The 60,065-nt window shown below is 40.9% G+C and overlaps 2 protein-coding genes, 1 long non-coding RNA gene and 1 pseudogene across 3 annotated transcripts; all 4 read left to right on the plus strand.

Moving 5' to 3' along the window:
• The first annotated feature begins 4,749 nt into the window (after positions 1-4,749).
• Positions 4,750-13,982, plus strand: LOC128491860 (uncharacterized). Its single transcript, XM_053464219.1, has 9 exons — positions 4,750-4,794; positions 5,480-5,541; positions 6,031-6,079; positions 7,666-7,828; positions 9,735-9,905; positions 11,645-11,760; positions 11,985-12,264; positions 13,010-13,156; positions 13,827-13,982. The coding sequence occupies exons 2-9, from the start codon at positions 5,519-5,521 to the stop codon at positions 13,955-13,957; spliced, it is 1,080 nt and encodes a 359-aa protein (XP_053320194.1). The 5' UTR covers positions 4,750-4,794; positions 5,480-5,518; the 3' UTR covers positions 13,958-13,982.
• Positions 13,983-17,477: 3,495 nt separating this feature from the next.
• On the plus strand, positions 17,478-19,213 carry LOC128491477 (acrosin-like). The gene is made up of 5 exons (XM_053463799.1): positions 17,478-17,547; positions 17,872-18,070; positions 18,175-18,440; positions 18,683-18,828; positions 18,950-19,213. Exons 1-5 carry the CDS (start codon positions 17,478-17,480, stop codon positions 19,211-19,213), a joined length of 945 nt encoding a protein of 314 aa, XP_053319774.1.
• Positions 19,214-41,409: 22,196 nt separating this feature from the next.
• Positions 41,410-43,189, plus strand: LOC128492303 (uncharacterized). The gene is made up of 3 exons (XR_008354078.1): positions 41,410-41,517; positions 42,263-42,409; positions 43,035-43,189. It is a non-coding gene; the product is annotated as an uncharacterized LOC128492303 (long non-coding RNA).
• Positions 43,190-45,017: 1,828 nt separating this feature from the next.
• On the plus strand, positions 45,018-48,317 carry LOC128491478 (acrosin-like; annotated as a pseudogene).
• The last annotated feature ends 11,748 nt before the right edge of the window (positions 48,318-60,065 follow it).

The following is a 60,065-nucleotide window of genomic DNA, read 5'->3' on the forward strand; positions in this document are numbered from 1 at the left end:
TGAATTGCCGGCTGAGCTTTTCCAACTCAATAAAATAGGTTGACTAATGCCTATGGTTTTCATGGACTTGAAGAACACCAGTCTAGTTGCCTTGAGCGAGGTTGTCTCGGACATTTCCCGAGCTGGTGGTTGAGTTCACCTTATTTAATAGATGGGTTGCTCAAGTTAAGATCACTTGAGTCAACTTACTTGACCAGAAGCGGCACATCTTTTTAAGGCATCACTTTACCTTTAAAAACCACTTTATACCCCACAACTTTTTGAATATGGTTCACAAGATATTGGTGTCGGGGAAAGATGAAGTGATGGGAAATCTTAAAAATAAGACCTTTTGTTGATGGGCTACTTTTATATTTCAGAATGCACTTCAATCCATTTTTATATGTTTAGTAGAGGTTCATGTGTTTTTTGTACATACGTTTTTAGTGCCATATATTTTGGTGTAGGGGATTAGAGTTTGTTAGATTGTTCTACTATATTTTATGTGTCATCGGCTTTCCTCTGTATTATATTTATTTTATACGTCCTTAGGTCATTGCGTGCTTCTGAATTGGGGAAAAACATTATTGTGTGGTGTGTTTCTTAGAATGCGAGGGAGTGCGTGCCGGCCACCAGCTAGAATGGAAAAACACCAATAAAAAGTTTTGTGGTTTAATTACGAAATATAATTTGTCAGCAAACAATCTGCACATATCACTGGTGGTAAATTTCACTCCAAATCCCAAGCGTGATAGAGATCAAAATAAAAGGGGAACTTTTTGTGTAATTCCATCCTATTTGAAGTCAGAGGCATGCACGCACTGAGTAATACATTACAATATTCCCAAATATTGCTTTGAAACCTCTGCTGGTTTAGAGCGATTGAAGGTTTTACTTGTAAATAATGATGATTCCATCATCTCTTAACCTACCATGATGGGTTAAAACCTCATCCTTAAACACAAAGGAACCTCCACAGTGAAGTAATGGGTATTTTTTTAAATTGTTTAAGTAAATTGTAAAGGTGCTTTATGCGAGCTTCACTTTCTTGATAGATAGGCAGGATACCCGGTGCTCTCTCTCTTCTGAGGCTCAGAGATGAGTAGCACATCTTTATGCCATGATGCTTCGTCAACCTTCAGGCAGCCTGAGAATCATGGGATATGTTTGCCCCTATTTGTACCAGCTCCTCTCCACAATGTGTGAAGAGAAGCACAGGCAGATACGCATGACTGTGGGATAACATGCTGTCTTATCCAGTATATACCGTATAAAGATCATTTCATAGTGGTGGGGCAACTGAACGCTGGGTAACTCACGTGACCCGTGTCTACATGTGTCCGCATATTGACTTGTGGCTCAATGTCTGGCAAGTCTTTGAATGCACGTAAGCTGCATATAATGTGAGCTATAATGTCAATATAATTTACCAAATAATCAAATCTAGTCGTGCCAAATAAATCATTATGTTTCTTCTCCTTCCATTTTAGTTTCATCCAAAAGTCTTTGGGGAAAACTATATTAATTTTATTGGAACCGCAAAGCTTAAATTGTGTCTCTGATTAAGAGGACAGGCACTTTGTGGGCTTATGATAAACTCCCATATCTGGAGATTCAGGTTTCAGATATAAACAGCAGTTTCTCTAGAATAATAGAAAGCATTAAACTTAGGAATGTAACTCAGCCTGATATTTCAGTGATAAAATCAGACTTATTTTCTCTTACAAAGACTGGTTGAGCACATATATGAAATCATTGTTAGCTTCAGTTCTAAATTTCCACCTGTTAATACAGGCCGATATCCCTTCCTGTCTATTACTTAGTCCTGAGCACGGGCTCTCTGTTACTACATGACCCTTCTCTGTTTTATTATCTTTGTATGAATACAGACAGGCCATTTGACACGCTGGACACATGCCTAGCCATACTTACCCAGATGCAGGAGCGCACAGCTAGTGACTGGATATACACAACCACACAACACGTGAGAATAAAAAGTGCCAAAGCCGCCTCATGGTTGCCAGTCTGGCCAGTGGCGTAACTACAGGATCACAAACTGCGACTTGTTCCTGTCTCCTTGTGTCGGTTCAGACTTGTTCAGAAAGGGCCCTTCCGACCTGGATTGCTCCATTCTGGGCCGGAAGGACCCTTTCTAAAACAAGTCTGAACTGGCACTGGGAGACAAGAAAGCAGCAAGGTCACATTATGTCACCCCCCTGACTGAAACCTGCAGGAGAGGTCATGGGACATTTATGTTTGTATGTATGTGAGCATGAATGTCTATGTATAACTGTGTGCAAGGATATCTATGTATATGTATATGTGAGCATGAATGTCCGTGTATGAGCATGGATGTGTAAGTGGTGTGAGAAGGAGTGTGTTAGTGGGTATGAGTAAGTATATGTATAAGCACAGATAAGCTGTGTGGGGGCTAGGATGGCACTGATAAACTGCTTGGGGCAAAGGTGGTACTTACAAGCTGTTTGGGGGCAAAGGTGGCACATGTTGCTTGGTGAAGTTGGGGGCCCTGGGGCAATTTTCACACTGGAGCCCTGTAGTTTTTAGTTACGCCCCCGAGTCCAGCCCTGAATACAGACATGAAGAAACACAGCGTTTTTTTTTCTTCAGAACTCCATACCAGTAAGCGATTTATCATTTGTTTCAATCTCCGTTCCCGTTCATCCCAAATGTGTTTGATGGGATTGAGGTCAGCTTCTTCCACACTGATCTCATCCAACCATGTCTTTATGAGCTGGGGCACAGTCATGCTGGGATAGAGAAGGGTCTTCCCCAAACTGTTCCCATAAAGATGGAAGCATAGCATTGTCCAAGATGTCTTGGTTTATCCCCTTTAGCATATCAAGGCATTTTGTACAGTGCTCTGCTCCAACTTTGTGGGAACAGTTTCTTGAGTGCACAAAGCAAGGTCCACAAAGACATGGTTGAACAGTGTGAATAACAAACCAAAGAGAACTTAAATTCTACTCCAGCTTGGAGACAGACCAGTTACCAATAACATAAACCAAGTTGGTTCAAACAAAAATATATTTTTTTATATAAAATACCCTTTTCTAGGGGCCAGGAGCTAACTGCCTCCTCTCATCCATGTCAGACACCAAATGCAATCAGAGGCTGTGTTTTAAGCCATTGCAGTGCATGTCCATTACAGTCACCCGACTGGGAATAAAGAGCCCTCTCCAATGTGCTACTCTCTAATTCTGCCCAATACATATATTAACACTTTACATGTATACTATGTATCCTTGACTCTAGTTCTGTGGATCTGAATGAATATTCTTCATTTTGCAAAGTTGCTGATTATTGTTGATTGGCTGCCTTGGGGGAAGGACAAGGGCGAAAACTTCAGGACAGGAAAGTAATTAAATAACATGGATCTCAGCTTCCATGAGGTTATCTTTTAGAATGTGTCTTCTAAATAATTACACCTAATGCTAAGCATAAATCATAAGGGAGTTTAAATAAATGCACTTAGTATAGGTAAGGACTGTAACAGCAACAGCTCATCTTTAACCAGTACAGTCCAAATTAAACGCAGCCCGCTGTACATGAAAACTCCAACCAGATTTCTAGGTAGGTCTATTAAAAAAATCTAATTAAATAATACAAGCTTTCAGATCACCTTATTGCACTTATTTGTTACTACATTTCATCATCAGTAACAAGACGTGTAAGCTTTTGGCGCGAAGGCCAATGCACAATGATCTCTGAGATATGACATCCTACGTAAGATTTCTGTTCCGCATTGCTGCCCATCTCAAAGGCCAGAAGGAAGTTATTCCACGCTGTGTTTTGTTTATAACATAGTTATGAATGAGAGTAACACCATCTCACATCTCGCCATCCCATGCAGGAGTATACTCGCTTACAAGTTGGGACCCCATACCTGATTTACGAGCAGCACTACCTCTTCTAGTTGATGCCCTTCTAAGCTGAGGAGCATGGGCTGATCTTGGGGCCTATCTTATTTCTCATGTCAAATTGCGCAGTCTCTCCAAAATTACCCTGTTGCTCACTTTTGCTTCATGAGCATCTGTCCTTAAAGGTGCTGTTCCACCTAGGGTGCCTCATAAAATATCACCTGATAAGTGCTGCATCATGTAAAGAGAAGTTGAAGAAAAGGATCCGCCATTTTGTTTTTCTCCTCAACGCTCCTTGTCACTTAAAAACAGCATTAAAATGTTTGTTGAGATTCTCTTTCTTTCTTCCAACCCATCCTCTGTGTATTACATTGCAGCAGTCTGACTTCCTACAAACACCTCGGCCCCTTTCAACTAGAAGATCTTCACACAAACACCCCTCCAAGATGTCAGAAAATGGCAGACAGCGAGAGCAGAGCAGTGCCGAGGGAACAAATTAAAACGCCAAGCTGAGTGTTTCTGAAAAAAGAAACTTCAGAAAAATGGTAGATTGTTTTAAAACGGTAATACGATCAGCGCCTTTAAATGATGTACTTTGATTTAAAAATGATAGCTGTTAAATCCTACAAGACAGCTACATGTATCCATATCTTAAGAATGTCACTAATACTACCACAGGGGTGGCAATATGACATGACTCAAACATCCTCTTTCCGCTGAGCACGGAAAGAGGTGGGATATTACCGTAATAGAGCCCGGATACCTTTGCAACTTTTACCTGAAGCATGTAGTGATGTAATTGCACTTATTGAAGAAAAGATGACGACTGAGTACCGCCCTACACGGAACCCAGAGCATATTTATAAGAAGAAGCCTGACACCTGACACTAGCACAAAGCACCCCGAGCTACCAGGAGACAAATCGTGGCTTACAAAGGTAAAGTAAGAGGATCCATGTAGTGGTGTAAGTGTAGCAGCTTAACTACTGTTGACAGATTTATTTTTTTCTGGAACAATGAAAGAATGTGAAACACCAGCGATGTGAGCCGAATTAGATGTTTTTGAGAGAACAGGAGTGGTACAGAGACAGACTTACTAAATTATGGGTCTTCAATCTTTCATTTAATAACTGCTGCTAAGAGGTACTGCAAAGCATTGAAAAAAATTAAATGGCATGTAAGAGATTAAGGATATATTTTCATTTATTTATGCTGAGTAACGAAAACCAAGTGAGCAACGGAGAGTGTGGGGGTCGCTAGGTCTGGTTTCCAAATGTAGAACAAATTCAATGTCTTAACTATTTTGACCCAGTCTAGCTTTAGTTGAACGTCATTTTCCATCCATCCACTGCCTTTTCTTGAATTTTTTTTTTTTAAGTATAAGAATCAGCATAATCAAGTGATCAAGGTACGGTAGCTATGTTCTTCCCTGTGTCTACACCGACAATGTGAAATGGATGTAATTTGACAAATTATTTTTTTATGAGGAAAATAGTAATTTTTGTTAATATGATAAATGCGTCTTCTGCCTCGGTGCTTATGGTTTGTTTTGTATCCGTACAAAGAATATACGTTGTTTTTTTATCTAGGACCACCACTCACTCTCTTGTTTTCCCTTCACAGAAATTGGTGTCAGTATATCAGCCTGCTAACACCGCAGTAATGGGTCTCCCACCAGCAGCATGGTGAGTATCACACAAGACGCTGTTAAAAATCAACTTCATGGTAGGAAGAGGCTCATCTTTAGGTTCTCTATTCAGAAATTACCGAACATAGGCTGATAATGTGTCATAATTACCCCTGCTCAATTCAGCACATATTGGAAACATTGTTTGCTGGCAACTCCTGGGTCTCACTAGTTGCCTAAGATGAGCCCTCACTCACTTAACGGGAAGGCGACTTGGAGGAAACCGCTTCTGGGACAGTGCTTTGAGTGGACTTTTGCATGAGGTGGTGGATTCTAAGGGAATGGTCTAAACATCATCATTCCCACTAAAATGTATGTCTACCCGTTTTTGGCCACAGCCTGCCTGTTTTCAGGCATATGCCACCAGTTTGTGCATTACTCTTGGTAATGTTAGTCTATATTACGGTATTTCATGATTGGCTGGTAGAAGACTTTTTTTTAATAATAGTTCCATGAAAAAAAGAAATCTGTTTTTTTTTTCCCCCAGGAAAAATGAAGAACTTTCCGGTAAAAGATTTGGCTCTTCGCCAACAGAGGTAAGGAAAATATATCGTGTGTGATACAAGAGTCACAGAAGCATGATCTCTGCACTTTACATGGCTTTGCATGATGTGGCTCTGGAACACTAGGTTCCAACAACGTCAATCTAACGTCAACGGCCTGTGTTAGGAGACGCTGCCGAGAGCTCGGAGCTAGCGGTCTGCGCAACAAGCGGAAACATTATCCACACTGGTGATTCCTACACCTAACCAATCTATTAGCGTATATTGGAGGATAACCATCATCTCTGCGCTTAATTGCAGCACATTGCTATAGTGATATCACACATTTATTTTATCTACCCCTCTGATGAAGCCGAAAGGTGAAACATGTTAGGGCAACTGGTAGAGATCAAATGCTATGGATAATAACAAAAATATGATTTTATTGTGTTTTATATAAATTACCGTATTGGCCAGATTTATAGGCTGCGCTTTTTCCCTCCGGTTTAAGTCTTTAAAGTGGGGGGTGCGGCCTATAATCAGGGTTTAGCGCAGGGCAGCTGTTCCTCCTCTCTGGCAGCCGGTGGACGTTGGCGCAATGTGCTCAGACAACCTCTGCTGCTGCCGGCACCTCAGCTGGGGCTTCTACAACGGAGTGCCGGCGTAACATGACCTTCCAGTGCTCTGTCATAGAACCCCCAGCGGAAGTACCGGCCAGTAGCAGTGGAGGTTTTCTGAGCACATTGCGCAGACGTCCACCAGCTACCAGAGGAGAATTCAGGTCCCCTGCCGTGCTGTGGGGTATTCTCCTCTCTGGCCGCCGGTGAAGGTGATGCGCTCAGACAACCCAGCTGCTGCCAGCACTTCCGCTGGAGCTTCTATGATGGAGCGCCGGAAGCGGAAATGCCAGCAGCAGCGGAGGTTGTCTATGCGCATCGCAAAGATGTCCATCAGCTGCCCCCACTAGACACCAGGGAGTCTGGGGATGCATTGGTAAGTCTGCGGTGGAGCAGAGTGGCATATCTAGGGGATAGAGTACCATATCTGGGGAGCAGAGTGGCATGTATTTTTTATTTAACAATATTTTTTTCTTTAAAATGGCACCAAAATCTAAGGGGGCACGGCCTAAATTCGGGCCAATATGGTATATTTATTGGAAATACATTTGTAATCTCAAATCTTGCGGACCACTATTGTATCAATAGCTGTATTATTATCTTGGGGTTATCTGGGAACAGCCACAATCTGGTGGTATTCAGCAGCCTTTTTTTTGTTTTTTTCTCTTTTCTCTGTAACCACTATACCCACTCCTGACACAGGCCTTCACATGGCACTTTATATTAAGGGCTGGTCAAAATCAGGCCTGAATGTTCTCTTCACGCATCTGACTCTGATAAGGGGTAGTAATAACTTTTTCATTTCTAAAGATTGCATGTTTACTTACCTAGCCCGTCACACATATTAAGTATTTTCTGTAAGTCAAATTGTTTTGTTATATACTACTTATTATGTCCTGTTTACCCATTGTACAGCGCTACTGAATATGATGGTGCTATATAAAACAATAATAATAAAAAGAATCCTGAGATTTTTTTTTTTTTTTTTTTGCCTATTACTGTTTATTCTTGCTTATTCTACAGATGTCCACAGACATTGGCCTACGACAGAATTGGCTTTTAGCTAACCAGGTTCTTTACCCAACACCTCCCTATGCATCCCTGAGGGAGAACATAGCCAAAGTTTTCATAGTTCCTGTTAGGGAACGGAGATTCTTGGATATGATAAAGAAGTTTGATCCAAACGGTAAGTTTAACTAAACATCCAGGGCTAGATTTACACTACAGCAGCCACCCCTATGCATTAACAAATAAACGTGTGTATATATATATATATATATATGTATATATATATATATATATATATATATATATATGTATATATATATATATATATATATATATATATATATATATATATATATATATATATATATATATATATATATATATAAAGTCCAAAATTAACAATTGCACTCCAAATGCCAAATTTCTGCCCGGTGCCAAATAACTGCAGCAGTAAATAATATAAAGTCCAAAAATAATTACCGGCACTCCAGGGACTTTGCAAATGACCACACAAACAACTTCGGTTTTTAAGTCAACGTTTCAGTCTTGTTTATTACAGACTGATGTCCTGATGAAAGTCTGTAATAAACAAGACTGAAACGTTGACTTAAAAACCGAAGTTGTTTGTGTGGTCATTTGCAAAGTCCCTGGAGTGCCGGTAATTATTTTTGGACTTTATATATATATATATATATATATATATATATATATATATATATATATATATATATATGCAATAAGCCTCTATTAAACATATACATATATATATATATATATATACATATATATATACATATATATATATATATATATATATATAAAAATTCTGGTGTGGTATGCTCTAGCTCCAAAACAAATAAATAGGTTACAGAGTATAAAAATAATATATTTAATAGAGGCTTATTGCATCAATATTTAAAATACATAATTGAACATATAAAAACCAATTGATATAATATACAATCAATTTGCCAAACAAATACACAAATGCCAGTGACCTGACGCGAAACGCTCTTTGATGACTCTACAATGTGGGTAGCGGGTAGACCTCTGTGAATGCCCTACTTTTAAAATAGAATTGAACCTGGTGAGGGATATCCACAGTTTTGAATTAAATCCAGCTGCACTATAATGAATCCAGCCATACTATACTCCTTTTACTCTGCAAAGCAGGCCTTACAGGTTACAATGTCTATATTATTAAGCCAGCTCTAAAAATCCTCTGAAGAAGCCCCTTAAGGGCGAAACGCACCAGGTCACTAGCATTTGTGTATTTGTTTGCCAATTGATTGTATACTATATCAATTGTTTCTTATATGTTTAATTATGTATTTTTAAATATTGATGCAAAAAGCATCTATAATATATTATTTTTATACTCTGTAACCTGTTTATTTGTTTTGGAGCTAGAGCATACACCAGAATTTATAGATTTTGTATATTTTTCTTTTTGCAATTTAGGGAACACTACCAACTGGTAGTATTGCAGCCGTTCCTCTATTACATTTTTTTCTCTGTTGATTCTTTCTTTTATTTTTCCTTTTTTAATACATAAATATATTTTTCCATTTACTTGATTTATATTACAGTGCAGACCAATACACTCTTGAATTAACTACTAAATGGTCAGCAGACATATGGTAGGGGCGGCTCTGCCTCAACCCTACATATTATTCAATTTTGGGGGGGCAATCCTGGTCACATTCTGCTTTCTACTGCTTACCATCAAGTAGTTTCCTCATGTCACTGTCAGTCAGAAGAGCTGGGTCACTGAACATGAATGGCTGAAAGAAATAAAAAACAGATCATTCTGCGGAAAACCTAGGAATTTCCAAGGTAGTGGACAGGGACCTCTCTCTTGCTCCAGATGAGAGGCAGATCAGAAACATCTTGCTGCCTCCAGCAGGTGAAAAAAGCATTGCCCTGGTGGTCTGTTACTCATCAGCGATATCCACAATGGTCCCAGATATGCAGTTTAGATGTTGGGTTGTTTCACCATTTGCATAATGTTCATTACAGGAGAAAAAAACTATGCAGAACAAGAACAACAAGTGAATGTTCTTTTATATATATTTTTATTTCAGATCTCAGTTATGTGTATTTTTCTACCAGTGAAGCTCGGTATGAATCTAGGTATGAATTTATTGGCACTAACACGCCAACTCCTATTATGGATATTTTCCAGAAGTCATTTGTTATGGAAAATGGCACGCTTTGGGCAAAATCATTGCAAGGCCAAAATGTGAACTTAAAAGGTTAGTTCTATATTATATCCTTTTCACTGAATAATCTGGTAAAAATTTATGGTAGATTTTTTAGGAAAAAGAGATGGCCAAATGCTGTTTCCTGCCTAGAGAAAGAACAAACAGACCCAGAAAGCAGGGCTTCACCTCCAGGTCAAACCCACAGAGTTCCCAGGTATATTGATGTCTGATGCATGCTTTCTGAGCACACATGAGCATACCTGGGAATTTCACAGGCTGGATTTCCAAGAGCTGTCCATCTCCTCCATATGGAAGCTGGAAAGGAGCAAAGCTGGGTAGGTGGGAATAGTTGTGCTCCGTGCCCAAGTGACCCTGTTTAGGAGGGAAAGCCCCTCTTTGAGTCCCAAATCCCTCTTTCCTATCGTGATATCCCACTTTTCCTTCAGTATATGAAAGGGGTGAAGTAAATGAGCACGAAGGGGGTGAAGCTCAAGATCTCCCAGCGATCAAATGACTACCGTAGAGCCCTGTGGTTAACTGGAAACACCAGAGCCTCTAGAGCTTATACAGAGAGCTGGATTGCAGATGCAGGCGGCCCCTCTATTAAAGCAGGGCTTGACAAATTTGTTGTGAATCTAGGCGCCAGGTAAAAAAGGAGCCAGGATTTTTTTTAAACTAACAGTTGGTCAGGAGGGATCTGATCATCATCAGCCCACTTACTAAACTCACAGCGTTTGACCTGGAAGCACCCTGGACTTTCAGGTCAGTGCTGTTTGTTTTTTTTTTTTAAATACATTTTTTTCATTTTTTTAACTCTTTCGATGCTGATGTTCCATTGGAGCACAGCATTGACAGATATTTAGTCCCCACAAGCTTGTGGGGACAAATGTTAACCCCTGCAATGCCACGAATGTGTCATACACAATTGTGGCATTGAAGGGGTTAATGCTGCACCGTCGCTCTCATGGAGTGATCAGGCAGCGGGGGGGGGGTGTTGGGGCTGGTCTCCACACTCATGTGGAGACCGAAGAACCCTCTCCCCTGTCCCTGAAGCTGCCGCTGGGACTCAATTGCTGGTCTATGGACCAGCCATTGCAGAGGGAGTCTCTTTGATGACTGCTGTAGGCTTCCATACCTACAGGAGTCATCAAAGGGCTTGTGGGGGCTCGTTTTTGCTGTTGCTGGTCTGCCTGGGCTTCCAGGCAGACCACCAGCAGCAAAGCCCCCAAAACGGGAATTAAAACGGGAATTAAAACGGGAATTAACCCCTAAATGCCGCGATCGCGGCATTGAAGGGGTTAACGCTGCGCTGTCGCTCCCATGGAGCGATCAGGCAGCTGGGGGGTGTTGGGTGAGGTCCCCAGACTTGTGTGGGGACCCAATCAACACACAAACCCCTTCCCTGAGGCTGCCTGTGGCAGCTGAAAACACGAGTGCTGCTTTTCCAGCAACCGCGTTTTCAGCCTACAGGCTCACTCCGTGGGAGTGATCTCAGGCTCGGGGGCGGGCTCGGAGTGGCTGTGCTGTCTGCCTAGACTTCTGGGCAGACAGCAACAGCGCCCCCATGTGGTGATTCAGCCTCTTACATCCACAATTTTTTCTGGATGTAAGAGGCTGACAAAACCTAGGCGCCAGGACAAAATTCTCTGTCGCCATGGCGACCTGGCGCCTGGGATTTGTCGAGCCCTGTATTAAAGGATAGGCTTTATTTACCCAATAACATAGCGATGCTGGCCAGGTGTGCTTTATGTCCTATTTACTAACAGGGACCGTATGCTTTAATCCTCCAGCAAAATTTATCATTGGCATTGGCAACTTAGCACAAGGAAAGAAGACCCCTGTTAGTTTAAACATCTATAACACAAACCTATATCTCTCTTACAAATTTGGCAAACTTCAAGTACAGGTGAGTTCGATGTACAGTGCAATAGTAAAGGAATTTCAGTATACAATAATTATATCGAATATTATTATGAACAAAACACACAAATATATAAAAATGAAATGAGTTAGCATTTAACACTTACAAATAAGGACCTATGGAATAGATTAAAAAAATATTGGTTTATATTATGGAGAGCTTAGTTTTTAATACTTACATTGTTTCTGTGTTTTTCTTTATTTTTTTAGCCAATGACTCAAAACGCCATTAATTACAGCAGCTCGGATGCCCAGAAGTTTTTTTTCTTCGTTACACAAACTGGTTCTGTAACGTATTCATTTGAGCCGGTTACGGCCCCAAATTGGTTCCTCAGCACTAGCTCTCAAGGAAACTCGCCTGTTACGGTTCAGCCGCTCTCTGCCAATTCCTATAATAAAGAATTCAAGTTTGACCCAGGATATTTTATTCCTGGTGTTTCTGGGAGCGTTAGTAGGTTTGATAGACCTTTACAAGAAAAGGAAACGTTTGGTAAGTCTATTCCTCATATGCAAAGAAAATATAGTAAAGAGGTGTGTAAAATATGGCAAAATACCTGCTTGCCACTCTTTAACAGGGACGATCCTGTTACCTAGAACAAAAATAACATTAACGAACAGAGCACAACAATCTATGGCAGGTTAAGTGTTCTGCCACATCATATAGTGCTATAAAATATTTCTAATCCAGGATTCTGCATCACCTATTGTGAGAACTCGTCTAACTCTCCCTAGTTCCTGTTTTCTGGATCACTGTTTAATGTCCCTAACATCACCCTATAGAAGAATGCGTAGTAAAGTAATTTCTGAGAACTTTACTATGAATTCTTCCAAAACGAAAAAAATAAAAAAAATAAAACAACACTTAACAACACTTAACACCTGCTGCTGCAGCAGCTACTCTTCATGGTCTAGCTATTCTTGCTACTGATTGGCTGCTTGTAGACAAGGGCAAGATGGGGCTCCAGGTGGTCTACCATAAGAGGTTAAACAGCATGCCAATGGAATGTTCCTGCTTATTGTTCCTCTCCTGAAAACAGGATTTAAGATGGCCTCTTCCACATTTACATGGGTTTATTTACCTTAAAAAATTAAAAAGTAGGATAAAGCGTCACATCTGCTACCATGGTGCTCTTCATAGGGATAATCCTCAGGTTGAGGAAGAACGTGGTATGAATGAGTCCATGATGGGATAATGTAGGTGTTTGCTGTAATACAGACATGTGTTCTTGTTTTAGGTGACGTTGACCAGTATGTTCTGAATGGATCCAAAGAGATGTTTAGTCCGTATACGTTGTCTTTGAGGCCAGCTGGAGACGTGGCAAACAGAAGTTATTTTCTGCAAAATGAGAACTTTCCCAAAAAGCAATTGAGAAACAGCAGAGGTCAGTCCCATATTTATAAGCGGTCTGCAAAAATGTATTGGGTTAGGAAGTTATCTCCATTTGATGTTACTGCAACAAAATATGTCCCTGTAACCATGACTATAATAATTAGCACCTATAGAAGAATTTATTGGACCAAATTTTTGGGACAGCTAGACAGTGCTCAAAAAACAGGACTGTTGGGAGGTATGTTAAAATACATTTCATTGGCGGAGGCCAATAATAAGGCAAATATTCAGATTACAGACTTTAAATGCTATATGTTTTTGTGAAAGTACCAGATGTTTGAGTAGTTTATTCCCTTAAAAAAAAGATGGAATGGTCCACTCCAAAGGAGTCAAATGAGACAGAAATTACATTTTCTAACTATTAAGGGAATAGACTGTTTAAAAAAAAAAATTAAACGTCCAACGACTAACCTATCTGAAAGGAGCTTTGATTTCTCACAACAAAATACATAAATAAAATGAGACATGAATTTGATTTTACTGTCAGAGCAGCAAACTTTACTGAGGTCCTTAAAGAAAATTCCCTCTTTACGTTTATATTCTAAAAGAAATATTTTTTTGGTTGCGCAGACAATGTATATATTTTGCGCTGTTTTGACTTAATGTTAATGATTTTTACAATGGACGCATATTTCAAATGTGTATTTCCATTCTGTTTACAGGAATACAATATAGAACAACCTATTCGATAAGCCGTGTGGCCAACTGGAACCAACCTTCCGGTTCACTGAGACATCCGGTTGCCAGATATGAACATCTAAAAAAATATTTAAATTATAGGTTCCCATTTTAGAATTATTTTCAATGCCTTCTTTGTAATAAGTTTTGTATTATAAAAAAAAGCATTAAATATTTTATTATTACTATGCTATGGAATTGTTAATATAGAAGTCTGACATACTGACATATACATTATCAGATCACCATTTTTTTTTTTAAAGAAAAAAAAATGTATTGCACTAAGAATATTAGTTACAAACAGAACCCCCCTATACATTTGCAAGGGGGACACCACATAATTTAAAGGGACCTCTTAGTTATCATATGCATTAAACTACATGTGATATCTGGAGTGTCCCTATAAGTTTGTTCAAAATTTGTGACAAAATGACACAAATAATAATAATAATAATTTAAAAAAACTACCCTGGTCACATTCATTTCTTATTTAAGTGCCTAGAGCCGATCCATTAGCATATAATATATATATTATACAAAGGAACAAATAAAAGAGGAAGCTAGTCATGTTCTGCGCAGCACCATTTTGTGCGGTTGGGGGGGGGATTAAAGACATGGTTATCAAGTCCATTATTTTAACTGACTTGCTAGATTATTTTTAGATGATTTCTACCTCAATTAGACTTTTTATGAAAGAATCCTACATCTTAAATAGAGAATAAAATGTAACAATGAACAAAACAATGCATATGTTGGCCCAATAAAAACTGGCATCATTGACTTACCGCAATACTTTGTTTTATTCAGGATAAGCTTCAAAGTGTACTCTTAGCAATATATTAAAAGGATGTCACACAATATAGCTGTTGCTGTTGTAACTCCATGACAATGTTATAACTGTACCCAAAGTGATAAATCATCAGAACCTGTGAGCCACGGCCTATTCACACGTCAAACTGACTGTGCATCGTCACAGATTAATTAAACATGTTTCCTTTCCTTTCAAATTTTCAGATAATTTATATTATTTACATCGGATTTCTGAATTGTCCCTGGATTTTAATGTTACAAGCCAAAGATGCTATTTACCTATGTGCATTTATTATATGTAACATACATACTTTGGATATAAATGTTTTAAAAATGTTACAATTGTATCAATCTCTTAAAAAAAGAAACCCATCTTGGAAGATCTTGGAAGTGTAGAGCATTCGTGTATCTTGTCAGTGGCACATTGATGTCACTACATGTTGGCTGGATGGTAGAGCTGGCCTGCTGGGAATCATGTCAAGGTGCATGTAACTATCCTACTCTTTGAAGGTATCTCCATAGGGCTCAAAGATCATATCCAAAAACCTTCTTGTGTTTAAAAAAGTTTTTCAGTGGGTCACAAATACCGATGCAGGCATGGACTGGCAATCTGGCAAATATCAAACGCAGCCACACACATCAAAACAACGGCTGTCTAATGGCCGCTGGCCTTTAAGGTCCAAGGCCACTTTTCATCCGCAGCCCGGCCCTGCTTGCTGATACAAATCTGTGGTGTTTTGGGGCAGAAATGGGGGCACCCAATAAAAGTACCCTGACCCTAGTAGTTGCCTACAATTGGGTATAAATGTATGTCCCATTTCATGACAGGTCATTCTTGAAACTCAAAGGTTGATCAGGTGTCTACACCTTCAGGACATCATTTTCACATGTTGGTGACCAGTACATGTAAAGTGCTGCCACCTGCAGTATGTTGGATGTATAAATCAGTTAATCAATTATCCATCCTGTTTACTGGAGGGCAAAAAAATCCTTATTACGCATGAGTAAATAGTTATTATGTACAGTTATTAGTAGGGGTTGGCAGTGACATTAAATAAGCAGAGCTTTTACCTCTTGTAGTCAGTGTCAGCCAAATACATATGAGATTAAACAATACCAGGACCATCTGAACGCAAGACAAAAGGGGCAGCCGCCCCGGGTCCAGTAATCCCTGGAGGCCCAAAGCAGCTGCCCCTTGAGCCCAGAACACCACCGGAACAGGGCACTTACTCGGTGGCTCTTCCTTAAAAAAGATCTCAACTCACCAGCTGTCTCTCTCTTCGGGGGCAGGCAGCCTCTTGTGCTCCCCGCATGTATGCAGTAAGCATGTAAGTCAGAGTGTCGGGGGTCACATCAGCTCCCGCGCTTAGACTCCAGAGAACGTAACTGTGCAAGCGCCAGACTGAGAGGAGACCACGTGGCTGAAATTTGGGCAAGTCCTGCGTCTGTGTGCAATCTGGGTGCTGGTGCAAATCCTGGAGGAGTAGGACAGAGGTGTGACACAGTGAAGGAGGGGATAAAGGGACTTGGAAGGTGTGGGTTCAACCACACGGGGGGCCCACACAGGGTCTCAACATCCAAGGCCGGCTCTGATCGCAACTCGCACATGCATTTCGGGTCACTCGTCAGATCGGCATAGAATTGTGCTCCTGCCCTGTGTGAGTCGAGTGGAGATGTCTCATGCAGAGTGTTGCTAGTGTCAGAAGGAGGGAACTACTTGTTTTCTGGGTTTTTTTGGTGTTGGGGTGGAGGGTGTGATTGCGTGCTAAGGATCGTTCGGAGGGGGTTATTGGCAGGGAAACAGTAGCCCACGGTTTAATCAATATTGAAGACGGTTAGTGATAATTATATTCCAGGTTTACCAATTATTTCTTCAACTTGCTTTACATTACATTAATTTGAAGCCTGATCAGCCGCACAAGCAGGTGGGGGTAAGGTGTCCTTAACTTTACATAACGCAGTTCCTTCCCTAACAGTTAAATACTGTTTTTCCTGGTTTCATTATATTTTCATTTTCTGTATGAACATACGCTGTGGCCTCTTAGCATAAGAATATAGATAATAGGATCACATTACCCTCAGATAAAAGTGACTGTTAATTTGAAGTTGAATCTTCTACTGGGCCACTAGCTTTCATGACATTCAGTTAATTCTCTTCTCCATCTGATCTTTATATCTTTCCTAGTGTTGGCCCAATGAAAATATTCCAAATGCTAGAAACAATGGTAGCTTTAGGTTTAATATGAGACATATTAATCACCATAAGCCAGTGCATTATATTGTACATAGAACACAAATAATGTGGGCATAGGGCTATCAACGGCGACAAAAAGACATCAGCAATCAATTCTTATGTATTTTAATTTCCAAATGAATAAGCATCATTATACCTGGGAACGCTGCAGGTTTGACTTCGAGTCTCTTGGTGAGATGATGTTTCCCTGAGTCTCAGCCCTGCGAAACACAAAAACAGGGTTTTTCTATATTAATATTAATCTATATTAGTATTAATAATGTAAGTTCTACATTTTCCTCTTTCAATGTTTCATATTTAATGACCGTTTTACACATAATTTAATAAATAGGCTGAAGAAGCAGTGAATGTATTTGTGTTATTTAATGTGGTTTTGTACATATATAATAATTTTTTATATATTTGTTTATTGTTTTTCTCCCCTGCCTCATCATGTTGCCGTGTCTCACGCTTTCATGTTTTGTGAACTAATAATTGATTCTGCTTTAATGAAGTCATAACTCCCTTAGTTAGAAGCAGGCTGCACATTCTATTGCACACTCAGATAGCTTTTCGATGTGGATGTATCAGCATGAAGCTGTTCCTGATCGGTGTTATTATTTGGGTTCTTTTGGTGTCATCTGAGAGCTCAGAACATGGAGGTGAGTTTATCGGTTATTACACATTATTTGGCATCAAGGGCTTTAGGGATGATTATATACCGCAACGACTGTTATTATTAACTCTATGATTTATGGATGTTTTATAGTTTTACAGCTCATTCTACTATTAACTATTTAACCCACCTCCCCATTGTATTTAAAACAGGTTAATGCCTATAATTGACAAGTAGTTTTAAAACCAAATATATTTAATAATGTGTTATTCATACTAGATTATCCATATTGTGTAAATACCAATAAAGTTACATTTTACAGATTACAGGGACATCCTGTTTATTAAAAGACCTTTTGTTTTTATTTCAGTCTGTGGAAACAGACCCCTAGTGGAGGATTTCCGTGGCTCCCGCGTGGTGGGGGGAAAGGATGCGGAGCCCGGTAACTGGCCCTGGGCAGTGAGCATCCAGGAGGACGTTGACAACGAGTATTTTCATTTATGCGGCGGCGTTGTCCTCAATAATTTGTGGGTTCTCACAGCTGCCCATTGCTTCAAAGATCGCGGCAAGTAAGTAAACAAAAAACTAACATGGCATACACTTAGGTCAATATGGGATTTATTAATGCCTGAAAAAGTAAATTCACTAATAAAATGTACTTTGGTTTATTCAGTGACTATCATGCCTGGAGACTTGTGTTTGGCGCCAACCAACTTTCAGACATGGGGACAAAGGCTCAGATCCGAGCTATAAAAGAAAAGATTCAACACGAGAACTACAACCCGGAAACGGAGAGTAATGACATCACCTTGCTCAGGCTGAATAAGCCTCTGAAATTTGATGACTACACGCAGCCAGCGTGTCTCCCGGCCAAACAAGCCATTCTGGACAAAATGGACGAATGCTACATCGCAGGCTGGGGCGTCCTTAAAGAAGCCTGTAAGTATCCATAGACTTTATATATAAGAATAGACTCTCTCATTATCACTGTGTGCTTATCTTCCCCTATCCATGGATTGGGCCCTTGTGGCACCTTTCTGGACACTGGGGCCTGGTGGCCCCATTGTAAGCTTTAGAGCCAGGTCACTCCATTCTAAGGGTGACGGAAGGAGCATGGGGTGGGAGGGGGCACCAAGATTTCTGAGGCCAGCCCTGTATCTGATAACTCTTTTATTCATCAGCCACTGAAACATCGGACGTCCTCCAGGAAGCTCCTGTGAATTTAATTCCAGTGGAACGCTGCAACCGTCCAACCTGGTACAATGGAGCTTTGGGTGACTACAACTTGTGTGCCGGATATGAACAGGGTGGTATCGACAGTTGCCAGGTAAGCCCATTATTGTCCTCATTCCCTTCTAACTCACGGATGATACATTGTTAATGTTTTTAACATCATGTACAGTTGTAGTAATTATTAATTAAATGCTTTCTTTTCTTGATTCACACAGGGTGACAGTGGAGGACCTCTGATGTGTAAAAAAAGCAAAGCTAAGTTCTTCACCGTGGTTGGCATAACCAGCTGGGGCTCCGGCTGTGGCCAGAAGCAAAACCCTGGAGTTTACACCTCTACCCAGTTTTACCTCGAGTGGATCTCTAAACACATGTCCGAGGACATGAAGCCTGCATCCAAATCTTTGAAGATGAAGGCTGTGAAAAAAATCTGGCCTAAATTAGCTGAGAAAATCAGCAAAGCTGGCAAGAAAGACCATTAATTTTTGGGTGCTCTGGAAGTAGAAGAATCAAATCTGAACCATCTCGTCACCAGAGGATTATTATTACATGTCAGCAATGTGTAGATTAGAATGATAAGATAAATAAATAGAAATGCATGAATAAGCCGTGTACTTGTGATGAACATGGAATGTTCTGGATGTGTATTGTTAGGATTGGCTAGTGTGAATACAAACATGTATTTTGTGTGTATGACGAACTAAGGTATTTAATACAAATATTCATATAAACTGTTAAATTAAATTCGTATAAAATGTATTGCAGTTTAGTCGATCGTGCCCTGCTGCTGCTAAAACTATATTGAATTTTCTTTGATATTTAAACATCACCAGAATTAATAATCTACCAAACCAAGCAGGTTATTGAGGGGTATTTGCTTTATTGTACAGATTTGTGAATTCTGTGTGTGTGAGATGGGAAAAAAAGAGAAGATTTCAAAATCAGAGGCATCTAATGTTCAGGGTTAACGAACATACAGTATGTAGACAACCTCTATCGGCAGCAAACTCACAAAAGATGGAGAGTTCTGGGTAGGATACCCCGGGAAGTTCACGGTTAGACTCCTTGCCAACTACCACTAACTTTCCACCCCTCACAGCCCCCGAATTTTCAATGAGTTTAATCTCTTGAATGGGCGGATGTCGCACTCAAGTCCTGCTTACTTCCAACCTGTTCAATTATATTTGGTGCTAGCCTTTCCATAATACACAGCTACCTCTACCCCTATCTGGGGGCAGGCATTATACTTTAATTTATCTGATTATACCACTGGTTCAAGTAGTTCTTTTGAAGAGCCGTACCTTACCGAGTCCCGCATCTCCCATACAGACTGGCACAGGCTCACTACATTTAAGAAGAACATTTCCAAAATTGCTTGGGATTGTCCTTTGTCATTTTTGCAATTGGATTAAAGAATGGAATCTGTAGGTGTTTTTTTTTTTTTTTTTTTAAATTTTTTATGCAATCGGCCACATTAAGTGGAAACTAGCATCATAACCTTCCCTTAATGTTTCCAACAGTGTACCTTCTAACCTCATGGATATTACCAATCCAACCCTGTCAATCAACGCAGTCTATGGACAATTGCTTATGTATAGGTTGACCCATGCATTCTTTCTCAAACCCCCAAAAGAAGCCTTCTGAAGTTGTCAAAGTTGTGATTCAAAGTATATTTTGCAGTAATAGGAAACATGGTTCAATAGACAGAAAATAGCCGAAACGTTAAACCGATGTCTACCTAAATGTCCACCTTAATTACAGCACCAATGTTGACCTGATCTGCATAAATTATTCTTCTTCTTCAGTTCATAAGAGGTACGAAAAGTGATATGACATCATATATGATTTCCGAACTAAAGGTTTTATAAAGTACATGGAGGAGATTAACTATCATGAAGGCATGGAACATCATGAAGAAAGCAGCGATGTCTGTTTCTGTGCACACAGATATCCAGCCGTTTCTATGCCGGAAGTCCTGCGTGATCTCTTCATCAAGCAAAGACTTCCTATATGAATGAACATGAGTAGTGAGTTCCACTGATCAAGGACCGATCTGTAGCATCAGTAAAGAACAAATAACCCTGTGAGAGTACACACACACACATATATATATATATATATATATATATATATATATATATATTCCTCTTGAACTCTCAACAATACCTGAAAGGATCGTGACCAGGGTGCATCCTCTGTGGCTCTGCCAGAGGAGCTGGATGGGGAGATCAAAAGATATCCCTTCGCCAGGTCTCTCTCGGCAGCGGCAGACAGACAGCCTCTCGTGCAGCCTGCAAGTATACGGAAGTCAGGCGAATGGGGGTCACATTACCCCGGCAGCGGTAAGTCCTGTGGTTGGAATCAGGGGTGCTAGGGTTGGTCTTTGGGGTGTGCAACTTATCATCTATGCCTGCAATTTAGGGGGTCAATGCATTTTTATTTGATCTATACTGCTGACTTTGCATTATCACACACACCTCCACTGGCCCGGAAAATCAGAACAGTCCTGCTTAAACAAGGACTGTTGGGAGATATGAAACCCCCAATCAAGTGTCTTGATTCTGGAAATGCTATATATTTATGGGTTAAGCAATATATAGCCATAGATATACACAGGTGCTTTTAAATAGTATATGCTGGGTGTGCGCCAATTCTTGCTTTGTTGTATGTACATGTTGGTCATCAATTACTGGACAAATCTTAGAAGATATGCATTGCTGTTTCAAAGCCTTGAGTTTTTACAGTTAGTAATTGTATAGTTTGTAATTGCAATACCAAAGAACACATGAATAATATGCAAAATGATTTATTTCTGGAAAGCAGACTACATAGTGTATTTCACTGAGTCCATCAACAGCTGCCAAAGCTAGCCATAATTATTCACTTTCTGCGGGTTACTCAGTATTTTGTGTAGTTTATGGGCAACTGCAGCCGAGTAATGTGGCAGGAGACCCAGTGGAGGTCTCTTCAGACTCCGCAAGTCCCTGACACCCAGTGATTATGTGACCAGCAAGAAATCCCCAACTTCCATACAGATATTTAAATGCGATCACTATTCAATATAACATACATTTGAAATGACAGCTCGAGGTCACACATTTCGCTCCCTGCCGTCAGAAGAGAGGATAGCCGGTACATCCTTAAGAGGTAAACACATTTTTCAAAAACGTAAAAAACCCACTTACCTGATGTAGAAACTGTAACGCTGCAGCTGCCCTTCTCTTCTGTGATCTGAAGATTCATGCCACTGATTCAGCCTGGGATTAGAAAGTACCAGTCAGTAAAATGTTAGCAAAGAGGGCATAAACAAATTTGCTTGGACCATTACATAAAGCATTTTTTGTCCCCACAAAGCTGCATGAATGTTATGGCAGGTAGCTGTATATCCAATTAAAATTGCATCTGTCCTGGGATAAAAATACTGCCTATGCACAGGGCATTACACTGTTTATAGGCTGCATTGTGTTTTAACTGCGTATGTCTAAGACACACACAGCCTAAATGCTTGTAACTGAGCTCCAAACTACCCAGTATCTGCGCTGGCTAGCCTAGAGCTCAATGCCGCAGGGTCATCCAGGGGTCCAGGAAGGAAATGTTGGTGAGTGACCAAACATACAACATATCTGTCAGACAGGACAGAGTAACTGCTGCTTCACCAGCACACAAAAGCATTACACATGTACATTAATACACCCATGCATACACAAATATGTACACAGAAGCACAACTCCATACATTCATACACAGACATTCACACACACATACGTAGACTTAGACACGTGCCTTCACACAGACATGCATGCAGAATGCACCATCGACAAGTGTTTTGTTTCTGCTGTGCAATGCATGTAAATGTATACCTGACACAGCAGCAAGTGAGGGGCCTTGCCACGACAGGCCCTGGGGCAAATGCCCATTTCACATTGTTAATATGCCTCTGTTAATATGGTTTGGGGGAGTCCCAAAACAGCCTGAGATAGTTTATACCAATTCTTAAGGATTAATAAAGCAAACCAATATTTGTCTGCACTGCAGAGCTGAAATACAGTTGTACTGGGTGAGGTGGAGACCTTTGTGTCCTTAATAAAATCATGACTTTACGTCATGAGACTAGTAAAATCTTAGAATTTTATTAAGGACACGGAGGCTCCTATTATAGTGCAATTTCAAAGCTGATCAACCAAACGTTCAGAAAAATGATGGATAGGGCGAAGATAGAATTCCCGAAATGTAGTGTCAGAAGACCAGTCCGCAGCCTTCAAAATATCCTCTATACGACAACCAAGGACCGCAGCTTTGGATGCCGAAGAACTCCTAACAGAGTGTGGAGAAAAGATGGAAGTATCAATGCCTGCCCGATGTAAAATCCACTTCAACCACCTGGAAAACGTGGAAGAAGAAACAGAAGCATGAGGCCGTCTAAAAGAAATAAACAAGGGAAGAGATAAGGGATCCCTAAGATCCCGAGTGCGGTTCTCATATTCCCGAAGACAAAGAACAGGACAGAGGAGAGGACGAAGAGGAAAGGACGGATAAAAAACTGTTTTGATATTGGTCTTAGTCCTCCTAGAAATATCGAGCAAAACACCATCTGGACGGTAGACCTTAGCAGAAAAATCCAAGGCCCTGACATCAGACGCCAAGTAAAAGTAAAAGTTTTGCCGATAACTCCTTAAGAGAAAGCTCATGATTAGCAGAACAAGCCTCTAGGAAACGAAGAACAACATTAACGCCCCATGTAGAGGAGTAACGGGGCACAGGGGGTCTGGAAAAACGGATACCCTTGAGTAACCTGCATACCAAAGGATGTTGGCCAATAGGAACCCCATCAAGAGGAGAGCGGCCAGCTGAAATGTCCGAGCGATACAAATTAACCGTACGATACGCTTTGTTGTCATGAAAGAGATCCGTAAGGAAAGACAGGACCATTTTCAAAGGGGCCGAAACGGGATCCAATGACTTGCCCAGGCACCAGCGAGAACAGGATCGCCATGCTGAAGTATAGGCTCGCCTAGTACCCGGGGCCCATGCATCGGCCAGGAGGAGGAGAGTTCGTTGTGAAACACCCTCGACAGACCAGGGTCCCCGGAAACACGCCAAGCTACCAACTGAAGCTTGTTCAGAAGAATCAGTTTGTGCGGGCGAAAGTCCGGGTCGAGGAGCAGGTCCCGGAAGGAAGGGATAGGCCTGGGAAAATCCGTCGACGTTTCCAACAGTTTGGGAAACCAAGGTTGAGATTTCCACAGCAGAGTTATCAAACCGAGGGATGTCTGGAACCGTATCATATGCAGAATCGTCCGTGCAATCATGCTGAACGCGTAGAGTAGGGTCTTCGGCCACTATTGGAGAAATGCGTCCGTGGCAATCGCCAACTGAAGAACCTTGGCAGTTGCGAGTTCAGGCGAGACGCGAACAAGTGGATCACCATCGGACCCCATAGACATTGAAGTTTGGAAAAGACAGAAGGATGAAGGCGCCAATCTCCGGAATCCCTGAGAAAACGCGAATTCCAATCCGCTGTGATGTTGGAAAGACCGGGAATGTGAACAGCGCTCACCGAAATTCCATGAAAAAGACAGTATCTCCAGAAATCTCTTGCGAGACATGCCAACAGTTTGGATTTTTGCGCCCCCAAGATGGTTGATATACCGCACCGCTGTTACGTGGTCCAGCTTGAGAAGGACGGAAAAGGAGGCCCTGGGAGGCGCTAGACTCCGGATGGCAAAAGAGCCGGCTAACAGTTCCAGGCAGTTGATGTGAAGAAGGGATTCTTCTGAGGGCCATCTGCCGCCTGTAGATATAGTCCCGTTGCGCGCTCCCCAATCATGTAAGCTTGTGTCCGATTCTATAACCACGTCTGGAGTGGTGCCGAAGATGGCCCTGCCATTCCAAGCTTCCATGTGGGACAACCACCACATCAGCCCGTCTCTGGATTCGGCGTCGAGAGAAATACAATTTTCGTAGGAGGGAACCAAAGATAGTGAAGAAGTTCGTAACCTTTGCAGCGCCCGGTAGTGAAGGGGGCTTGGGAATATGGCTTGAATGGAAGAGGACAATAGCCCTATCATCCTGGCAATCTGACGCACGGTCACTGTCTCCAAGCGCAGCAATCGCCTGATCTCCTTCTTGATTGCCACGATCTTGGATTGTGGAAGGAAAAGAGACTGTCGAACTGAGTCTATCCAAAATCCCAGAAATTCCATAGTCTGTGAAGGAACAAAGCATGATTTTTCTCCATTTATGAGAAAACCCAGGGACTGGAGAAGGTGAAGAGCCCAACCGAGGTGTGATTGGAGGAGCGAAGGAGATTGAGCTAGAATGCGGATGTCGTCCAGGCAGATTATGAGACGTACTCCCCGAGAACGAAGGAATGCCGCTACCGGTTTCATGACCTTCGTAAAGCACCACGGGGCCGATGAAAGACCGAAAGGAAGACAGGTAAACCTCCACTTCTGACCTTCCCAAATGAACTGAAGGAAGTTCTGGTGAGAGTCTGCGATCAGGATCGTGAAATACGAGTCTTGAAGATCCAGCTTCACCATCCAATCTTCCGGTAACAAGAGGTCCCGGAGACAATGGATCCTTTCCATTTTGAATTGGTGATACACCACAAACGCATTGAGGGGTTGGAGATTGATGACCGGACGGGAACCCCCTCCTTTCTTTGGAACCAGGAAGAGACAACTGACAAACCCCGGAACGAGCATGGGGGTTGGTAAAATAGCCCCTTTTTGATAAAGCGACCTTACCTCGTCTGAAATCAGGTGGCTCTGAAGTAGTGGAAACCTTGGGGAAGGAGGAAGTCAAGCCTGTCGAGGAGAAACAGTTCTAACTGATAACCCTTGACCGTATTCAACAGCCAAGCGTCTGAGGTAATTAAATCCCATACGTAATTAAATCCACCTTCGTGGGAAAGAGAGAAGGGACTTGCCGTAAGGGCGTCTAGATGAAAAGTACCCTCTGGAACCTCTGGTGGATGCAGGGCGACCTCTGGAAGGAAAGAAGGGCGTCGATCTTTGTTCAGGGAGAGCTGGACGTTGAGAGAAGGAGCCCCTGCTTCGTCCGGCCCCTGCAAAAACTCTTGGGGCGAAAACTCTTTTCATAGAGGACTGAGCCTTATCGAGGGCAGTAAAGGTCTTTACAAATGAGCCAACATTCTTAACAAACGAGTCCCCAAATAATAGGCCTTTGGCCGAAGGACCCGGCTCCTGAGTAGCCATATTGACCAATTTGGGCTCAATTTTAATCAGGATGGACTTGCGTCTCTCAGCACAGAGAGCTGAATGAGCGTTGCCTGTCAAACAAACCAAACGTTGAAGCCAGCCCAGAGCCTCATCAAAATCAAATGTGTCAGGAGAAGCTTTCCCCGCTTCAAGCAACTCGAATAGTTTGGTGATGGAACATTGTAGCATCCAGCAGAGACTGGAAATCCTCTGATGACAGAGGCTGAGCATCATCAGCATGATCCCTAATGGATGAACCTGCAGCCCCAGCAGGAGCAGCCTGGTCACCAAAATGATCCATGAGACATAATAAAAAACGGGAAACCACTAGAAAATACCGGCTGAGAAAAGAAACAATGGGTTGATTAACCCGAGAGAAAAACACCTGACTAGAAACGAAGGAGCTGAGACGTCTGCCGGCGAAGAGCAAACAAAGATGGCCGCCACACGAGTCAGGGCGCATGCGCGCACCGGACTCGCCGGCTGAGAGCGAAGCCGGTGACACGGAAGCTCCGAGAAGAGCACCGCAACGTGGGCAAACAAAAACGGAGGAACCAGAAAAACAAGAACATTGAATTAATTGCTTTTATTGTGTTAGGCATGCTCCTGTCTATTTATTATTTTATGCATACACATGATAAAATGATACATGATGATACATGATACATGATAAAAAGCATGAATCAGAAAAGGCTATAAACAGGAATCGAGTCGCCCGTATGCAATACTTTCTACGAAATGAAGACTAGCCTTTTCCGTAAACTGTTGCGTCACGCAGTGCTGTAGGGCTTATGAAGTGAAGTTACAAAAGGAACTTCAGCTCTTCACAAAGGAATCTTAGTGACCCCACAGAGAGGTTACACAAGTTAATACTACTTCAAAATACGAGGAAGAAGAGCACAGGAGAAATTGAAGCAGACGTGAAAGGAAGCGGAGTAGATGAAAGTTTGGAAATTCAAGGAAACTTTGAAAAAATTGGCCAAATATACAAAAGCCCTACTGACATCACATAAGAATGCACAAAAAGTATTGGTAATTTATACTGCAAATATTACATATGGAATACACCCTAGTTATGATGACATGAGTGGAAGAGTAGATTACATTTTATGCCGATTCCGTAGGCTTTAGGATCAGTAATCAGAGTCGTTAGGATACATATGAAATCACAAACCGATACAAAAGGAGAAGAGGTCCCTGCTCTTAAGAGCTTACAATCTAGTCAGTTGAGGGGGAAGTGAAACAGTGGAAGAGGACTGCTTGGATGAGGATGGGTTGAGTTGGATAGCTATCACAAGAGAGTGGAATGGTATTTTTGTTGTTTGTGTAAGTATGTCCAAATGTTGGGAGATGTTTTTCAGGGGAAGGCTGCAGGATTTGGTGAGGGACTGGATGTGAGGGATGAAGGATCGAGCAGAGTCAAGTGTGACACCAAGGCAGCGATCTTGGTCTGTAGGCTGGATGACGGAGTTGTCAACAGATAGAGTTGTCAGGAATTGTGGCCAGAGTGGATGGTGGGAAAACTATATGTTTAGTCTTTGAGCTGTTAAGCTTCAGGTAATACCATGTCATCCATGATGCAATTCAAGAAAGACAGTTGCTGAGGCGAGTTAGAAGTAAGGGTGAAAGGTCAGGAGAGGAGATATAGATTAGGGTCATCTGTATATAGGTGATATAGAAGATAGGAGTTGTCCAAGTGAAGAGGTGTAGATGGAGAAGATAAGAGGCCCAAGAACTTAACTCTGAAGGTTCCGCTGCATCCAAGACCCAGAAGCACTAATATATAATAATATTATATGAAGTTGTGATAACTTTGCATCTTGATTGGTGTTTCCCTGGCTGGTATATCACAGCTGCAATCCCTGCATGAATATAGGCGACTTCATTCAATATACTACTAACCACTTAACTAGCATTGATTTTAAAAGGGCAGTTATTAGAATACTTTAGTTTTTCACCTTTAGGTTCACTACAACAGAAAGTTTGTGATGAGCTATTGTAGGGTTAATATTCAAAAAATCTCCAGGTCAGCTCATGGTATGGCAATTACAGATGAATTAGATATCTGTTATGCATTTCACCCTATGATTATAGTGTGTTAAAGGCAGGTAAAATTAACTATACAGTTTTATGTGAGGAGCATCCCACAGTAGGCTACTCCCTATTCTGTGGTAGTGGCTTCATGAAGGAATGGAGCTAGCCATCTGTACATAGAGACGGGGCTAACTGCACATAGGGGCAAGGTTAGCCCCCACAATCTTAAGCGGGCAGGGTGTAGGATTGGAAGGTGGATGTGGCTAAATGTTGTTCCCCTGTTTGGAGAAGAAGAAAGTGACTCAGAGACTTGGATCAAAAGCAAAGAGTTGAAAACAGAATTTTCCCACTTTCCTTCTAGGTTGGAAGCAGTTCTAGCTTTCTAAGAATACAGTATTTTCAGGCAGCTGCAGATTAACCATGTGTATGTGTTCTAGTTCTATTATCTTAGCCTGATCTACACCCTACCGCAGATCAGGGGGTATATGAAGGTATTTATTAATACATATGATCACAGGGAGCTAAGCCATAGAAATGGTTGGTCTGCCCAAAGAATTTCTAAGCACTGATAAATCAAAATTAGGGTGATGGCGCCCTAAGAACCAATAAAAAAATGCACCCTTTGTGTTTGTTTTCATGTTCACCTGAATACGAATGCACAAGTCTACTAATAATGTTAATTGCGTGAGGAATTCTCCACGGATTTCACAAAATTAACCTCTGTGCTTATGGTAAGAACCAGTTCGGAATGAGAACTAGAATGACAACTTTCAGTGATGATTGACATAAATGTATTTAATGATTGATAAATAATCCAGTTTTCATTGTTCTGATGTAAAATGTCTCTGAGACATAATTCTACTTAGAACAGACATTCAGACTTCACTAAACCAAGTGGGGTTATTTCCCTTTAAATGACTGCTCTCCATGCCTTATTTAATTAGATAAATATTCTTTTAAATTGGTAAATCCTTGTTAATATCAGCCAGGATCCTTGATTGTGCAGTTGCCAATCTTGAACATTTACCAAAATATCTACACCCATAAGAGAATACTTTATTTGTGTATATAATAGCCCGCTGTACATGAAAACTCCAACCGGATTTCTAGGTAGGTCTATGAAAAAAATCTAATTAAATAATACAAGCTTTCAGATCACCTTATTGCACTTATTTGTTACTACATTTCATCATCAGTAACAAGACGTGTAAGCTTTTGGTGTGAAGGCCAATGCACAATGATCTCTGAGATATGACATCCTATCTAAGATTTCTGTTCTGCATTGCTGCCCATCTCAAAGGCCAGAAGAAAGTTATTCCACATTTTCAAGACTGTCATATTTAAGTCACACTTTTACTATACAGGGGCCGCTCTAAGCTTTTAGGGACCCTAAACTAATAGATTTAAGGGAGCCCTATCAATAACGAAAGTGGTGAACTGTATAACTATACATACAAAAGTTTCGCAATACCTCTGATTTCAAGTAAAACACAAAAGCGATATAACTTTATGAGAAATCTGTGTCTCTCTCCTTCTATGAGAGTGCCCCCCCCCCTTAGACCAGTGTGGCCCTAAGCAGCTGATTATATGGTAGCATCACCTCTGATCCTATAATTTAAGCCTCTGACCCTCTAGTGGACTTCTGGCTTGTTAAGCACCCCGTGTATCATTCACAGAGCCAACGCTGGAGCTGACTGGTGGTAACTACATACTGTCCTACATGGAAAATAGCTGGCGGGCAATGGGCCAAATACATACAATGGGATTCTGCAAGGGGAACACCGTGTCAATTTAAAGGGATTTCTCAGGCATCACATGCATTAAAATAGATATGATGGTTGGAGTGGTACTTTAATTGCGTTATTCATTACATTTATAGAAAGCCCCCTTTATCTTGGATTTAAAGTTACACTTCCTGTAGCATCGGTCACCATTATTCGCGAGAAGCTTTTGACCCTGTATGTTCTCATCGTAACATCTTTTAATATTGCATGTAGCTGCCTTTTACAGGATGTTATACTCACGAAACTGCTCGCCCCCGAATCAATGGAAATACGAGTAAACAATACATCGGGAAGTTTTTGTTGTATCAAATGAGTCATTTTTCTGTTTCATTTTGGGAGGGGTAATGTATTACTGCAGCACTTCAAAAATTCCTAGAGGCACGCTTGTTACCTGTAATCTAGGATAATTACATCTAAAAAGTCTGTTGACTGTGTAATACACTTTAAAATATTTATAGATGTTGACCAGGAAAAATGAACGGCAATTAACATTTCATTTACTTGCCTTGTACTTGAATTGCCGGCTGAGCTTTTCCAACTCAATAAAATAGGTTGACTAATGCCTATGGTTTTCATGGACTTGAAGAACACCAGTCTAGTTGCCTTGAGCGAGGTTGTCTCGGACATTTCCCGAGCTGGTGGTTGAGTTCACCTTATTTAATAGATGGGTTGCTCAAGTTAAGATCACTTGAGTCAACTTACTTGACCAGAAGCGGCACATCTTTTTAAGGCATCACTTTACCTTTAAAAACCCTACAACTTTTTGAATATGGTTCACAACTTTATGTACTCCAGATATTGGTGACGGGGAAAGATGAAGTTATGGGAAATCTTAAAATTAAGTAAATACTGGGGAGGACTAAGTCCTTTTGTTGATGGGCTACTTTTATATTTCAGAATGCACTTCAATCCATTTTTATATGTTTAGTAGAGGTTCATGTTTTTTTTTGTACATACGTTTTTAGTGCCATATATTTTGGCGTAGGGGATTAGAGTTTGTTAGATTGTTCTACTATATTTTATGTTTCATCGGCTTCGGCTTTCCTCTGTATTATATTTATTTTATACGTCCTTAGGTCATTGCGTGCTTCTGAATTGGGGAAAAACATTATTGTGTGGTGTGTTTCTTAGAATGTGAAGGAGTGCGTGCCAGCCACCAGCTAGAATGGAAAAACACCAATAAAAAGTTTTGTGGTTTAATTACGAAATATAATTTGTCAGCAAACAATCTGCACATATCACTGGTGGTAAATTTCACTCCAAATCCCAAGCGTGATAGAGATCAAAATAAATGGGGAACTTTTTGTGTAATTCCATCCTATTTGAAGTCAGAGGCATGCACGCACTGAGTAATACATTACAATATTCCCAAATATTGCTTTGAAACCTCTGCTGGTTTAGAGCGAATGAAGGTTTTACTTGTAAATAATGACATGTATGCATCTTACCTTTACATATTGTCTGTAAGAAACCAGATGATTCCATTATCTCTTAACCTACCATGATGGGTTAAAACCTCATCCTTAAACACAAAGGAACCTCCACAGTGAAGTAATGGGTATTTTTTTTAAATTGTTTAAGTAAATTGTAAAGGTGCTTTATGCGAGCTTCACTTTCTTGATAGATAGGCAGGATACCTGGTGCTCTCTCTCTTCTGAGGCTCAGAGATGAGTAGCCCATCTTTATGGACAACATGTGCCATGATGCTTCGTCAACCTTCAGGCAGCCTGAGAATCATGGGATATGTTTGCCCCTATTTGTACCAGCTCCTCTCCACAATGTGTGAAGAGAAGCACAGGCAGATACGCATGACTGTGGGATAACATGCTATCTTATCCAGTATATACCGTATAAAGATCATTTCTTAGTGGTGGGGTAACTGAACGCTGGGTAACTCGCGTGACCCGTGTCTGCATGTGTCCGCATATTGACTTGTGGCTCAATGTCTGGCAGGTCTTTGAATGCACGTAAGCTGCATATAATGTGAGCTATAATGTCAATATAATTTACCAAATAATCAAATCTAGCCGTGCTTCCAAATAAATCATTATGTTTCTTCTCCTTCCATTTTAGGTTTCATCCTTGATAAATTTCCCAAAAGTCTTTGGGTAAAACTGTATTCATTTTATTGGTCCCGCAAAGCTTAAATTGTGTCTCTGATTAAGAGGACAGGCCCTTTGTGGGCTTATGATAAACTCCCATATCTGGAAATTCAGGTTTCAGATAGAAACAGCAGTTTCTCTAGAATATTAGAAAGCATTAAACTTAGGAATGTAACTCAGCCTGATATTTCAGTGATAAAATCAGACTTATTTTCTCTTACAAAGACTGGTTGAGCACATATATGAAATCATTGTTAGCTTCAGTTCTAAATTTCCACCTGTTAAATCAGGCCGATATCCCTTCCTGTCTATTACTTAGTCCCGAGCACGCGCTCTCTGTTACTACATGACCCTTCTCTGTTTTATTATCTTTGTATGAATACAGACAGGCCATTTGACACGCTGGACACATGCTTGGCCATACTTACCCAGATGCAGGAGCGCACAGCTAGTGACTGGATATGCACAACCACACAACACGTGAGAATAAAAAGTGCCAAAGCCGCCTCATGGTTGCCAGTCTGGCCAGTGGCGTAACTACAGGGATCACAAACTGCGACTTGTTCCTGTCTCCTTGTGTCGGTTCAGACTTGTTCAGAAAGGGCCCTTCCGACCTGGATTGCTCCATTCTGGGCCGGAAGGACCCTTTCTAAAACAAGTCTGAACTGGCACTAGGAGACAAGTAAGCAGCAAGGTCACATTATGTCACCCCCCTGACTGAAACCTGCAGGAGAGGTCATGGGACATTTATGTTTGTATGTATGTGAGCATGAATGTCTATGTATAACTGTGTGCAAGGATATCTATGTATATGTATATGTGAGCATGAATGTCCGTGTATGAGCATGGATGTGTAAGTGGTGTGAGAAGGAGTGTGTTAGTGGGTATGAGTAAGTATATGTGTAAGCACAGATAAGCTGTGTGGGGGCTAGGGTGGCACTGATAAACTGCTTGGGGCAAAGGTGGTACTTACAAGCTGTTTGGGGGCAAAGGTGGCACATGTTGCTTGGTGAAGTTGGGGGCCCTGGGGCAATTTTCACACTGGAGCCCTGTAGTTTTTAGTTACGCCCCCGAGTCCAGCCCTGAATATAGACATGAAGAAACACAGCGTTTTTTTTCTTCAGAACTCCATACCAGTAAGCGCTTTATCATTTGTTTCAATCTCCGTTCCCGTTCATCCCAAATGTGTTTGATGGGATTGAGGTCAGCTTCTTCCACACTGATCTCATCCAACCATGTCTTTATGAGCTGGGGCACAGTCATGCTGGGATAGAGAAGGGTCTTCCCCAAACTGTTCCCATAAAGATGGAAGCATAGCATTGTCCAAGATGTCTTGGTTTATCCCCTTTAGCATATCAAGGCATTTTGTACAGTGCTCTGCTCCAACTTTGTGGGAACAGTTTCTTGAGTGCACAAAGCAAGGTCCACAAAGACATGGTTGAACAGTGTGAATAACAAACCAAAGAGAACTTAAATTCTACTCCAGCTTGGAGACAGACCAGTTACCAATAACATAAACCAGTTGTTCAAACAAAAATATATTTTTTTATATAAAATACCCTTTTCTAGGGGCCAGGAGCTAACTGCCTCCTCTCATCCATGTCAGACACCAAATGCAATCAGAGGCTGTGTTTTAAGCCATTGCAGTGCATGTCCATTACAGTCACCCGACTGGGAATAAAGAGCCCTCTCCAATGTGCTACTCTCTAATTCTGCCCAATACATATATTAACACTTTACATGTATACTATGGGAAAATGTATCCTTGACTCCAGTTCTGTGGATCTGAATGAATATGCTTCATTTTGCAAAGTTGCTGATTATTGTTGATTGGCTGCCTTGGGGGAAGGACAAGGGCGAAAACTTCAGGACAGAAAAGTAATTAAAAAACATGGATCTCAGCTTCCATGAGGTTATCTTTTAGAATGTGTCTTCAAAATAATTACACCTAATGCTAAGCATAAATCATAAGGGAGTTTGAATAAATGCACTTAGTATAGGTAAGGACTGTAACAGCAACAGCTCATCTTTAACCAGTACAGTCCAAATTAAACGCAGCCCGCTGTACATGAAAACTCCAACCAGATTTCTAGGTAGGTCTATGAAAAAATCTAATAAAATAATACAAGCTTTCAGATCACCTTATTGCACTTATTTGTTACTACATTTCATCATCAGTAACAAGACGTGTAAGCTTTTGGCGCGAAGGCCAATGCACAATGATCTCTGAGATATGGCATCCTATGTAAGATTTCTGTTCCGCATTGCTGCCCATCTCAAAGGCCAGAAGAAAGTTATTCCACGCTGTGTTTTGTTTATAACATAGTTATGAATGAGAGTAACACCATCTCACATCTCGCCATCCCATGCAGGAGTATACTTGCTTACACGTTGGGACCCCATACCTGATTTACGAGCAGCACTACCTCTTCTAGTTGATGCCCTTCTAAGCTGAGGAGCATGGGCTGATCTTGGGGCCTATCTTATTTCTCATGTCAAATTGCGCAGTCTCTCCAAAATTACCCTGTTGCTCACTTTTGCTTCATGAGCATCTGTCCTTAAAGGTGCTGTTCCACCTAGGGTGCCTCATAAAATATCACCTGATAAGTGCTGCATCATGTAAAGAGAAGTTGAAGAAAAGGATCCGCCATTTTGTTTTTCTCCTCAACGCTCCTTGCCACTTAAAATCAGCATTAAAATATTTGTTGAGATTCTCTTTCTTTCTTCCAACCCATCCTCTATGTATTACATTGCAGCAGTCTGACCTCCTACAACCACCTTGGCCCCTTTCAACTAGAAGATCTTCACACAAACACCCCTCCAAGATGTCAGAAAATGGCAGACAGCGAGAGCAGAGCAGTGCCGAGGGAACAAATTAAAACGCCAAGCTGAGTGTTTCTGAAAAAAGAAACTTCAGAAAAATGGTAGATTGTTTTAAAACGGTAATACGATCAGCGCCTTTAAATGATGTACTTTGATTTAAAAATGATAGCTGTTAAATCCTACAAGACAGCTACATGTATCCATATCTTAAGAATGTCACTAATAGTACCACAGGGGTGGCAATATGACATGACTCAAACATCCTCTTTCCGCTGAGCACGGAAAGAGGTGGGATATTACCGTAATAGAGCCCGGATACCTTTGCAACTTTTACCTGAAGCATGTAGTGATGTAATTGCACTTATTGAAGAAAAGATGACGACTGAGTACCGCCCTACACGGAACCCAGAGCATATTTATAAGGAGAAGCCTGACACCTGACACTAGCACAAAGCACCCCGAGATACCAGGAGACAAATCGTGGCTTGCACAGGTAAAGTAAGAGGATCCATGTAGTGGTGTAAGTGTAGCAGCTTAACTACTGTTGACAGATGTATTTTTTTCTGGCACAATGAAAGAATGTGAATCACCAGCGATGTGAGCTGAATTAGATGTTTTTGAGAGAACAGGAGTGGTACAGAGACAGACTTACTAAGTTATGGGTCTTCAATCCTTCTTTTAATAACTGCTGCTAAGAGGTACTGCAAAGCATTGAAAAAAATTAAATGGTATGTAAGAGATTAAGGATATATTTTCATTTATTTATGCTGAGTAACAAAAACCAAGTGAGCAACGGAGAGTGTGGGGGTCGCTAGGTCTGGTTTCCAAATGTAGAACAAATTCAATGTCTTAACTATTTTGACCCAGTCTAGCTTTAGTTGAACGTCATTTTCCATCCATCCACTGCCTTTTCTTGAATTGTTTTTTTTTTTTTTTTTTTTTTTTTAGTATAAGAATCAGCATAATCAAGTGATCAAGGTAGCTATGTTCTTCCCTGTGTCTACACTGACAATGTGAAATGGATGTAATTTGACAAATTATTTTTTTATGAGGAAAATAGTAATTTTTGTTAATATGATAAATGCGTCATTATTCTCTGTTCCTTTTTCTTCTGCCTCGGTGCTTATGGTTTGTTTTGTATCTGTACAAAGAATATACATTGTTTTTTTTATTATTATTATCTAGGACCACTACACACTCTCTTGTTTTCCCTTCACAGAAATTGGTGTCAGTATATCAGCCTGATAACACCGCAGTAATGGGTCTCCCACCAGCAGCATGGTGAGTATCACACAAGACACTGTTAAAAATCAACTTCATGGTAGGAAGAGGATCATCTTTAGGTTCTCTATTCAGAAATTACCGAACATAGGGTGATAATGTGTCATAATTACCCCTGCTCAAGTCAGCACATATTGGAAACATTGTTTCCTGGCAACTCCTGGGTCTCAGTAGTTGGCTAAGCTGAGCCCTCACTCACTTAACGGGAAGGCGACTTGGAGAAACCCGCTTCTGGGACAGTGCTTTGAGTGGACTTTTGCATGAGGTGGTGGATTCTAAGGGAATGGTCTAAACATCATCATTCCCACTAAAATTTATGTCTACACGTTTTTGGCCACAGCCTGCCTGTTTTCAGGCATATGCCACCAGTTTGTGCATTACTCTTGGTAATGTTAGTCTATATTACGGTATTTCATGATTGGCTGGTAGAAGACTTTTTTTTAATAATAGTTCCATAAAAAAAAAAAATCTGTTTTTTTTCCCCCCAGGAAAAATGAAGAACTTTCCTATAAAAGATTTGGCTCTTCGCCAACAGAGGTAAGGAAAATATAATGTGTGAGATACAAGAGTCACAGAAGCATGATCGCTGCACTTTACATGGCTTTGCATGATGTGGCTCTGGAACACTAGGTTCCAACAACGTCAATCTAACGTCAACGGCCTGTGTTAGGAGACGCTGCCGAGAGCTCGGAGCTAGCGGTCTGCGCAACAAGCGGAAACATTATCCACACTGGTGATTCCTACACCTAACCAATCTATTAGCATATATTGGAGGATAACCACCACCTCTGTGCTTAATTCCAGCACATTGCTATAGTGATATCACACATTTATTTTATCTACCCCTCTGTTGAAGCCGAAAGGTGAAACATGTTAGCGCAGGGCAGCTGTTCCTCCTCTCTGGCAGCCGGTGGACGTCGGCGCAATGTGCTCAGACAACCTCCACTGCTGCCAGCACCTCAGCCGGGGCTTCTACAACGGAGTGCCGGCGTGACATGACCTTCCAGTGCTCTGTCATAGAACCCCCAGCGGAAGTACCGGCCAGTAGCAGTGGAGGTTGTCTGAGCACATTGCGCAGATGTCCACCGGTTACCAGAGGAGGATTCAGGTCCACTGCTGCGCTGTGGGGTATTCTCCTCTCTGGCCGCCGGTGAAGATGATGCGCTCAGACAACCCAGCTGCTGCCGGCACTTCCGCTGGAGCTTCTATGACGGAGCGCCGGAAGCGGAAGTGCCAGCAGCAGCGGAGGTTGTCTATGCGCATCGCAAAGATGTCCATCAGCTGCCCCCACTAGACACCAGGGAGTCTGGGGATGCATTGGTAAGTCTGGGGGGGAGCAGAGTGGCATATCTAGGGGATAGAGTACCATATCTGGGGAGCAGAATGGCATGTATTTTTTATTTAACAATATTTTTTTTCTTTAAAATGGCACCAAAATCTAAGGGGGCACGGCCTAAATTCGGGCCAATATGGTATATTTATTGGAAATACATTTGTAATCTCAAATCTTTAGTGCTGACCACTATTGTATCAATAGCTGTATTATTATCTTGGGGTTATCTGGGAACAGCCACAATCAGGTGGTATTCAGCAGCCTTTTTTCTTTCCTCAGTAACCACTATACCCACTCCTGACACAGGCCTTCACATGGCACTTTATATTAAGGACTGGTCAAAATCAGGCCTGAATGTTCTCTTCACGCATCTGACTCTGATAAGGGGTAGTAATAACTTTTTCATATCTAAAGACTGCATGTTTACTTACCTAGCCCGTCACACATATTAAGTATTTTCTGTAAGTCAAATTGTTTTGTTATATACTACTTATTATGTCCTGTTTACCCATTGTACAGCGCTACTGAATATGATGGTGCTATATAAAATAATAAAAAGAATCCTGAGGTTTTTTTTTTTCCTATTACTGTTTACTCTTGCTTGTCTACAGATGTCCACAGACATTGGCCTACGACAGAATTGGCTTTTAGCTAACCAGGTTCTTTACCCAACACCTCCCTATGCATCACTGAGGGAGAACATAGCCAAAGTTTTCATAGTTCCTGTTAGGAAACGGAGATTCTTGGATATGATAAAGAAGTTTGATCTAAATGGTAAGTTCCACTAAACATCCAGGGTTAGATTTACACTACAGCAGCCACCCCTATGCATTAACAAATAAATGTGTGTGTGTGTATATATATATATATATATATATATATATATATATATATATATGCAATAAGCCTCTATTAAACACACACACACACACATATATATATATATATATATATATATATATATATATATATATATATATATATATATAAAACAATTCTGGTGTGGTATGCTCTAGCTCCAAAACAAATAAATAGGTTACAGAGTATAAAAATAATATATTTAATAGAGGCTTATTGCATCAATATTTAAAATACATAATTGAACATATAAAAAACAATTGATATAATATACAATTTGCCAAACAAATGCCAGTGACCTGACGTGTTTCGCCCCTCATCAAGAGCTCTTTGATGACTCTACAATGTGGGTAGCGGGTAGACCTCTGTGAATGCCCCACTTTTAAAATAGAATTGAACCTGGTGAGGGATATACACAGCTTTGAATTAAATCCAGCTGCACTATAATGAATCCAGCCATACTATACTCCTTTTACTCTGCAAAGCAGGCCTTACAGGTTACAATGTCTATATTATTAAGCCAGCTCTAAAAATCCTCTGAAGAAGCCCCTTAAGGGCGAAACGCACCAGGTCACTAGCATTTGTGTATTTGTTTTGCCAATTGATTGTATACCATATCAATTGTTTCTTATATATTTAATTATGTATTTTTATACTCTGTAACCTGTTTATTTGTTTTGGAGCTAGCGCATACACCAGAATTTAAAGATTTTGCATATTTTTCTTTTTGCTATTTAGGGAACACTACCAACTGGTAGTATTGCAGCAGTTTCTCTATTACATTCTCTGTTGATTCTTTCTTTTATTTTTCCTTTATATATATATATATATATATATATATATATATATTTTTTTTCATTTACCTGATTTATATTACGGTGCAGACCAATACACTCTTGAATTAACTACTAAATGGTCAGCACATATTATTCAATTTGGGGGGGGGGCAATCCTGGTCACATTCTGCCCTCTACTACTTACCATCAAGTAGTTTCCTCATGTCACTGTCAGTCAGAAGAGCTGGGTCACTGAACATGAATGGCTGAACAAAATGAAAACCAGTTCATTCTGTGGCAAACCTAGGAATTTCCAAGGTAGTGGACAGGGACCTCTCTCTTGCTCCAGATGAGAGGCAGATCAGAAACATCTTGCTGCCTCCAGCAGGTGAAAAAAGCATTGCCCTGTGGTCTGTCACTCATCAGCGATATCCACAATGGTCCCAGATAAGCGCTTTAGCTGTTGGGTTGTTTCACCCTTTGCATAATGTTTATTGCAGGAGAAAAAAACTATGCATAACAAGAATAACAAGTGAATGTTCTTTTATATATATATATATTTTTATTTCAGATCTCAGTTATGTGTATTTTTCTACCAGTGACAACGAGCATGAATTTATTGGCACTAACACGCCAACTCCTATTATGGATATTTTCCAGAAGTCATGTGTTGTGGAAAATGGCACGCTTTGGGCAAAATCATTGCAAGGCCAAAATGTGAACTTAAAAGGTTAGTTCTATATTATATCCTTTTCACTAAATAATCTGGCAAAAAGTTATGGTAGATTTTTTTGGGAAAAACAGCCAAATGCTGTTTCCTGCCTAGAGAAAGAACAAACAGACCCAGAAAGCAGGACTTCACATGGAGCCTCCAGGTCAATTATTATTATTATTATTATTATCCTTTATTTATATAGCACCAACAGTTTACGCAGCGCTTAATACAATACATAATTTCAAGGGATATGACAAGACAAGATTTGACAGACTAAGATAAACCGATACATTTGGTGGAGAGAGCCCTGCTCGCAAGCTTACAATCTAGAGGGAAAGCTTACAATCTAGAGTCAAACCCAGAGTTAAGAAAAAATGTTGGTGCGCTAAGCTAGTCTCAGGCTTAAATAATACAAATGTATAATATGAGGCCTACCAAACAGTGTGAGCGTGTTGCAAATGCAGCTTGCTGTCCAGGGGTTAAATGGGAGGAGGTTTAATTGCACCTCCCCCAACACATTAATAAGGTTTTGGTAGCAGTATAAACTGCTTTGTGTGCCCACTGTGTAGGAGGTGAGAGTAGGTTCTCACCCTATTGAGAGTGTGCCTTGATGTGGCGGGTGAGCTTAATTATGCTTTGGCCAATTCATATAACCAAAACCTCTCATTTATATTATGTTTATATATTTGTTGCCAACTTTATTAGGGTGAGAAGCGCAGACAGTTTTTGTTTTTGTATACAAACCCACAGAGTTCTCAGGTATATTGATGTCTGATGCATGATTTCTGAGCACACATGAGCATACCTGGGAATTTCACAGGCTGGTTCTCCAAGAGCTGTCCATCTCCTCCATATGAAAGCTGAAAAGAAACAAAGCTGGGTAGGTGGGAATAGTTGTGCTCCGTGCCCAAGTGACCCTGTTTAGGAGGGAAAGCCCCTCTTTCCCAACCTGATATCTCGCTTTTCCTTCAGTTTATGAAAGGGGTGAAGTAAATGAGCACGAAGGGGGTGAAGCTCAAGATCCCCCAGCGATCAAAGGACTACCGTAGAGCCCTGTGGTTAACTGGAAACCCCAGAGCCTCAAGAGCTAACACAGAGAGCTGGATTGCAGATACAGGCGGCCCCTCTATTAAAGGATAGGCTTTATTTACCCAATAACATAGCTATGCTGGCCAGGTGTGCTTTATGTCCTATTTACTAACAGGGATCGTATGCTTTAATCCTGCAGCAAAATTTATCATTGGCATTGGCAACTTAGCACAAGGAGAGAAGACCCCTGTTAGTTTAAACATCTATAACACAAACCTATATCTCTCTTACCAATCTGGCAAACTTCAAGTACAGGTGAGTGCGAAACACTTCGATGTACAGTGCAATAGTAAAGGAATTTCAGTATACAATAATTATATCGAATATTATTATGAACAAAAACACAAATATATAAAAATGAAATGAGTTAGCATTTAACACTTAAAAATAAGGACATATGGAATAGATTAAAAAAATGTTGGTTTATATTGTGGAGAGCTTAGTTTTTAATACTTACATTGTTTCTGTGTTTTTCTTTATTTTTTTAGCCAGAGACTCAAAACGCCATTAATTACACCAGCCCGGATGCCCAGAAGTTTTTTTTCTTCGTTACACAAACTGGTTCTGTAACGTATTCATTTGAGCCGGTTACGGCCCCAAATTGGTTCCTCAGCACTAGCTCTCAAGGAAACTCGCCTGTTACGGTTCAGCCTCTCTCTGCCAATTCCTATAATAAAGAATTCAAGTTTGACCCAGGATATTTTATTCCTGGTGTTTCTGGGAGCGTTAGTAGGTTTGATAGACCTTTACAAGAACAGGAAACGTTTGGTAAGTCTATTCCTCATATGCAAAGAAAATATAGTAAAGAGGTGTGTAAAATATGGCAAAATACCTGCTTGCCACTCTTTAACAGGGACGATCCTGTTACCTAGAACAAAAAATAACATTAATGAACAGAGCACAACAATCTATGGCAGGTTAAGTGTTCTGCCACATCATATAGTGCTATAAAATATTTCTAATACAGGATTCTGCATAACCTATTGTGAGAACTCGTCTAACGCTCCCTAGTTCCTGTTTTCTGGATCACTGTTTAATGTCCCTAACATCACCCTATAGAAGAATGCGTACTAAAGTACTTTCTGAGTACTTCACTATGAATTCTTCCAAAACGAAAAAAATAAATAAAAAAAACAACACTTAACAACACTTAACACCTGCTGCTGCAGCAGCTACTCTTCATGGTCTAGCTATTCTTGCTACTAATTGGCTGCTTGTAGACAAGGGCAGGATGGGGCTCCAGGTGGTCTACCATAAGAGGTTAAACAGCATGCCAATGGAATGTTCCTGCTTATTGTTCCTCTCCTGAAAACAGGATTTAAGATGGCCTCTTCCACATTTACATAGGTTTATTTACCTTAAAAAATTAAAAAGTAGGATAAAGCGTCAAATCTGCTACCATGGTGCTCTTCATAGGGATAATCCTCAGGTTGAGGAAGAACGTGGTATGAATGAGTCCATGATGGGATAATGTAGGTGTTTGCTGTAATACAGACATGTGTTCTTGTTTTAGGTGACGTTGACCAGTATGTTCTGAATGGATCCAAAGAGATGTTTAGTCCGTATACATTGTCTTTGAGGCCAGCTGGAGACGTGGCAAACAGAAGTTATTTTCTGCAAAATGACAACTTTCCCAAAAAGCAATTGAGAAACAGCAGAGGTCAGTCCCATATTTATAAGCGGTCTGCAAAAATGTATTGGGTTAGGAGGTTATCTCCATTTGATGTTACTGCAACAAAATATGTCCCTGTAACCATGACTATAATAATTAGCACCTATAGAAGAATTTATTGGACCAAATTTTTGGGACAGCTAGACAGTGCTCAAAAAACAGGACTGTTGGGAGGTATGTTAAAATACATTTCATTGGCGGAGGCCAATAATAAGGCAAATATTCAGATTACAGACTTTAAATGCTATATGTTTTTGTGAAAGTACCAGATGTTTGAGTAGTTTATTCCCTTAAAAAAAGATGGAATGGTCCACTCCAAAGGAGTCAAATGAGACAGAAATTACATTTTCTAACTATTAAGGGAATAGACTGTTTAAAAAAAAAAATTAAACGTCCAACGGCTAACCTATCTGAAAGGAGCTTTGATTTTACTGTCAGAGCAGCAAACTTTAATGAGGTCCTTAAAGAAAATTCCCTCTTTACATTTATATTCTAAAAGAAATATTTTTTTGGTTGCGCAGACAATGTATATATTTTGTGCTGTTTTGACTTAATGTTAATGATTTTTATGATGGATGCATATTTCAAATGTGGATTTCCATTCTGTTTACAGGAATACAATATAGAACAACCTATTCGATAAGCCGCGTGGCCGACTGGAACCAACCTTGCGGTTCACCGAGACATCCGGTTGCCAGATATGAACTATTTCCACATCAGTTTTAAAAAAAAAATGTAAATTATAGGTTCCCATTAAAGAAATATTTTCAATGCCTTCTTTGTAATAAGTTTTGTATTATATAAAAAAAACATTAAATATTTTATTATTACTATGCTATGGAATTGTTAATATAGAAGTCTGACATATACATTATCAGATCACCACCAAGAAAAAAAAATGTATTGCACTAAGAACATTAGTTACAAACAGAACCCCCCCCCTTTACATTTGTAAGGGGGGCACCACATAATTTAAAGGGACCTCTTAGTTATCATATGCGTTAAAGTGCATGTGATATCTGGAGTGTCCCTATAAGTTTGTTCAAAATTTGTGACAAAATGACACAAATAATAATATAAATTACCCTGGTCACATTCATTTCTTATTTAATTGCCTAGTGCTGATCCATTATATATATATATATATATATAACTGAACAAATAAAAGAGGAAGCTAGTCATTTTCCACGCAGCATCGTTTTGTGTGATAGAGGGAAAATTAAAGACATGGTTATCAAATCCATTATTTTAACTGACTTCCTGGGCAGCCTAGATTATTTTTAGATGATTTCTACCACATTTTATGAAAGAATCCTCTTAAATAGAGAATAAAATGTAACAATGAACAAAACAATGTGTTGTTTACAACTCTAAGCTACTCTAAATAGTAACAGGAAGAGACATTGAAGCTGCTGTAAACGGCGGGGATTAGCCTGTAGACTTCAAAAGTTGCGCTTAAAGTTGATGCCCCTTTTTTGGGAACAACAAAAAAAAGACGTAAAGACGCATAAGCTTTTAAAACCTCACAGGTCTCTTCTTCAGGGGCAATGAATATGTTGGCCCAATTAAAAGTAGCATCATTGACTTACCGCAATACTTTGTTTTATTCAGGATAACCTTCAAAGTGTACTCTTAGCAATATATTAAAAGGATGTAACTCCATGACAATGTTATGACTGTACCCAAAGTGACGTATATAACAGTAATGTCTATGGACCAGATCACTCACAGGCAAACTGGTGATAAATCATCAGAATCTGTGAGCCATGGCCTATTCACACGTTGAACTGACTGTTAATTAAACATGTTTTTTTTTCCCAAAAAGTCAAGTTTATTTATATTATTTACATCGGATTTCTGAATTGTCCCTGTTATGTTACAAGCCAAAGATGCTATTTACAGATATTGCATTGGTATTTACCTATATGCATATATCATATGTAACATACAATTAAAAAGACACTGGATAACTACCATACTTTGGGTATAAATGTTTTAAAAATGTTACAATTGTATCAATCTCTCTCTCTTGTAACTGTAGAGCATTCATGTATCTTGTTAGTGACACATTGATGTCACTACATGAGGGCGCATGCAACTACCCTACTCTTTGAAGGTATCTCCATAGGGCTCAAAGATCCTGACCCTAGTAGTTGCCTACGATTGGGTATAAATGTATGTCCCATTTCATGACAGGTCATTCTTGAAACTCAAAGGTTGATCAGGTGTCTACACTTTCAGGACATCATTTTCACATGTTGGTGACCAGTATATGATGTGTAAAGTGTATTATGTACAGTTATTAGTAGGGGGTTAAAAATGGTTGGCAGTGACATAAAATAAGCAGAGCTTTTACCTCTTGTAGTCAGTATCAGCCAAATACATATGAGATTAAACAATACCAGGACCGCCTGAACGCAAGACAAAAGGGGCAGCCGCCCCGGGTCCAGTAATCCTTGGAGGCCCAAAGCAGCTGCCCCTTGAGCCCAGAACACCACCGGAACAGGGCACTTACTCGGTGGCTCTTCCTTAAAAAAGATCTCAACTCACCAGCTGTCTCTCTCTTCGGGGGCAGGCAGCCTCTTGTGCTCAAAGCATGTATGCAGTAAGCATGTAAGTCAGAGTGTCGGGGGTCACATCAGCTCCCGCGCTTAGACTCCAGAGAACGTAACTGTGCAAGCGCCAGACTGAGAGGAGACCACGTGGATGAAATTTGGGCAAGTCCTGCGTCTGTGTGCAATCTGGGTGCTGGTGCAAATCCTGGAGGAGTAGGACAGAGGTGTGACACAGTGAAGGAGGGGATAAAAGGACTTGGAAGGTGTGGGTTCAAATCACACGGGGGGCCCACACAGGGTCTCAACATCCAAGGCCGGCTCTGATCGCAACTCGCACATGCATTTCGGGTCACTCGTCAGATCGGCATAGAATTGTGCTCCTGCCCTGTGTGAGTCGAGTGGAGATGTCTCATGCAGAGTGTTGCTAGTGTCAGAAGGAGGGAACTACTTGTTTTCTGGGTTTTTTTGGTGTTGGGGTGGAGGGTGTGATTGCGTGCTAAGGATCGTTCGGGGGGGGGGTTATTGGCAGGGAAACAGTAGCCCACGGTTTAATCAATATTGAAGACGGTTAGTGATAATTATATTCCAGGTTTACCAATTATTTCTTCAACTTGCTTTACATTACATTAATTTGAAGCCTGATCAGCCGCACAAGCAGGTGGGGGTAAGGTGTCCTTAACTTTACATAACGCAGTTCCTTCCCTAACAGTTAAATACTGTTTTTCCTGGTTTAATTATCTTTTCATTTTCTGTACGAACATACGCTGTGGCCTCTTAGCATAAGAATATAGATAATAGGATCACATTACCCTCAGATAAAAGTGACTGTTAATTTGAAGTTGAATCTTCTACTGGGCCACTAGCTTTCATGACATTCAGTTAATTCTCTTCTCCATCTGATCTTTATATCTTTCCTAGTGTTGGCCCAATGACAATATTCCAAATGCTAGAAACAATGGTAGCTTTAGGTTTAATATGAGACATATTAATCACCATAAGCCAGTGCATTATATTGTACATAGAACACAAATAATGTGGGCATAGGGCTATCAACGGCGACAAAAAGACATCAGCAATCAATTCTTATGTATTTTAATTTCCAAATGAATAAGCGTCATTATACCTGGGAACGCTGCAGGTTTGACTTCGAGTCTCTTGGTGAGATGATGTTTCCCTGAGTCTCAGCCAACCTAATACAAAAATTATGGCTGCCTGCGAAACACAAAAACAGGGTTTTTCTATATTAATATTAATCTATATTAGTATTAATAATGTAAGACAAGTAGAGTTCTACATTTTCCTCTTTCAGTGTTTCATATTTAATGATGCTTTACGTATACCATAAACACATTAATACCGTTTATTAAATAGGCTGAAGAAGCAGTGAATGTATTTGTGTTATTTAATGTGGTTTTGTACATATATAATAATTTTTTATATATTTGTTTATTGTTTTTCTCCCCTGCCTCATCATGTTGCCGTGTCTCACACGTTCATGTTTTGTGAACTAATAATTGATTCTGCTTTAATGAAGTCATAACTCCCTTAGTTAGAAGCAGGCTGCACATTCTATTGCACACTCAGATAGCTTTTCGATGTGGATGTATCAGCATGAAGCTGTTCCTGATCGGGGTTATTATTTGGGTTCTTTTGGTGTCATCTGAGAGCTCAGAACATGGAGGTGAGTTTATCGGTTATTACAGATAATTTGGCATCAAGGGCTTTAGGGATGATTATATACCGCAACGACTGTTATTATTAACTCTATGATTTATGGATGTTTTATAGTTTTACAGCTCATTCTACTATTAACTATTTAACCCACCTCCCCATTGTATTTAAAACAGGTTAATGCCTATAATTGACAATTAGTTTTAAAACCAAATATATTTAATAATGTGTTATTCACACTAGATTATTAATATTGTGTAAATACCAACAAAATTACATTTTACAGATTACAGGGATATCCGGTTTATTAAAAGACCTTTTGTTTTTATTTCAGTCTGTGGAAACAGACCCCTAGTGGAGGATTTCCGTGGCTCCCGCGTGGTGGGGGGAAAGGATGCGGAGCCCGGTAACTGGCCCTGGGCAGTGAGCATCCAGGAGGACATTGACAACGAGTATTTTCATTTATGCGGCGGTGTTGTACTCAATAATTTGTGGGTTCTCACAGCTGCCCATTGTTTCAAAGATCGCGGCAAGTAAGTAAACAAAAAACAAACATGGCATACACTTAGGTCAATATGGGATTTATTAATGCCTGAAAAAGTAAATTCACTGATAAAATGTACTTTGGTTTATTCAGTGACTATCATACCTGGAGACTTGTGTTTGGCGCCAACCAACTTTCAGACATGGGGACAAAGGCTCAGATCCGAGCTATAGAAGAAAAGATTCAACACGAGAACTACAACCCGGAAACGGAGAGTAATGACATCACCTTGCTCAGGCTGAATAAGCCTCTGAAATTTGATGAATACACGCAGCCAGCGTGTCTCCCGGCCAAACAAGCCATTCTGGACAAAATGGACGAATGCTACATCGCAGGCTGGGGCGTCCTTAAAGAAGCCTGTAAGTATCCATAGACTTTATATATAAGAATAGACTCTCTCATTATCCCTGCGTGCTTATCTTCCCCTATCCATGGATTGGGCCCTTGTGGCACCTTTCTGGACACTGGGGCCTGGTGGCCCCATTGTAAGCTTTAGAGCCAGGTCACTCCATTCTAAGGGTGACGGAAGGAGCATGGGGTGGGAGGGGGCACCAAGATTTCTGAGGCCAGCCCTGTATCTGATAACTCTTTTATTCATCAGCCACTGAAACATCGGACGTCCTCCAGGAAGCTCCTGTGAATTTAATTCCAGTGGAACGCTGCAACCGTCCAACCTGGTACAATGGAGCTTTGGGTGACTACAACTTGTGTGCCGGATATGAACAGGGTGGTATCGACAGTTGCCAGGTAAGCCCATTATTGTACTCATTCCCTTCTAACTCACGGATGATACATTGTTAATGTTTTTAACATCATGTACAGTTGTAGTAATTTTTAATTAAATGCTTTCTTTTCTTGATTCACACAGGGTGACAGTGGAGGACCTCTGATGTGTAAAAAAAGCAAAGCTAAGTTCTTCACCGTGGTTGGCATAACCAGCTGGGGCTCCGGCTGTGGCCAGAAGCAAAACCCTGGAGTTTACACCTCTACCCAGTATTACCTCGAGTGGATCTCTAAACACATGTCTGAGAAGACTGCATCCAAATCTTTGAAGATGAAGGCTGTGAAAAAAATCTGGCCTAAATTAGCTGAGAAAATCAGCCAAGCTGGCAAGAAAGCCCATTAATTTTTGGGTGCTCTGGAAGTAGAAGAATCAAATCTGAACCATCTCTTCACCAGAGGATTATTATTACATGTCAGCAATGTGTAGATTAGAATGATAAGATTAATAAATAGAAATGCATGAATAAGCCGTGTACTTGTGATGAACATGGAATGTTCTGGATGTGTATTGTTAGGATTGGCTAGTGTGAATACAAACGTGTATTTTGTGTGTATGACGAACTAAGGTATTTAATACAAATATTCATATAAACTGTTAAATTAAATTCGTATAAAATGTATTGCAGTTTAGTCGATCGTGCCCTGCTGCTGCTAAAACTATAAACTATATTGATTTTTCTTTGATATTTAAACATCACCAGAATTAATAATCTACCAAACCAAGAAGGTTATTGAGGGATATTTGCTTTATTGTACAAATTTGTGAATTCTGTGTGTGTGAGGTGGAAAAAAAAGAGAAGATTTCAAAATCAGAGGCATCTAATGTTCAGGGTTAATGAACATACAGTATGTAGACAACCTCTATCGGCAGCAAACTCACAAAAGATGGAGAGTTCTGGGTAGGATACCCCGGGAAGTTCACGGTTAGACTCCTTGCCAACTACCACTAACTTTCCACCCCTCACAGCCCCTGAATTTTCAATGAGTTTAATCTCTTGAATGGGCAGATGTCGCACTCAAGTCCTGCTTACTTCCAACCTGTTCAATTATATTTGGTGCTAGCCTTTCCATAATACATAGCTACCTCTACCCCTATCTGGGGGCAGGCATTATACTTTAATTTATCTGATTATACCACTGGTTCAAGTAGTTCTTTTGAAGAGCCGTACCTTACCAAGTCCCGCATCTCCCATACAGACTGGCACAGGCTCACTACATTTAAGAAGAACATTTCCAAAATTTCTTGGGATTGTCCTTTGTCATTTTTGCAATTGGATTAAAGAATGGAATCTGTAGGGGTTTTTTAAAAAATGTTTTTATGTAATCGGCCACATTAAGTGGAAACTAGCATCATAACCTTCCCTTAATGTTTTCCAACAGTGTACCTTCTAACCTCACGGATATTACCAATCCAGCCCTGTCAATCAACGAAGTCTATGGACAATTGCTTATGTATAGGTTGACCCATGCGTTCTTTCTCAAACCCCCAAAGGAAGCCTTCTGAAGTTGTCAAAGTTGTGATTCAAAGTATATTTTGCAGTAATAGGAAACATGGGTTCAACAGACAGAAAATAGCCGAAACGTTAAACCGATGTCTACCTAAATGTCCACCTTAATTACAGCACCAATGTTGACCTGATCTGCATAAATTATTCTTCTTCGTCAGTTCATAAGAGGTGCGAAAAGTGATATGCCATCATATATGATTTCCGAACTAAAGGTTTTATAAAGTACATGGAGGAGATTAACTATCATGAAGGCATGGAACATCATGAAGAAAGCAGTGATGTCTGTTTCTGTGCACACAGATATCCAGCAGTTTCTATGCCGGAAGTCCTGCGTGATCTCTTCATCAAGCAAGACTTCCTATATGAATGAACATGAGTAGTGAGTTCCACTAATCAAGGACCGATCTGTAGCATCAGTAAAGAACAAAAAACCCTGTGAGAGTATATATATATATATATATATATATATATATATATATATATATATATATATATATATATATATATATATATATATATATTCCTCTTGAACTCTCAACAATACCTGAAAGGATCGTGACCAGGGTGCCTCCTCTGTGGCTCTGCCAGAGGAGCTGGATGGGGAGATCAAAAGATATCCCTTCGCCAGGTCTCTCTCGGCAGCGGCAGACAGACAGCCTCTCTTGCAGCCTGCAAGTATACGGAAGTCAGGCGAATGGGGGTCACATTACCCCGGCAGCGGTAAGTCCTGTGGTTGGAATCAGGGGTGCTAGGGTTGGTCTTTGGGGTGTGCAACTTATCATCTATGCCTGCAATTTAGGGGGTCAATGCATTTTTATTTGATCTATACTGCTGACTTTGCATTATCACACACACCTCCACTGGCCTGGAAAATCAGAACAGTCCTGCTTAAACAAGGACTGTTGGGAGGTATGAAACCCCCAATCAAGTGTCTTGATTCTGGAAATGCTATATATTTATGGGTTAAGCAATATATAGCCATAGATATACACAGGTGCTTTTAAATAGTATATGCTGGGTGTGCGCCAATTCTTGCTTTGTTGTATGTACATGTCGGTCATCAATTACTGGACAAATCTTAGAAGATATGCATTGCTGTTTCAAAGCCTTGAGTTTTTACAGTTAGTAATTGTATAGTTTGTAATTGCAATACCAAAGAACACATGAATAATATGCAAAATGATTTATGTCTGGAAAGCAGACTACATAGTGTATTTCACTGAGTCCATCAACTGCGGGTTGCGGGTTACTCAGTATTTTGAGTAGCTCGTGGGCAACTGCAGCCGAGTAATGTGGCAGGAGACCCAGTGGAGGTCTCTTCAGACTCCGCAAGTCCCTGACACCCAGTGATTATGTGACCAGCAAGAAATCCCCTAACTTCCATACAGATATTTAAATGTGATCACTATTCAATATAACATACATTTAAAATGATAGCTCGAGGTCACACATTTCGCTCCCTGCCGTCAGAAGGGAGGATAGCCAGTACATCCTTAAGAGGTAAACACATTTTTCAAAAACGTAAAAAACCCACTTACCTGATGTAGAAACTGTAACGCTGCAGGTGCCCTTCTCTTCTGTGATCTGAAGATTCATGCCACTGATTCAGCCTGGGATTAGAAAGTACCAGTCAGTAAAATGTTAGCAAAGAGGGCATAAACAAATTTGCTTGGACCATTACATAAAGCATTTTTTGTCCCCACAAAGCTGCATGAATGTTATGGCAGGTAGCTGTATATCCAATTAAAATTGCGTCTGTCCTGGGATAAAAATACTGCCAATGCACAGGGCATTACAGTGTTTATAGGCTGCATTGTGTTTTAACTGCATATGTCTAAGACACACACAGCCTAAATGCTTGTAACTGAGCTCCAAACTACCCAGTATCTGCGCTGGCTAGCCTAGAGCTCAATGCCGCAGGGTCATCCAGGGGTCCAGGAAGGAAATGTTGGTGAGTGACCAAACATACAACATATCTGTCAGACAGGACAGAGTAACTGCTGCTTCACCAGCACACAAAAGCATTACACATGTACATTAATACACCCATGCATACACAAATATGTACACAGAAGCACAACTCCATACATTCATACACAGACATTCACACACACATACGTAGACTTAGACACGTGCCTTCACACAGACATGCATGCAGAATGCACCATCGACAAGTGTTTTGTTTCTGCTGTGCAATGCATGTAAATGTATACCTGACACAGCAGCAAGTGAGGGGCCTTGCCACGACAGGCCCTGGGGCAAATGCCCATTTCACATTGTTAATATGCCTCTGTTAATATGGTTTGGGGGAGTCCCAAAACAGCCTGAGATAGTTTATACCAATTCTTAAGGATTAATAAAGCAAACCAATATTTGTCTGCACTGCAGAGCTGAAATACAGTTGTACTGGGTGAGGTGGAGACCTTTGTGTCCTTAATAAAATCATGACTTTACGTCATGAGACTAGTAAAATCTTAGAATTTTATTAAGGACACGGAGGCTCCTATTATAGTGCAATTTCAAAGCTGATCAACCAAACGTTCAGAAAAATGATGGATAGGGCGAAGATAGAATTCCCGAAATGTAGTGTCAGAAGACCAGTCCGCAGCCTTCAAAATATCCTCTATACGACAACCAAGGACCGCAGCTTTGGATGCCGAAGAACTCCTAACAGAGTGTGGAGAAAAGATGGAAGTATCAATGCCTGCCCGATGTAAAATCCACTTCAACCACCTGGAAAACGTGGAAGAAGAAACAGAAGCATGAGGCCGTCTAAAAGAAATAAACAAGGGAAGAGATAAGGGATCCCTAAGATCCCGAGTGCGGTTCTCATATTCCCGAAGACAAAGAACAGGACAGAGGAGAGGACGAAGAGGAAAGGACGGATAAAAAACTGTTTTGATATTGGTCTTAGTCCTCCTAGAAATATCGAGCAAAACACCATCTGGACGGTAGACCTTAGCAGAAAAATCCAAGGCCCTGACATCAGACGCCAAGTAAAAGTAAAAGTTTTGCCGATAACTCCTTAAGAGAAAGCTCATGATTAGCAGAACAAGCCTCTAGGAAACGAAGAACAACATTAACGCCCCATGTAGAGGAGTAACGGGGCACAGGGGGTCTGGAAAAACGGATACCCTTGAGTAACCTGCATACCAAAGGATGTTGGCCAATAGGAACCCCATCAAGAGGAGAGCGGCCAGCTGAAATGTCCGAGCGATACAAATTAACCGTACGATACGCTTTGTTGTCATGAAAGAGATCCGTAAGGAAAGACAGGACCATTTTCAAAGGGGCCGAAACGGGATCCAATGACTTGCCCAGGCACCAGCGAGAACAGGATCGCCATGCTGAAGTATAGGCTCGCCTAGTACCCGGGGCCCATGCATCGGCCAGGAGGAGGAGAGTTCGTTGTGAAACACCCTCGACAGACCAGGGTCCCCGGAAACACGCCAAGCTACCAACTGAAGCTTGTTCAGAAGAATCAGTTTGTGCGGGCGAAAGTCCGGGTCGAGGAGCAGGTCCCGGAAGGAAGGGATAGGCCTGGGAAAATCCGTCGACGTTTCCAACAGTTTGGGAAACCAAGGTTGAGATTTCCACAGCAGAGTTATCAAACCGAGGGATGTCTGGAACCGTATCATATGCAGAATCGTCCGTGCAATCATGCTGAACGCGTAGAGTAGGGTCTTCGGCCACTATTGGAGAAATGCGTCCGTGGCAATCGCCAACTGAAGAACCTTGGCAGTTGCGAGTTCAGGCGAGACGCGAACAAGTGGATCACCATCGGACCCCATAGACATTGAAGTTTGGAAAAGACAGAAGGATGAAGGCGCCAATCTCCGGAATCCCTGAGAAAACGCGAATTCCAATCCGCTGTGATGTTGGAAAGACCGGGAATGTGAACAGCGCTCACCGAAATTCCATGAAAAAGACAGTATCTCCAGAAATCTCTTGCGAGACATGCCAACAGTTTGGATTTTTGCGCCCCCAAGATGGTTGATATACCGCACCGCTGTTACGTGGTCCAGCTTGAGAAGGACGGAAAAGGAGGCCCTGGGAGGCGCTAGACTCCGGATGGCAAAAGAGCCGGCTAACAGTTCCAGGCAGTTGATGTGAAGAAGGGATTCTTCTGAGGGCCATCTGCCGCCTGTAGATATAGTCCCGTTGCGCGCTCCCCAATCATGTAAGCTTGTGTCCGATTCTATAACCACGTCTGGAGTGGTGCCGAAGATGGCCCTGCCATTCCAAGCTTCCATGTGGGACAACCACCACATCAGCCCGTCTCTGGATTCGGCGTCGAGAGAAATACAATTTTCGTAGGAGGGAACCAAAGATAGTGAAGAAGTTCGTAACCTTTGCAGCGCCCGGTAGTGAAGGGGGCTTGGGAATATGGCTTGAATGGAAGAGGACAATAGCCCTATCATCCTGGCAATCTGACGCACGGTCACTGTCTCCAAGCGCAGCAATCGCCTGATCTCCTTCTTGATTGCCACGATCTTGGATTGTGGAAGGAAAAGAGACTGTCGAACTGAGTCTATCCAAAATCCCAGAAATTCCATAGTCTGTGAAGGAACAAAGCATGATTTTTCTCCATTTATGAGAAAACCCAGGGACTGGAGAAGGTGAAGAGCCCAACCGAGGTGTGATTGGAGGAGCGAAGGAGATTGAGCTAGAATGCGGATGTCGTCCAGGCAGATTATGAGACGTACTCCCCGAGAACGAAGGAATGCCGCTACCGGTTTCATGACCTTCGTAAAGCACCACGGGGCCGATGAAAGACCGAAAGGAAGACAGGTAAACCTCCACTTCTGACCTTCCCAAATGAACTGAAGGAAGTTCTGGTGAGAGTCTGCGATCAGGATCGTGAAATACGAGTCTTGAAGATCCAGCTTCACCATCCAATCTTCCGGTAACAAGAGGTCCCGGAGACAATGGATCCTTTCCATTTTGAATTGGTGATACACCACAAACGCATTGAGGGGTTGGAGATTGATGACCGGACGGGAACCCCCTCCTTTCTTTGGAACCAGGAAGAGACAACTGACAAACCCCGGAACGAGCATGGGGGTTGGTAAAATAGCCCCTTTTTGATAAAGCGACCTTACCTCGTCTGAAATCAGGTGGCTCTGAAGTAGTGGAAACCTTGGGGAAGGAGGAAGTCAAGCCTGTCGAGGAGAAACAGTTCTAACTGATAACCCTTGACCGTATTCAACAGCCAAGCGTCTGAGGTAATTAAATCCCATACGTAATTAAATCCACCTTCGTGGGAAAGAGAGAAGGGACTTGCCGTAAGGGCGTCTAGATGAAAAGTACCCTCTGGAACCTCTGGTGGATGCAGGGCGACCTCTGGAAGGAAAGAAGGGCGTCGATCTTTGTTCAGGGAGAGCTGGACGTTGAGAGAAGGAGCCCCTGCTTCGTCCGGCCCCTGCAAAAACTCTTGGGGCGAAAACTCTTTTCATAGAGGACTGAGCCTTATCGAGGGCAGTAAAGGTCTTTACAAATGAGCCAACATTCTTAACAAACGAGTCCCCAAATAATAGGCCTTTGGCCGAAGGACCCGGCTCCTGAGTAGCCATATTGACCAATTTGGGCTCAATTTTAATCAGGATGGACTTGCGTCTCTCAGCACAGAGAGCTGAATGAGCGTTGCCTGTCAAACAAACCAAACGTTGAAGCCAGCCCAGAGCCTCATCAAAATCAAATGTGTCAGGAGAAGCTTTCCCCGCTTCAAGCAACTCGAATAGTTTGGTGATGGAACATTGTAGCATCCAGCAGAGACTGGAAATCCTCTGATGACAGAGGCTGAGCATCATCAGCATGATCCCTAATGGATGAACCTGCAGCCCCAGCAGGAGCAGCCTGGTCACCAAAATGATCCATGAGACATAATAAAAAACGGGAAACCACTAGAAAATACCGGCTGAGAAAAGAAACAATGGGTTGATTAACCCGAGAGAAAAACACCTGACTAGAAACGAAGGAGCTGAGACGTCTGCCGGCGAAGAGCAAACAAAGATGGCCGCCACACGAGTCAGGGCGCATGCGCGCACCGGACTCGCCGGCTGAGAGCGAAGCCGGTGACACGGAAGCTCCGAGAAGAGCACCGCAACGTGGGCAAACAAAAACGGAGGAACCAGAAAAACAAGAACATTGAATTAATTGCTTTTATTGTGTTAGGCATGCTCCTGTCTATTTATTATTTTATGCATACACATGATAAAATGATACATGATGATACATGATACATGATAAAAAGCATGAATCAGAAAAGGCTATAAACAGGAATCGAGTCGCCCGTATGCAATACTTTCTACGAAATGAAGACTAGCCTTTTCCGTAAACTGTTGCGTCACGCAGTGCTGTAGGGCTTATGAAGTGAAGTTACAAAAGGAACTTCAGCTCTTCACAAAGGAATCTTAGTGACCCCACAGAGAGGTTACACAAGTTAATACTACTTCAAAATACGAGGAAGAAGAGCACAGGAGAAATTGAAGCAGACGTGAAAGGAAGCGGAGTAGATGAAAGTTTGGAAATTCAAGGAAACTTTGAAAAAATTGGCCAAATATACAAAAGCCCTACTGACATCACATAAGAATGCACAAAAAGTATTGGTAATTTATACTGCAAATATTACATATGGAATACACCCTAGTTATGATGACATGAGTGGAAGAGTAGATTACATTTTATGCCGATTCCGTAGGCTTTAGGATCAGTAATCAGAGTCGTTAGGATACATATGAAATCACAAACCGATACAAAAGGAGAAGAGGTCCCTGCTCTTAAGAGCTTACAATCTAGTCAGTTGAGGGGGAAGTGAAACAGTGGAAGAGGACTGCTTGGATGAGGATGGGTTGAGTTGGATAGCTATCACAAGAGAGTGGAATGGTATTTTTGTTGTTTGTGTAAGTATGTCCAAATGTTGGGAGATGTTTTTCAGGGGAAGGCTGCAGGATTTGGTGAGGGACTGGATGTGAGGGATGAAGGATCGAGCAGAGTCAAGTGTGACACCAAGGCAGCGATCTTGGTCTGTAGGCTGGATGACGGAGTTGTCAACAGATAGAGTTGTCAGGAATTGTGGCCAGAGTGGATGGTGGGAAAACTATATGTTTAGTCTTTGAGCTGTTAAGCTTCAGGTAATACCATGTCATCCATGATGCAATTCAAGAAAGACAGTTGCTGAGGCGAGTTAGAAGTAAGGGTGAAAGGTCAGGAGAGGAGATATAGATTAGGGTCATCTGTATATAGGTGATATAGAAGATAGGAGTTGTCCAAGTGAAGAGGTGTAGATGGAGAAGATAAGAGGCCCAAGAACTTAACTCTGAAGGTTCCGCTGCATCCAAGACCCAGAAGCACTAATATATAATAATATTATATGAAGTTGTGATAACTTTGCATCTTGATTGGTGTTTCCCTGGCTGGTATATCACAGCTGCAATCCCTGCATGAATATAGGCGACTTCATTCAATATACTACTAACCACTTAACTAGCATTGATTTTAAAAGGGCAGTTATTAGAATACTTTAGTTTTTCACCTTTAGGTTCACTACAACAGAAAGTTTGTGATGAGCTATTGTAGGGTTAATATTCAAAAAATCTCCAGGTCAGCTCATGGTATGGCAATTACAGATGAATTAGATATCTGTTATGCATTTCACCCTATGATTATAGTGTGTTAAAGGCAGGTAAAATTAACTATACAGTTTTATGTGAGGAGCATCCCACAGTAGGCTACTCCCTATTCTGTGGTAGTGGCTTCATGAAGGAATGGAGCTAGCCATCTGTACATAGAGACGGGGCTAACTGCACATAGGGGCAAGGTTAGCCCCCACAATCTTAAGCGGGCAGGGTGTAGGATTGGAAGGTGGATGTGGCTAAATGTTGTTCCCCTGTTTGGAGAAGAAGAAAGTGACTCAGAGACTTGGATCAAAAGCAAAGAGTTGAAAACAGAATTTTCCCACTTTCCTTCTAGGTTGGAAGCAGTTCTAGCTTTCTAAGAATACAGTATTTTCAGGCAGCTGCAGATTAACCATGTGTATGTGTTCTAGTTCTATTATCTTAGCCTGATCTACACCCTACCGCAGATCAGGGGGTATATGAAGGTATTTATTAATACATATGATCACAGGGAGCTAAGCCATAGAAATGGTTGGTCTGCCCAAAGAATTTCTAAGCACTGATAAATCAAAATTAGGGTGATGGCGCCCTAAGAACCAATAAAAAAATGCACCCTTTGTGTTTGTTTTCATGTTCACCTGAATACGAATGCACAAGTCTACTAATAATGTTAATTGCGTGAGGAATTCTCCACGGATTTCACAAAATTAACCTCTGTGCTTATGGTAAGAACCAGTTCGGAATGAGAACTAGAATGACAACTTTCAGTGATGATTGACATAAATGTATTTAATGATTGATAAATAATCCAGTTTTCATTGTTCTGATGTAAAATGTCTCTGAGACATAATTCTACTTAGAACAGACATTCAGACTTCACTAAACCAAGTGGGGTTATTTCCCTTTAAATGACTGCTCTCCATGCCTTATTTAATTAGATAAATATTCTTTTAAATTGGTAAATCCTTGTTAATATCAGCCAGGATCCTTGATTGTGCAGTTGCCAATCTTGAACATTTACCAAAATATCTACACCCATAAGAGAATACTTTATTTGTGTATATAATAGCCCGCTGTACATGAAAACTCCAACCGGATTTCTAGGTAGGTCTATGAAAAAAATCTAATTAAATAATACAAGCTTTCAGATCACCTTATTGCACTTATTTGTTACTACATTTCATCATCAGTAACAAGACGTGTAAGCTTTTGGTGTGAAGGCCAATGCACAATGATCTCTGAGATATGACATCCTATCTAAGATTTCTGTTCTGCATTGCTGCCCATCTCAAAGGCCAGAAGAAAGTTATTCCACATTTTCAAGACTGTCATATTTAAGTCACACTTTTACTATACAGGGGCCGCTCTAAGCTTTTAGGGACCCTAAACTAATAGATTTAAGGGAGCCCTATCAATAACGAAAGTGGTGAACTGTATAACTATACATACAAAAGTTTCGCAATACCTCTGATTTCAAGTAAAACACAAAAGCGATATAACTTTATGAGAAATCTGTGTCTCTCTCCTTCTATGAGAGTGCCCCCCCCCCTTAGACCAGTGTGGCCCTAAGCAGCTGATTATATGGTAGCATCACCTCTGATCCTATAATTTAAGCCTCTGACCCTCTAGTGGACTTCTGGCTTGTTAAGCACCCCGTGTATCATTCACAGAGCCAACGCTGGAGCTGACTGGTGGTAACTACATACTGTCCTACATGGAAAATAGCTGGCGGGCAATGGGCCAAATACATACAATGGGATTCTGCAAGGGGAACACCGTGTCAATTTAAAGGGATTTCTCAGGCATCACATGCATTAAAATAGATATGATGGTTGGAGTGGTACTTTAATTGCGTTATTCATTACATTTATAGAAAGCCCCCTTTATCTTGGATTTAAAGTTACACTTCCTGTAGCATCGGTCACCATTATTCGCGAGAAGCTTTTGACCCTGTATGTTCTCATCGTAACATCTTTTAATATTGCATGTAGCTGCCTTTTACAGGATGTTATACTCACGAAACTGCTCGCCCCCGAATCAATGGAAATACGAGTAAACAATACATCGGGAAGTTTTTGTTGTATCAAATGAGTCATTTTTCTGTTTCATTTTGGGAGGGGTAATGTATTACTGCAGCACTTCAAAAATTCCTAGAGGCACGCTTGTTACCTGTAATCTAGGATAATTACATCTAAAAAGTCTGTTGACTGTGTAATACACTTTAAAATATTTATAGATGTTGACCAGGAAAAATGAACGGCAATTAACATTTCATTTACTTGCCTTGTACTTGAATTGCCGGCTGAGCTTTTCCAACTCAATAAAATAGGTTGACTAATGCCTATGGTTTTCATGGACTTGAAGAACACCAGTCTAGTTGCCTTGAGCGAGGTTGTCTCGGACATTTCCCGAGCTGGTGGTTGAGTTCACCTTATTTAATAGATGGGTTGCTCAAGTTAAGATCACTTGAGTCAACTTACTTGACCAGAAGCGGCACATCTTTTTAAGGCATCACTTTACCTTTAAAAACCCTACAACTTTTTGAATATGGTTCACAACTTTATGTACTCCAGATATTGGTGACGGGGAAAGATGAAGTTATGGGAAATCTTAAAATTAAGTAAATACTGGGGAGGACTAAGTCCTTTTGTTGATGGGCTACTTTTATATTTCAGAATGCACTTCAATCCATTTTTATATGTTTAGTAGAGGTTCATGTTTTTTTTTGTACATACGTTTTTAGTGCCATATATTTTGGCGTAGGGGATTAGAGTTTGTTAGATTGTTCTACTATATTTTATGTTTCATCGGCTTCGGCTTTCCTCTGTATTATATTTATTTTATACGTCCTTAGGTCATTGCGTGCTTCTGAATTGGGGAAAAACATTATTGTGTGGTGTGTTTCTTAGAATGTGAAGGAGTGCGTGCCAGCCACCAGCTAGAATGGAAAAACACCAATAAAAAGTT

Source organism: Spea bombifrons, chromosome 4 (assembly GCF_027358695.1).
Source record: "Spea bombifrons isolate aSpeBom1 chromosome 4, aSpeBom1.2.pri, whole genome shotgun sequence".
In the NCBI taxonomy this organism is placed as follows: domain Eukaryota; kingdom Metazoa; phylum Chordata; class Amphibia; order Anura; family Pelobatidae; genus Spea; species Spea bombifrons.

Excerpts from the sequence above, each read along its gene's own strand:
- LOC128491860 (XM_053464219.1), top strand. The coding sequence starts at position 5,519 with ATGGGTCTCCCACCAGCAGCATG. Across the intron at positions 6,080-7,665 it reads TTGGCTCTTCGCCAACAGAG|ATGTCCACAGACATTGGCCT; the intron begins GTAAGGAAAATA and ends CTTATTCTACAG. Across the intron at positions 11,761-11,984 it reads TTGGCAAACTTCAAGTACAG|CCAATGACTCAAAACGCCAT; the intron begins GTGAGTTCGATG and ends TTATTTTTTTAG.
- LOC128491477 (XM_053463799.1), top strand. The coding sequence starts at position 17,478 with ATGAAGCTGTTCCTGATCGGTGTTATTATTTGGGTTCTTTTGGTGTCA. Across the intron at positions 18,441-18,682 it reads GGGCGTCCTTAAAGAAGCCT|CCACTGAAACATCGGACGTC; the intron begins GTAAGTATCCAT and ends TTTATTCATCAG. Across the intron at positions 18,829-18,949 it reads GTGGTATCGACAGTTGCCAG|GGTGACAGTGGAGGACCTCT; the intron begins GTAAGCCCATTA and ends TGATTCACACAG.